The 60,948-nt window shown below is 33.9% G+C and overlaps 4 protein-coding genes, 1 long non-coding RNA gene and 1 pseudogene across 10 annotated transcripts in view; 5 read left to right on the top strand and 1 right to left on the bottom strand.

The window, feature by feature from the left end:
- The first annotated feature begins 10,412 nt into the window (after positions 1-10,412).
- Positions 10,413-12,526, top strand: LOC129895636 (U-box domain-containing protein 38-like). The gene has a single exon (XM_055971369.1). It carries the CDS (start codon positions 10,780-10,782, stop codon positions 12,388-12,390), a length of 1,611 nt encoding a protein of 536 aa, XP_055827344.1. The 5' UTR covers positions 10,413-10,779; the 3' UTR covers positions 12,391-12,526.
- A 3,655-nt stretch (positions 12,527-16,181) lies between these two features.
- Positions 16,182-21,639, top strand: LOC129896390 (putative DNA glycosylase At3g47830). Of its 5 annotated transcripts, none has more exons than XM_055972268.1 (5): positions 16,182-16,738; positions 17,216-17,416; positions 20,116-20,172; positions 20,269-20,398; positions 21,312-21,639. In XM_055972268.1, exons 1-5 carry the CDS (start codon positions 16,325-16,327, stop codon positions 21,479-21,481), a joined length of 972 nt encoding a protein of 323 aa, XP_055828243.1. In that variant the 5' UTR covers positions 16,182-16,324; the 3' UTR covers positions 21,482-21,639. The 5 variants fall into 5 exon arrangements, with proteins under 5 accessions (XP_055828243.1, XP_055828245.1, XP_055828244.1 ...); XM_055972270.1 differs by having other exon boundaries at positions 16,183-16,738; positions 20,269-20,403; positions 21,316-21,464; XM_055972272.1 differs by having other exon boundaries at positions 16,184-16,738; positions 21,316-21,464.
- A 50-nt stretch (positions 21,640-21,689) lies between these two features.
- LOC129896391 (uncharacterized) lies at positions 21,690-28,654 on the top strand (annotated as a pseudogene).
- Positions 28,655-32,300: 3,646 nt separating this feature from the next.
- On the top strand, positions 32,301-38,928 carry LOC129894932 (alpha-mannosidase I MNS5). 2 transcript variants are annotated; one of them, XM_055970525.1, is made up of 15 exons: positions 32,301-32,645; positions 33,089-33,131; positions 33,267-33,332; positions 33,430-33,491; positions 33,584-33,683; positions 33,901-34,083; positions 35,224-35,272; positions 35,408-35,587; positions 35,801-35,921; positions 36,240-36,321; positions 36,507-36,592; positions 36,750-36,850; positions 36,991-37,132; positions 37,239-37,389; positions 38,302-38,479. In XM_055970525.1, the coding sequence occupies exons 1-15, from the start codon at positions 32,503-32,505 to the stop codon at positions 38,302-38,304; spliced, it is 1,512 nt and encodes a 503-aa protein (XP_055826500.1). In that variant the 5' UTR covers positions 32,301-32,502; the 3' UTR covers positions 38,305-38,479. The 2 variants fall into 2 exon arrangements, with proteins under 2 accessions (XP_055826500.1, XP_055826499.1); XM_055970524.1 differs by having other exon boundaries at positions 32,308-32,645; positions 38,354-38,928.
- A 3,357-nt stretch (positions 38,929-42,285) lies between these two features.
- Positions 42,286-46,084, top strand: LOC129896735 (gibberellin-regulated protein 12-like). The gene is made up of 4 exons (XM_055972696.1): positions 42,286-42,519; positions 42,713-42,784; positions 43,094-43,136; positions 45,610-46,084. Exons 1-4 carry the CDS (start codon positions 42,394-42,396, stop codon positions 45,870-45,872), a joined length of 504 nt encoding a protein of 167 aa, XP_055828671.1. The 5' UTR covers positions 42,286-42,393; the 3' UTR covers positions 45,873-46,084.
- Positions 46,085-60,875: 14,791 nt separating this feature from the next.
- LOC129896029 (uncharacterized) overlaps positions 60,876-60,948 on the bottom strand; it is a 2,259-nt gene continuing 2,186 nt past the window's right edge. The window contains exon 3 of the long non-coding RNA XR_008767901.1: positions 60,876-60,948. This exon is cut by the window's right edge and continues 262 nt beyond it. This is a non-coding gene — a long non-coding RNA (uncharacterized LOC129896029).

The following is a 60,948-nucleotide window of genomic DNA, read 5'->3' as shown; positions in this document are numbered from 1 at the left end:
TTTATCCTTTTTATATAGGAACTAAGTTATATACATCGATATCATAAAGAATTTCTTTTTCAATCTTCTCTGAAACTGCATGAACACAAGCATTTATGCACCGTTTTGTAACGACATGTTTCCGTCGTTAGGAATAGGCCAATGGAGAATGATTTCGGGCCAGAAACTTCGGTAGTAACTTCGAAAAAACTTAGCCTAAGCCAGACTTAGACGAATTCTTAGTCAGGTGAAGTCTAGAGTGATCATGTGAATGATGGAGGTAAAACCTCCAATTTCATTGGATAGACTGATAGATAGGACGATATGGAGCATTTACGACTTCGCAAAATCACATTCAAACGAGTAAAACTCCCAAAATTAAAGTTGGCGTGAAGGATATATTTTAATACGTCTTGAAAAGAGGGTATGTTGTAAAAAAAGAGACTTGGAGACTCTTTACAAGCTCTCTGTCTTCGCATATCCCGCCAAAGCAGGGACGCCAGGACGGGATGGGTCCCTCCAGAGAGGAACAGTCGCAGGACTTAAGTCTTGAAAAACCTCAAAACGGTTCTTTTCTACAAAAACAATTCCTAAGTCTTCAAAAGGTGACCTAAGGCGATTTTCATTGATTTTCCACGCTTAAGATAATGATTTTACTCCCTAAATTCATACTTTAATTTCTAGAACCTATAAAGTATGACTTGTAATCATTGGAGGAGGGTTTGAACTAGAAATCTATGGTGAAAAATATCCCTAGAGTGGGGTTAGGATCATGGGTTGGCCTAGGGTATAAAATTGTGTTATATTTCCTGACAGTTAGGCCATTGTGTTGATCATTTATATGTATTTACTGTTTTCTAGACCAAGAACGAGAAGAACGAAGCCGAAAAGGGAAGGCTCTTGCATTGTAAGGTTGTTGAAGCTTGAATTTGAGATAGGTGATGGTCTAGTTTCCCGTATGTGTTTCATATACTTGTTAAATTGCTTAATGACATGCATGTATGTATATGATTAGGGGAACATGTTAGATTATGTGTGAAATGATCACTTGCTGGCCTATTTTTGTGATGAACTTGTTCTTAGTGATATAAAAACTGTAACTACTGAATGTATTTGTGATTGTGGTATGCTTGAATCGGGTGTCACGTTCCGACACATAATTGGATCGGGTGTCACGTTCCGATACATAATTGAATTGGGTTTCGCATTCCGACACATATTGGGATCGGGTGTCACATTCCGACATAAAGTTAATTATTTATAGGTCATTTGAGAGGACAAACCCTTGTGTGAAGTTATAGCATATGGAAGACATTGAGTTGTGATATTGCTGAATATGGTTGAACTTGAGATTAGTTGACTTATTCTATATATGTATATGCCTATTATGTTGAATTTACTTGTCTACGATCCGCTTATTGGCTAACCGAGTGATCCTACCAGTACACCGTTATTTTGTGTATTGATACTACTCTTGCTCTACCTTTTTGTTGAGTACAGGGCATATTCAGCCAGCTGCGGAGAGACATCGTCTAGAGGAGTGATTATAATCTCGAGTGCATGGGTGAGCTGTTTCTTTAGGTTGTCGTGGACTCTATCGCTATTTCTAGTCCTTTTCTTTTTCAGGACTTAGATTTTCAGACAATGATTATTTGTTACTGATAGTTGGAGTTGTACTCTTGTTCTAGACTTGTTAGTTTTTAGAGTTTTGGTACGATGACTTTCAGTTCCATGGTATGTTCACTTCCGCACATTTTGAGTTTATAACTAGTTTTTTTTTACCCCCATTTTGGATGATTTATAGTGTTTCCACACTTCCCCTCCAGTGTGACTCGAACCCAGGACCTACCGAAGTTTATAACTAGTTGGTTTCTGAGTTTAGGGGGACTCAACATTTATCTTTAGTTTAAACTTGCTTCCGCATCTTAAAGTTGTGTATACCTGTGATTATTTTTGGTTGGGATATTCAGAATGGTTCTCCCACCGGAGAGTTAGAGTGGATGTCAGTCATGGCGGGTTGGGATCGTGACACGATTTTCTTTTCATTTTAATTCAACATATTATATTAATATCTTATAATTTATTTTGGATATTAACAATAAGTGCTACTTTATAGAATGATTTAACATTATAATTTAAATTGATCAGATATTTGATCTTAATGTGTCTATATTTTTGACATATTCATGCTCAAAACTCATCTATTAAGTTATGTACATATTCTTTTTCTTGATTGTGAGGATAGCCAAATCAAAATTTTAATTTGAGTTTCGGATCTTAACATCGATAATCCACCACTTTATTATGTTTGTGCTCTTTCCTAATTTTTTAAAAATGATATTTGTTATTCTTTGTTTTAAATGATTAATTATTGTTTAGTAAAAAAATATTTTTTTGTTAGTGTAGAAATCTTATAAAATAAAATCAAGGATCTCTTAATATGATTTTGCCTTAGGCCACAAGATTCGCCGAGCCACCCCTGGGCTGGTCCGATATGTTACAACATTATTTTACTTGAATTCAAACATAGGTTAGAGTTGTACGTAGTGCCATGTGTTACAACATTATTGTACTTGAATTTGAACATAGGTTAAAGTTATAGTCCGTTATATATATTACAACATTATTGTACTTGAATTCGATTATAGGTTAGAATGGTATATGTTGGGTTTAATTGATTGGTTGAATGAGAAATGAAAGAAAAATAAGTGGAAGGAAAAATGAGTTGTTCCCTCTTACTTTATGAAATAAGCATTTATCCACATAGGTGGTAGAAAGAGAAAAAGTCTCCTACTTAAAAGTAAAAGCACTCCTTCATATTGCTAAAGAGTCAAGAAGAGGGTCTCCACTCGCGCCGTTGTCGCTCGCTTGGCTTCGGCTTGATTGATAATCTTTTTGGATCAAATTTCCTTTATTTTTTTAATTAATTATTATTATTTAATTAATTAATTAAAAATTCTGACCCGTGACCCAACCCGTTTCTTTCTTTCCCGAATTAATTTAAAACATTTCCTACCATTTTTTTCCAACAGATTTTTTCTGAAAGGTTGCAACTTTTTCTGAAAAGTTGCAAACCTTAAAGTTGCGACCTTTTCCCAACAGACACCTTTTCTGAAAAGTTGCAAACAGACTATATATTTCTGTTGATCCTCAAAATTGTTCCTTACGAAAATTTCTTATAAACAATCTTCTTCTTCTTCTTTTCTGCACTTCCTAAAAACTCATATGATATACTGTCTTCGAGTGGTTCGCAGCCACCTTAATTTGTTGTACCGTTATTCTGGTGAGTAAATCGTTCTATCCTGGGAGGAAAGATTCCAAAACCTCGGGTACGTTGAGGGGAATAATTTCCTTAGGACACACTGTCCATTCAGTGGGCTCGATTTTGTTCTTACATAATTTTTCAGATATTGTTCTTGTTTTCAGTTTCTGTTTTTTATTTTCAGAAATTATTGTTACTGTTTTAATATTTTACAATACAGTTTACTAACAGTACGTAGTCCATATATGTTGCAATATTATTGTACATTCAAGTACTGCATGATTCAAATCTTGTTTTACTCTTATTCACGCTTTCCATTTTTGTTATTTGCATTGTGATCCCACAAATGGGGAATGAGCAAGTCAAAATGATGTTGAATGGAAAATGGCCTTATAACTTGTCTCTTCTCAGTGTTGTTCAAAATCCAACGGATACAAAGTCAGTAGATAAGATAAAAATTCTAGGATCCGAGTTCGTGTATTAGCATTGTGTAACAACTCAGAATTTCTCAACACAATACTAGCGTATATTATATTTACTGAATCCAAATTACAACTGAGAATTGAAACAACAAGGTAATCGTTAACGATACTTATAATAGGGAAATCTTAGAACAATACAGGAAGAAGGTAACTAGAAGGAGATGATATACTAAAACATAGAAGGGAGATGAGAGGATAACAGACTAAGGAAGTCTGGAGAGTGTGATGAAGGTAAAAAGAGAGAACAACTATTTTAACAAAGTTAACAAAAATTATCTTAAATTTGCTTGCACAAACAATATATATGTCAAATTTCACTTGTGAATTTCAACATGTCTTAGATAGGAGTTAAATTATCGTCCAATGACCTTAGAAATAAAAAGTCTTAATATTTTTTGATTCCGCTTTGTAGGTGAACCTTTAAGGTCAAAAATTAAAAATTGTTAAATTTAAAATTTTGTCCATAAAGCAAGTAAGGTCAAAAGTTTAGATCATCTATTTCCAAACCATTCTGGTAAAAGAAAATGGGCTGGCTATATGTGCACTTGCCCAGTAACTTTTAACGAACAAAGCCCACCAATGTTTCATTCCAGATAGTTAAGCATGTAAAAGAAGTCCAAATTGTTTGTACATCTTTGGTAGGGGCATTGGAGTGGTAGATGAATACAAGGACAAGGGAGTCCAGACTCTAGAGTCCTTACTTCGACTAAATGCAAGAAAATGTAAGAAATTAGTCCTTATTATTACATTTCTATTATAATTATAATAGTGCAGATATTATAATTCGAACAAATAATTATTATTATCCCAAAAACAAGTTTAGCTCTCTCCGATCTTTGGAAATGCGATCTAACACACTTCTTAAAGTTGCATTATTCGACCTAGCTAACACGGTATGTACCATACGTCTGCTTAATAATGTATCAACCCATACGTGGAATCAGGGGTGTGCATCGATCGGTTCAGTTTATCGATTTTCGATTTTTAAATAAGCTGAATCAATATTTGTTATCGATTTTTGACTTATCGATTTTTAATCGTTAACGGTTTGATTTTCAGTTTACCCAATAAGAAATGGTCATAAAATAAATATATAACTTCTCACTTCTCTAACAATTTGGCGCGATGCAGTGAAACAAGAAAATCAACTGTAAATGTTTTGATATAATGAAATAAGAAAGATAATGAGAAATTGCATCAATAAAAACAGATGTAGTACGAAGGCTACATCAATTACATAATTTAAAATTTCTAATGTTAATCAAATTACAGATATTTACAAATTACAAAAGCTACAATTACAAACTAATCTTTAGGTTTTGAGAAAAGAGTAAAGACTAAAGGAGTATGAAGTAGTACTGTAAAATGGGTAGATTGTGTAAAGTAGTGATATAGACATATAGTGTCTAGTTATCTTAATTATTAATATATATTTAATATTTAATATTTCTTAGGGTAAAGTAGTAAATTACTACTGTCTTAATGGGTTCTTGGTTTATCAATAACCCAATACTAATAGTCAAAATTGAACCGTTAACCCAATAATTTTTTTTTTGGAAAACTTACGTAAATATACAATATTAAGAAAATATTTACCATTTATAGCAATAAAAAAATAATTTCACTGAACACTTATAATATATTTATAATACAGTTTTAATACATATTGAAGAAAACTATTTATAAAACATATATAATACAACTTTTATAGATAGATAATACATTTATCACATATTTTAATAGACTTATAATACATTATGTTAGTTTCTTACTACACAACCATAATATATATTTTAAAACATTTGTAATACATTTATATTGTATGCATAATTCACTTTTAATACAAGTGTAGATTTATCATAATATTGCTATATATTGCTATAAATGGTAATAAATAAAAAATATCGCTAAAATCAGTAATTAATTTTTAAAAAGCACTCAATCAAGTAATTTTTCCATTTTTTTTATAAAATTATTAAAAATCCGTTAACCCAATAACCCACTAGAAATAATCCAATAATATTTTTTCGTTTCGATTTATCGATCACTAGCACTCTAAATAGGCTTTAAACATACCAATTTAATTATATTGCTCTAAATACTATTTAATTTTTTCTATTAACTTTTCTACAGTAGATTTGTTATTATTGTTATATTCTTTGTCTGAATTTTCTTGATTCTTATAATAGAATACTATTATAAAGTATACAACAACAACAACAATAATCCAGTGAAATCTCACAACGTGGGGTCTGGGAGGGTAGAGTGTACGCAGACCTTATTCCTATCAAGGTAGGACGACTATTTCCGAGAGACCCTCGGCTCAAAAAAAGCATAAAAGGGGGTCAGATAAGGTTAAGAAATTCAAAGCGCTATAGGAAAATAAATAACGAAGGCATCACAGATAAAATAGAGTAATCAAAAGTACTGAAAGTAATAAATAGTAATAGAAATAGCAGAAATGAGAGCACAAGGAATTGTAATTTGCTAGTGCGCCTATGAATAGGGAAGAATAACGAGACTATGTACTAGCCTTTTACCCTAATGTGGGTCCTCTACACCCTCCTATCTAAGGTCATGTCCTCGGTAAGCTATAACTGAGCCATGTCCTGTCTAATCACCTCTCCCCAATACTTCTTCGGTCTACCCCTACCTCTTCTGTAACCATCCATGGACAACCTCTCACACCTCCTCACTTGGTCATCTGTGTCTCTCCTCTTCACATGCCCAAACCATCTCAGTCGCATTTTCCCGCATCTTGTCTTCCACCGAGGCCATTCCTACCTTGTCCCGAATAACCTCATTTCTAATCCTGTCGCTCCTGGTGTGACTACACATCCATCTCAACATTCTCATCTCGACAACTTTCATCTTTTGAATGTGAGAGATCTTAACTAGCCAACACTCTGCCCCATACAACATAGCCGGTCTAACCACCACTTTGTAGAACTTGCCCTTAAGTTGTGGTGGCACCTTCTTGTCGCATAGCACTCCGGAAGCGAGCCTCCATTTCATCCACCCTGCCCCAATACGATGTGTGACATCATCGTCAATCTCCCTGCTGCCTTGCATGATAGACCCAAGATACTTGAAACTACTTCTCTTTTGAATGGCTTGGGCACCAAGCTTAACTTTCACGCCAACCTTCTGAGGTGTCTCACTGAACTTGCACTCTAAGTACTCTATCTTGGTCCTACTCAGCTTAAACCCTTTAGACTCCAAGGTATGTCTCCAATCCTCCAGCTTAGCATTAACTCCACTACGAGTCTCATCAATCAGGACTATGTCATCCGCGAAAAGCATACACCATGGCACCTCACCTTGAATTTGTCGCGTCAATGCATCCATCACCAAGGCAAATAAAAATTGACTTAGAGCTGATCCTTGATGCAACCCCATCCCAACTGGGAAATGCTCTGAGTCCCCTCCTATTGTCCTTACCCTGGTTTTGACTCCCTCATACATGTCCTTGATCACCCTAATGTATGCCACAAGTACATCTTTAGCCTCCAAACATTTCCATAGTATCTCTCGTGGAACTTTATCGTAGGCCTTTTCTAAGTCGATGAATACCATATGCAAGTCCCTCTTCCTCTCCCTATATTGCTCCACCAGTCTCCTCATAAGATGGATGGCTTCTGTAGTTGAGCGTCCCGGCATAAATCCGAACTGGTTCTCTGAAATAGACACACCTCTCCTCACCCTCATCTCTACCACTCTTTCTCATACTTTCATAATGTGGCTTAGTAACTTGATATATCTATAGTTGTTGCAACTCTAGATATCCCCTTTGTTTTTGTATAGAGGGATCATTACGCTCGACCTCCATTCTTCGGGCATCGTTGCCGTTTTAAAGATGACATTAAATAACCTAGTCAGCCACTCCAAACCTACCAAGCTGGCACTTTTCCAAAATTCCCAGGAATCTCGTCAGGTCCGGTTGCTCTTCCCCAGCGCATCTTATGAACAGCACCCTTAACCTCTTCGACCTTAATACTCCTACAATATCCAAAATTGCGACGCCTCTCTGTATGTTCCAAATCTCCCAACACAAAGTCTCTGTCCCCTACGTCATTCAAGAGTTTATGGATGTATGACTGTCACCTCTGTTTAATGAGAGTCTCTTCTACCAATACTTTTCCATGCTCGTCCTTAATGCACTTCACTTGATCAACATTGCGTTCCCTTCTCTCCCGTACCCTGGCTAGCTTGAACAATTTCCTATCCCCACTTTTTTCTTCTAGTTCAGCATAAAGGCGTTTAAAAGCTATCGTTTTTGCCATCGTAACAGCCGACTTCGCCTCCTTCTTCGCTATCTTATAAAGTTCCTTCGTCCACTTCTCCACCCCATCCGTGCTTTCTATCAACTTCGTGTACACCATTTTCTTTGCTTCCACCTTCCCTTGCACTTCTCCATTCCACCACCAGTCCCCTTGATGTCGACTACGACTACCTGTCGAGACTCTCAACACTTCCCTTGCTACAACCCTAATACAACTAGTCGTCTTATCCCACATACTGTTCGCATCCCCACTACTATTCCAGGCCCCCATGTCTTTTAATTTCTCTCCCATCTCCAAGGCACTAGCCGTGGTCAAACTGCCCCATCTGATCCTAAGTCGATCATTCCCGACCCTCTTCTTCCTCGTCATCTTGATCCCTAAATTCATTACCAAGAGCTTATGTCGGGTTGTAAGGTTGTCTATCGGAATGACCTTGCAGTCTTTGCACAGACCTTTATCATCCTTCCTAAGGAGTAAAAACTCTATCTGAGTCTTAGCCACCGAACTACTGAAGGTTACCAAGTGGTCCTCCTTTTTTGGGGAATTCAAATTAACTATCACCAACCCAAAAGCTCTTGCGAACTCCAAAAGTGAAACTCCTCCTCCATTTCTGTATCCGAAGCCAAAGCCTCCATGCACATCGTCATACCCTCCCGAAATAGACCCGATGTGCCCATTGAAGTCCCCTCCCACGAAAAGCTTCTTAGTAGGCGGTATGCTTCCCACTAACTCGTCCAAATCCTCCCAAAAGTGCCTCATCTCCTCCTCTGCTAAGCCCGCTTGCGGCGCATAAGCACTAATAATGTTCAAAGTGGTCCCTTCAACGACCACCTTAATCGACATCATCCTATGAGTGATTCTCCTAACCTCCACCACCTGATCCCTTAGATCACTGTCTACTAAAATGCCTACCCCATTCTTATACTTTGATCTACCAGAGAACCAAAGCTTATACCCGTCTACCTCCTTAGCTTTAGTACCTACCCATTTGGTCTCTTGGACACAAGCTATATTAATCTTCCTTTTCTTAAGAATCTTAACTAGCTCTATTGACTTTCCCGTTAACGTCCCAATGTTCCAAGAACCTACTCTTAGTGTAGACTCTCCTTTAACCCATTTACCCCTCCTTACCCTCGTCCCCGACCCTGAATGAGAACATGACCCTAATATACCATCACTATCCAAAGCCACGAAAACGCGTATGAACTACTAAAGTATTCAATGGTCTAAAGTCAGCAAAATGTAATGACAAGTGTATGAACAAAGAATATTTGGAAACTGGAGGTACCAACTCCAGTTGAAAAGAACATGTTTCACGCTGGAAATATTGTTCATGCGCTGAAAATACTTTTCACCTCGAAACACTGTTCACGTGACGGAAATACTGTTCATGCACCTGAAACACTGTTCACCGCCAGAAACTACCGAAATACCTGTGCAAAAACTGCCGGAAAATCTACTGATGGGAGATTTTCGATCGCAGTCAAAGAGGAAAAAAGAAAAGAAAAAAACACAAAGAAGAAGGAAAGAAGAGATAAGACAGAGAACAGAGGGGAGAGAGATCTGACCAGAAATAGTCTTCGCCGGTGGCCGCTTGGGGAGGTGGTGGCCTGGGTGTAGGTGGGATGGAGGTGAGGGGTCAGGGGGGTCAGGGGTGGGGGAGTCACTTATCGTTGTAAAAGATGAGAGGAGAGAGAAGAGAGAGTTACTCCTAATCAATATATTATTGTGTTTTCTATTATAATGTATATTATATTAACAATTAATTATTATAATAAATTTTTATTATAAATGATAGGTATCAATTATTGGATCAGAGGGAATTGGCAATGCTAAATTGGATAAAACTTGCCACTTAGCCCTTCAACTTTTCTGAATATGCAATATCAAAGTATGTATTCTTAACTTTCTTATTTATTCGTATAATACATAAATATGATATTTAATAATTTTAAACGTGCATTAGTAAATATATAATCTTGTATAAAATTGAAGAAGTTGACATACGTGGTATAATATATATAGGATAACACGTATGATGCAAACTGTCACGTAGGACGACACACATGACACATATGTCTAGTTGTTCGACTTTATACAAGTTTAAACGTCTATTGTGTTCATTCAAAATTGAAGGATATATATTAATTGAGGTCAAATTAAATAACATGTTTATTTATTATGTATTATATCTTATGTATTATTAATTTCATCAATTCAATTTTACACCGGGAAGATATTTATTTCCTATTAAAAAATGAATAATATTGGAAGAAAATTAATTTTTATATATATTGACATGTAAAATATTTTGTTTATAAATATTTTTGTTTCTTCTATAATCATTATGTAGAATTTACATGTTAGTTGTGTTTTAGCTTGTGGTCTAGAAGCCATTTAGAATGAAACAAAGAGAAGTATTAGTGGTGGAAGGCTACCAAAATACTGAAAAAGTTGGAGGTAAAAGGACATGAAATAGTGAGCTGTCTATGTTGGACTAAATCTTAAACCATAAAGTGGTAACTTAAGTAAATAACTGAAGAAGCAAGCCCTTAAAACTAAAAGCATAGGATACCAAACCATTCTTGAGACTCAGTTTGTTTATTCAATACAACGTCAATCTTCAATTATACGTCCTACTGAAATCTGACTCTTATCAGACTGAATCTCCATTTCAAAAATGAATCTCCGACTTTTTCTCTTTTGTTTCATCATCATCATCTTCACCTAGTAAAATCCAATTTACAGCAAAACTTACTTGAGTTTCGCCACCATGTATTCCCCTTTCAGAAAAGCTAAAGGGGAACATGGCAGAAGCAAATCCATGTGGAAAATCTTTGTTTACAGGTCTTCTTCTTCTTCCTCCAACTTTGATAAAAGAGATCCTCCAAAGGAACTTCTCTGCCCCATTTATGGGTGTTTGATGTTTGATCCAGTTGTGGTGTCTTCTGGACAGAGTTTTGAGCGGACTTCTGTTCAAGTTTGTAAGGATTTGGGGTTTAAACCCCAACTCCAAAACGGGTTAAACCCGGATTTCTCTAACGTGATTCCCAATTTAGCTTTGAGGACGACAATTCTCAACTGGTGTGAAAAGGCAGGGGCGGAGAAGCCTCAGCAGCCGGATTATTACGCCGTCGAGTCTGTTGTTCGTGCTTCCATGGCTTCGAGTTCTTCTTCTTCGATCTCAAGAGAAGATTCTAGAATACGGGTGTCAGAGAGGGAATTGCTCAAAGGGGTAGCGGAGAATCCACCTGTGCACCTCTCTCACGCTGCGTCGGAAATGAAATCAAGGAATAATCACCACTTCTACTCTTCATCGAGCTCTGAAGAATCTGTCATCGCTAACAACTCACCGCTACTTCCTTTTACTACTCGTCCCTCCTGCTATTCCTCTTCGTCGTCGCAATCGACTTCGTCGGAGATAATCTCCGATGAAGTCCCTTCGTCTGGTTCCACATCATCGGAAGATGATTATTACGTCGTTCAATTCAAGAAATTGGACGTTTATGAACAGGAACGAGCTGTAATTTCACTGAGAAAAAGCACCAGAACCGATGAGGAAGCTAGGGTTTCACTGTGCACACCGCGGCTTTTATCGGCTCTCAAGCCGCTGCTAGTCTCGAGGTACGCCGGAGTTCAGCCAAACGCCGTCGCCGCATTGGTCAACCTCTCGCTGGCAGAAGTCAACAAAGTGAAAATCGTTCGGGCGGGGATTACCTCTCTGCTAATTGATCTTCTTAAAAGCGGCTCCGAGGAGTCCCAAGAGCACGCAGCCGGCGCGATATTCAGCTTAGCGCTGGAAGATGACAACAAGACAGCCATTGGAGTATTAGGCGCATTGCAGCCGCTTTTACACTTACTGAGGTCAGGGACCGAGCGGACTCGTCATGACTCGGCATTAGCCCTTTATCATTTGACCTTAGTGCAGAGTAACCGAGTCAAGCTCATCAAACTCGGAGCTGCAAATACACTTCTGGGAATGCTCAAAAACAGCGATATGGCGGGTAGAGTAGTGCTGGTGGTGTGCAATTTGGCGGTGTGTCAAGAGGGGAAATCGGCATTGCTGGACGCCAATGCAGTGAATGTACTGGTGGGGATACTGAGAATTTGGAACCAATTGGATGAGTCGACTCGGGAGAATTGCGTGGCGGCTCTGTACTCACTGAGTCATGGGAGTTTGAGGTTCAAGGGGATGGCTAAAGAGGCGAAGGCAGCTGAAGTATTGCAGGTGGTGGTGGAGCGAGGAAGCGAGCGGGCGAGGGAGAAGGCAAAGAAGATGTTGATCGCCATGCGAAGAAGGGTAAAGGAGGAGGATGACGATGAAGAAGAAGAGGTAGACTGGGTAGGAATACTGGAAGGACGAGTGAGTCAAACTCGGTACTGAGTCGGAAGAACTACTCAGAATCTCAACTCAACCGAGTTCTGTATTCTGGGTCGAGTAGAAAAAAAGGTGTAATTATCAATTATTTGGGGTTTGGGACTCTTTATCATGTTCGTGGTTAAAATCTTCTTCTTTTTTACTTGCTTTTTTAGCTTTTGATTTGCTAAACTGGGTCCTAATCTTCTTTTCTTTGTTTTAGGTTTGGTTGTAATTACCTAAGAATGTAACTCGGACTATAATTATGTAAATAATTAGGATTTAAGGTGTGAAAATGCAATTTTGGATAAAAATTTTGTTTTATTTGTATATGGTTTTGTACTTAGTTGAACAACATCAATCAAAGACGACTTGGTTGGGACGACTTTGGGACCAAGTTGCCATGTTAGAAGAAATCAAGAAGCGTTTGTGTTTGACAATGTCATTAAGTTACTAACTATGTAAAGAATGACCAAGTTGACTGTACTTTTCTGCCAAACCAAGCTGTCTGGATTATGATGAAACTTTTTTGTTGTTATTATAGCTTCAATTTTTTATTTTTTTTAATTATGTAGCTTCAACTAGGTTGGACTCTCATCATTATTAATTTAGTGGGACAAAAGTTTGCCCACCACTTAAGTCTAGTGTTCCGTGGACGTAATTGTTCCTGTAATCCAAATAGAGAAAAGTGTTTCATTTGGATGATAGATCTGTTTTGGGAGTCCTTAACTAACGTCTAAAACGGAATATGCTGAATTGCTAGGACTATTATATTTTGTCGTCTTGTCCCCTCTCTGGACTTGACTATCAAGATATGTCTGGAAAACTGCTATAGTTTTTAAATATTTTTTGTTAAGTAATTTTTGGGTGAAATATTAGGAAAGCTTTATTATGTGTTTGATCATAAAAAATTTAAAGATATTTGATTATTTCAAAAAATAATAATTGTATCTGTAAGTTTTTAAAATTATTAAAAATACGTATAAGTTTGTGTTATCATTTTATAATGAACATGTTTCGTTAAAAAAAATTTATAATATAATTTATAACAATCAACAATAATAAAATAACAATATAGGCAAGAACAATACATTAATTGAATTAAAATAAATTGTTCTTTTTTTTCAATCTTGTCACTCAAATTATTTTTTTCGGATGAGGTAATAGATAAAGATGTTAGTTAATGGTGTTGATTTGCCACATTAATGGAGTAAGTTGGTAGATAAATATTAGTTAGATTTAATAAATAATGAGTGTTTTTATAAAATATAAAAATTTGGGGTACTTTTTAAATTTTTAAAACTTTCTAAGTTCTCGAGCTCTAACTTTTTTCTATAACTTGGAAAATTTAAATATTTATCATGTAATAATAAATTATATGGCCAAATATTAATTTCTAAATTTTTTCAATTTTTTCCAAAGATTATTTGGGTCCAACGGCCCCATAATATATGGTGTTTCTTTATTTGCTTGAGCAAGTTTCTGCCAAATTGATGATCAAATTGTTACATTACAGCTGAAAAAGATAGTGAATTTTACCAAGCATTTGGTGGTGATTTGTGTTAAGGTCCGGCCATCTCCGATTCATGTCAAATTTTACATCAAATTTAAAATATGAATAGTGTAGCACCAAATTTGATGCAACACTATTCATCACATCAATTGTCCTTTATTATTATTTTATTATACAATATTTTTACTTAGATATTCTATAAATTGGTATGTTTTAATTAAAATATTTTATTAATTTTACATAATATTTCTATAATATTAATTTTAAATTAAAATTTTAATTTTTATATATTATCTTCCTTTACTTGAATTTTTTTGGAATTAAATTTATGTTAATTCTACTATGAATTTGAATTGGATATAAGTACAATTAACCTTGACAAAAATTAAATATACAAAAATATAAATCTCGACATAAAAAAATTAAGGACAAAAAAACTCATTTTGAACTACGTAATGCATTAATAGAGCATTTATGAGAGCAACGTAGTGATCTCGAAAGGTGAATATTCATGTAGAATTTAAAATAAAATTTCCAATTGTGTAATGTTTATTTAATTATATTTCGTTAATGATTTCACTTTTATTTGTGTTATCCATTATTATGTATAATATGTAATATTTGCTAGCAATTTATATTATTTAAAAAATTATGATATAAAATAATTTGATATTAACTTATAATTTGAAACAATATGAAAATTATATATAGTGAATGTTTTTAGAAAGAATTTTATTTTATGAAATTAAAAAATATAAAGATAATAATAATAATATAATAATGAAGAGAAAAAAAATTGGTGTAAAATTTGGTGCAGCATTGGAGTTATTGGTAGGATTAACTCTCAGGAAAATTGCCACGACATGAACGAGCAAAGAACATGCATCTGGAGAAGAAGGATCTGTGTCCCAATAACATAGCCAAAGAGACAAAAAGGGCATATATGTTAGATTATATATCGTTCAAAGAGGCCTAAGTGCGACAGGGAAATATTAGTTGAAGCCATTAATGGCTTTGTCATATGACTAATATTCATTGATTTTGGGATTTTAGATCTAGAGCGGAACTTTCTTATTGATTGATATTTTGCCCTTGTAAAGATATTCTTTTGGTGTAATGAATTGGAGTTGATTTATATCAAACTTAGTGTATATTTCATATATAATCAAGCTATATTTAGTTTTTGAATGTATCATAATGTATATTCAATATATAGCTCTTGTATAAATAATCTATGTACTACAAGCTAAGGTGCGTGGATGAAGCTTTGGAAGTTTCAAGAAGATGCACGATAAAATCTCAAGCAAGAAAATTTTATCACAAACTCAATGAATTAGCAATTAAAAAGTGTATGACAATATGTACGTACCCCACCCCATTTTGTTTTGTCATTAGTAGTATTTTTCTCTTTTCACAGAAATATTTTAGCTTCAATAAAGTCCCTGTTTTCAAATTATACAGAGAAGGTCCGAGTAATGAATAGTTCTAACCATTGAAGTTGTAATTCATTCTCTTCAAAAACATACATTGAAATTATTACCTCATTGACACATTTTTTTTGCTCAATATTTTGGGATCTTAATAGTTTAATTGGTTGATTAAAGATATGGTACACAAATTTTATTTAATCCCAAAAATTAACTCATGAAAAAAAGAATATCTCAAAAAATATATCTTAAGTTCATTCTTTAATTAATATAAGACTTTAGTTTCCTCTGACGCTCCTTTATGTCTAGGTCCAATCAAAGTGTGGACTGTGGAAAGCCCCAAACATAAATTAGCATGATCAGTCTCTAATACCATGTTAAAAAAAATAGAAAAAATTTCACAAATAATTACTATAAATATTTTAATTATATTCCTTAGTTACAATATGCCTAATTCCATTTTATAACTATAGTTTTGTTTACTATTAGTATTTCCATTTATATAATTCGCTGCCAATATATAAACATGGTAAGTATAACAAAGTCTATATTTTATGCATTTAGATTTTTTTTAGAACTTATACAAATTAAATTATCAACATGATAATTATATACAAGTTAGGATAAACATATACAAATTATGAATTTATACAGTTAGAAAAATTTGGGATTCATACATTTACAAATTAAATTATACAAATTTTAAATTTAGACATAAAAGCCGAGTTATATAAATTTTGGACGTAGCCACGCAATTATGATCATAAATTAATGATAATAATAATTTAATTAAAACATATTTATATTAATTAATTCACTAATATATATTTACTTATTCGAATTATTTAACCAAAAATATAACATTGAAATCTAACTTAACCCAAAATTTCAGCTTTATTGGTGATGATTCTCCGTTCTCCATCGTAATAACCTCCCTTATTTTTCTACCTCAACACTTCGGCTACAATTGAAACCTTAATATAGCGCTGGGGCCTTTCGCAAGGCTTCATTATCAAAGAAAATGACCAAACTGACAAAGACGCGGAAAAACCCAAAGAGGAAAAATCCCGACGACCATTGTTCTTCTTCTCCATGTCCGTCATTGAAATCCTCGAGAAAGACTAATGTCACCGCTGGTTCCTTCAATGACAATGAGCCATTCCCCGATCACTCTCAACCCACGCCGGAGGAATGCCGAGCCGTACGGGATGATCTCTTAGCTCTCCATGGTTTCCCCAAAGAATTCATCAAGTACCGCAAGCAGAGATCACTCGATCATATTGAATATGAAGATGATGATACTAGTGGTGCTGAGTCTTGTTCAGAGAGTGTACTGGACGGTCTGATAAGCACAATTTTGTCCCAGAACACCACTGAAGCTAACTCTCAGAGGGCTTTTGCTTCCCTCAAATCTTCTTTTCCAACCTGGGAATGTGTATGTGTTTTTTGTAAATTAAATGAATTAATTATATTTCTTCATATATGCTTGCTTTATTATGGCTAAAATTAACTCGGGCTGTTATTTTATTAAGTTTATAATGGTAACTGTTTTTCGTCTATTTTAGGGTTTTACATTTATTGTAGAGTATGTTATTTCGGTTGATAGTGTTTTATCTGTTTAGTGTGACCTTTCAAGAGTAGATACTGACTGATTCATTATGTTTTCTACGCGGTGCTTTACCTTTAAGTGATGAACAAGACTGATAATTTGTTTGGATCAAAGTTCAATCGTTTTTCTGATATTGTTCTCAATAAGTTTAGTTTTGGGCAGGATTTTGGTCGCTAACCATGTTTAAAACCAAGATGTGTTTCCTTGATTTACTCTATAATTGATTTGTTGTGCACTGATGAAATGGATAAACTTGGCACTTCCCACCAACTTATTAATGTAAATTTATCTTCAAATGCTTAGGTTCTAGCTGCTGATGCAAAACTTGTTGAAGATACCATAAGATGTGGGGGTTTAGCACCCACCAAAACTTCTTGTATCAAGGGAATATTAAGTTCATTGTTTCAGAAAAAAGGAAATTTGTGTTTGGAGTACTTGAGAGAGCTATCTATAGAGGAAATCAAAAGGGAGCTCTCTTGTTTCAGAGGAATTGGTCCCAAAACGGTAAATTATTTTCAGTTAGCTTGAAATTTTGTTTGTGGAATTATGCACAATATGCTTTGAGTTTGGAATTTGGATATTGATAATTGATATGCCTGCTTGGCACATATCAATTAGTGTTAGTAATTTTTTGGTATAATTGTCTCTTAGAGATGTTGCGTGTTTCTATTGGCATATTAATTGAACAACCAAGACTGGATTCAAATTAAAAATACCATATTCAGATTTGTTCTCTTCATGCTAATAGCTAGTCAGCGGCATCTTAGTAGACAGAAAATGAGGACATCGTGCCTGTTTGTTATTAGCTATCATTTATAAAAACTTACAATGAGATTCTGTTGTATTACTATTTTTAAGCTATAAAAATGCCTTTACGTGTATTCGTACACTATTTTACATATCCTATATATGCTCTGTTCTATTCATGGTACCTCAAAAACTGCAAGTGCTTCCAAGCTTATCTGATGTCAATGCTTTGTCCACCCTCCTCTGCATGTCTGGGATGATTACCATGCTTTAAAGTATATACTTCTTTTTCAGGGTGAGGGGTGGGTTTGGGCTATTTTTTCCTTGTCTCTGCTCAGAAGAGTAAATAAGTGGTAGAGAATTCTTGATTTCACTTCTTTTCTTGCTATATTTGTCTACAATACAAGTTCCACCCTCATACCATGAGGGACGGGAGTGATGTGGGCATAGTGGGGTCGGAATCCTGTAAACTATCATGACTTTGCAAACCTCTACTTTCCTTCCATCCCTTATACCTTTCCAGTCAAGATCAAACATCAAATGGTGAATTTTATAGGAGTTCTTTCAGTTTGACATGACAAATGGGATCTAATCAATCTCTCTGCTCTTGGAATTTGAAGTCACAACCCCTTTGTAGATCTTTTCATTTTAGTAATATCTAATCTGATGGAGCACTTACGAAGGGAAAAAGAGAAATTAATATCTAATGGAGTCTCCATTAGCCTTAGAGCTTCCTAGTGCTTGGAATAATCGTAGTGCCAGTATGAGTAGTACCCAACTAAACATGACATACGTTTTGTATCTGAAGTGAAGTCCGTATGAGTAGTACCAAACTAGACATGACTTGAGTTTTGTGTCTGAAGCAAAGACTTGAAATTCCAATATTGTGGGGACTTGACGGGAATTGCGCTATGTTATGGATCTCAATTTAATGGTTTTTATGCTTAGATGTGAAACGGAAAAGGAAAAAGAAAGCATTTTCTTAGAAAGGTAACAAAAAAGAGAAATAAAAGAAAGAAAGAAAATAAAACATTATACAACAACATACCCAGTTAAGTCCCCCAAGTGGGGTCTTGGGAGGGTAGAGTGTATACAGACCTTATCACTACTTCATGGAGATAGAGAGGCTGTTCCGAAAGACGCTCGGCTCAAAAGTATCAATCCCAAAAAAGAGAGAGCAACAATATATATACAAATCATATCATGCAAATTCTACAAGACAATAACAATACCAATAACAAAATAAAGTGATAATCAAAGGACAATAACAACACAATTATACTGGCACGCCTAGACCTAAGATCAACCCTAAACCGTCACATGACAAGACAACATTCTAGCCCTGCTAGCCTTCTATTCTAATACACAACCTCCACTCCTTTCTATCTAAGGTCATGTCCTTGGTGGTATAAAGTTGCCCGATATCTTGTCTAATCACCTTTCCCCAATATTTTTTCGGTTTATCTCTACCCCTCCATATAACCCCCAAATCCAACCGCTTGCACCTCCTAACTGGAGCATCGACACACCTCCTCTGCATAGGCCCAAATCATTTCAGCTCGCTTCTCTCATCTTGTCTGCCACCGAGGCCACTCTCACCTTCTCCCGAAAGAGAATATGATTCTCACTTATGTAATGAAAATGTAAAATTACATTGCAAGAGTTAGCTATCTTAAGAAAGAATCTATATACTGCTAAATGTTAGTAGTAGATCTAGAGGTCCAACTCTATTTAATAGTATACCAAGATGTAGCATACATTATTGAACATGTTTTTTTTCCCGCTAAAATATGTTGTTGCAAAGAGCAGCATATTCAGCACAATAGAGTGAGGAAAAAAGTTATGAAAAAGAAGAATATTTGATCAAATGTTTGGTGAATTAATCAAGGTGCGCACAAGCTAGTTCCAAAAAATAATTATTTGACCAAACAACTGAGAAACCGAAGGAGAGCCTTGGAATAAAACGGGTAAAGAAGAAGAGCATGAAGGAGAGGGAAGAGAAGAAGAGAACCTGAAGCAGCTGACAGCAATAGCAAAACTGAGTGTTGATTTAGTTTCCAATTCTAGTGCACATGCGCCCGATGCATGGAAGATATGTTTTTTCCTGAAATGGAGGACATGGGTGCTGTTGCCTTACTTTTATAAATAAGAGGGTATGCGTGTGTAGGAAAACAAATTAAAAGGCAGATCACAAAATGCTTCAGACACGTGGCAGAGGTTTACCCAAAGCGTCCATGTCGTGAAAAAGTCTAGACTCCCATACGTGAATTTTAAAATGTAGGTTGCGCTTACCAGTGGTGGGGAAGAAATTAAATGATTCTCTGAAAGATGACATGAAAAGAAATAAGGCTTATGCAAATGGTGGTGCTTGCAAATTGAAAGATCTTATCACCAGCAACCTTTATAATTGGCATTTTACCAGCTTCTATGATTCTAATAGTATGCAATGGATGCAGGTGGCATGTGTCTTGATGTTCCATCTTCAGCGAGATGATTTTCCAGTTGACACACACGTGAGTTTCACTTTAAAGCACATATTGCCTGTTCAAAAGTACTTGGCTAACATCCTTCTCAAAAAGTACTTGACTAACATACAAAACTTACTACAGATTTTTCAGATTGCAAAGACTCTTCATTGGGTACCTGCTGAAGCTGATGTGAAAAAGACATATATTCATTTGAATCAGCGAATTCCAGATGAACTAAAGTTTGACCTTAATTGTCTCATATATACCCATGGTAAGGTATGTAGAGAATGCTCTAGAAAAGGTTCTAACAAACCCAAAAAGGAACAATGTGATAAGCTTTGCCCATTACTGGGCCAAACTTCTAATGCAATATGAAACCAAATTATGAACTCTGTATTTATTCATGTACGTGAGATCCTTGCTTCTTTTTTTTAAAAAAAATCTTTCATGGTCCATGAACTCTACGCATCTATTCGTGTACATGAAGTTCTTTCATTTTTTTTGTTCACTTTCACAAGCCCTTCACTTTTGGTGCTGCATTTAGGTCTTGTACACAAAGGTGAAACAAAAATGTGGTGGATTGAGGAGCAAATTTAATTATTTCATGTCTTTGGATCACTTCTTGGAGAAAACCGGTCACGTCTTATCTATTTTCAGGAGTTATTTGTAATGCATCTATGCATAGTGCTTAATTATTTCATCTGGTCATTCTGCTTTTGTTGTGTTTTTCACCCCCTTATTGAGCAATAAATCTTTTTTTAATTGAGTGAGATGAATGAAATGGGGTTTGAGATGATTGGGGATAAGCATCAAGTAACTATGTGGTATTACAACATATCCCACTATGCTTCTGAAATGGCAAAAAGAGCTTCAAAATTGTGGTCCAATGAGCCAACTTGGGTAGATGGAAACAAAGAACCTTAGCTGGCTAATGCTAATACATGCCAATGATTTGCTTTAGCTATAAATTCATCTTCCTAGGTGCTGGATAGAAACTTATTATGCCCAAACTAGATATGCTCAGATCCAATTGGTGGACCTTTAATTAAAAGATTTGCTTCTCTCATTATCCACTTCTAATTTTATTTTATTTTTCTTGTAATCAACAAGTGATTTCATTTGCTTTTGACAAGGAATAATAACCATATTCCAGTAGAAAATTTAAATTTATTCTTAATCTTAAGTTAGGATGGGACTTCAGACGATAACTGTTACAGCTGATTACCAGCTGTGGTGCTGGTTTCTTTTCCGAGGATGTGGTCAACACTTGTATGAGCCTATAAGAAATGATGATTATCAAGTTTGCTACCTTCTGGTGCAAGTTTTTGTGCTGCTAAGTTACCTTGAGAGGTGATATTTCTGAGTGAAGAACAGATTTCCTTCGGGAGCTTTAACTAATGTCTTGGCGGAAAAAGCACAGAAAGAATGAACTAATGAGATGTACTGGAAATTACTGATAAAGTGGAAGGAGTCCCAATTCATTAATGCACTAGGCTCCCTGTTCTGGCTTTATGTGAACCTTTTTATTAAATAATGTTTTAGTTGGATATGATGTTGGCTATGCATGACTGTGCCATTTTCTTTTGGTGGTTCTACTATAATATATTTTGCATCCACTATAAATTGTAGCATTCCGAAACATTTGGCATGCCGGCAACTTTTCATTCCAATGAATGAGGCATTGTACCAAAAATATGCCAACTTAAATATCTTTTCAACTAAAAGGAATGGAACAGATAGTGTGTGTTGCAAAACTACTGCTTCAGATAAAAAGCTAAGAATTTTTGGCTTTGAGGTAAATCCTTGTTCAAAGGATATCATTTGTTCAAAATCTGAAAGTGACGAGAGTATAAGCTCCTCTGAAGCATCTGCAGATAAAAGACTAGTGGAAAAAACTTCCATCTGGATGAATTCCTCTGGCATAGTTCTTCCCAACCCAAATGAAAAACTTAGAAACTTGAGTCCCTCAGCTGTCAGTGAGTTTAAATATGAGTGCCACTTCTGTTTAAGGAAGTTTACAAACTCACGGGCACTGGGAGGTCACCAGAATGCCCATCGAAAAGAGAGTCTGAAGAAGAAACTGTTGGAGAAATTATAAGATTACAAATTACAATTAAAAAATAAAATGAAGAAATTAACTTCACTTCTTGGCTGAGGCGCGGATATCTCGCTTTCTTTAAGGAGATTCAAGCCCACTGCAGTAAATCGTTTCACTGGTCCAGCAGTAGTCCTCTTGACTTGTCCCCTCCAGGATACAACAGCCTTATCACAAAAATGTAACTCAACAAACTCTGGACAAGAGTTGAGTTTAAAGCTCTACACAAAGAACACCTCCCTTCAACTAATAAGAACTCTTTTTTTTTATATAAACTTAACTCTCTCAATTTTTTCTTCTCTTATTCTCCCTTCAAAACAAAGAAGACCTCTCTATTTATAGGAGAGAAAATCATACAAAGATGAAAAAATAATAGAATGCCATCATTATCATCATTTAGTGTACCATTATGATTTAGTGCACCATTATGATTTAGTGCACCACTTATTAGTGATAATTAAATTAAAAATACATAATAATATGATTTAGTGCACCACTTATTACTGATAATTAAATTAAAAATACATAATGGAATGATTTAGTCTTGCACTAAATAAAGATGATAATGAAAGACATTTTTATGCACTAAAGAAAGAATAATAAAGATGACATTAAATGTCATCAATGGACAATTGCTAAAATTGCAATTTAATAAAATGTTAAAATGTTCACACACTAACAATCCCCCACTCATTTTAATATTGTATAAGAGAGTTTATCAGCTGAAGGAAGATTACTATACATAATGAAGGTGTGCTCTGCATTGAACCTCCACTTAGTGAAACAATAACTTTTACTCCAGAGTCGTAGTGGTCTCAGACTTGAACTATGACTGCTTAAGGGACATAAAATATTACTGCTCACACATAGTAATCAAGGTATTGTCACGAGCTTTATAAGCCAGCACATTACGGCCTTGTGCTATCCCGGTTTTATGAGTGCTTTTGAGAATAAGCCTAATTCTCATAGGAAGCGGCCTACTTCCATACTCACATAGGTGAAATCTATCAAGAGTGCTCCTGTAAATTTAACACTCCACCCATACGGGCTACAGATTTTCATTAAGAGTTTTTTTAAACTCAACCTCCTCAATTCACTACAGGAAACAATGCACTCACATCATAGGGAGGGAATAAAAATAGTGCATTTTTTTCACAACAAGTCATCATATGATTCGTTTTTCCCATTGAACCTGGTTATAGGATCTCTAGTCTCCAAGTTGGGTTTCCTCATATATGACTCATGTATTTATAGGCTTCAATCCCATCCCCCTCGATGTGCTCCAGACCTTTTCTCTTGTTAAGGCCTTAGTAAGAGGATCTGCAAGATTTTCACAAGATTTGACATAATCAACATTAATGGTACCACTTGTCAAATATGATCTTACATTACTGTGTTTCCTCCTTATAGGTCTGGATTTACCGTTGTAATAACGATTTTGAACTCTACCAATTGCTGCAGTGCTATCACAATGAATTAAAATTGGAGGAATTGGTTTTTCAAAATAAGGTATTTGAAATAATAAATCTCTTAACCAATTCGCTTCCTCACTAGCTGAAGCTAAAGCAATTAGTTCAGCCTCCATGGTAGAGTTAGCAATTATAGTTTGTTTTTTTGATTTCCAACAAACAGCACCACCACCCAATGTAAAAATGTAACCAGTGGTAGAACAGGAATCACCTGCTAAAGTGTTCCAATCTGCATCAGAAAAGCCTTCAAGTACAGCAGGATATTTTTTATAGAACAAACCACAAGTTTTTGTTCCAATTAAATATCTCATAACTCTTGTTATAGCATGTCAATGTTCATTACCTGGCTTGCTAGTAAACCTGCTAAGTACTCCTACTGCATATGCAATATCAGGCCTAGTGCAATCAGTCACATATCTCAAACTTCCAATTACGCTAGCATATTCCTTTTGATTTATCACATCAATTTCACTTTGAACAGGAAACAAGTGTACACTTGAATCAAAAGGAGTTAAAACATGCTTGCAATCAAGAAAGTTATATTTTTTTAAAATTTTCTCAACATAATGTGACTGGTCAAGGAAAATTTCATCACATGTTCTAGTAATTTTTATTCCTAGAATAAAATTTGCCTCACCAAGATCTTTCATATCAAAATGGCTTCTAAGAATGTTCTTAGTATCATCAATAACATTCATATTCGAGCCAAAGATCAATAAATCATCAACATATAGGCAAATAATAACATGTGTATTATTCCAAGACTTATGATATATGCACTTATCACACTCATTTGTTTTAAAATCATTTTCAATCATGCAGGAATCAAACTTTTCATGCCATTGCTTTGATGCCTGTTTCAAGCCATATAGGGATTTAGTAAGTTTACAGACTTTGCTTTCTTGGCCTGCTTCAACAAAACCTTCAGGTTGTTCCATATAAATTTCTTCATTAAGTTCTCCATTTAAAAAAGCAGTTTTTACATCCATTTGATGAATATGCAAATCAAAAATTGCAGCCATAGCAATTAAAAGTCTAATGGATGTAATTCTTGTTACCGGAGAAAAAGTATCAAAAAACTCTAGGCCTTCTAGTTGCTTAAACCCTTTAGCAACTAGTCTAGCCTTATATTTATCGATTGATCCATCTGGTTTTAACTTTTTTCGTAAGACCCATTTGCAACCAATTGTTTTACAACCTGGTGGTAAATCAACTAACTTCCAAGTTTTATTAGAAATTAGTGATTCCATTTCATCATTTACAGCCTCTTTCCAAAAAATAGAATCATACGAAGATAAAGCTTCTTGTAAAGTGAAAGGGTCATCTCCAACATTAAAAACATAAAAATCAGGCCCAAAATCTTTTTCTACTCTAGCTCTTTTACTTCTTCTTACCTCAAAATCATCAATTTCTTTATTTTTTAAAATGGAAGAAGAAGAACTAGGTAGTGATAAAATATTTTGTTCAATTCTTTGACCCCCACTATTTTTAGAATCAAAAGGAAATTTATTTTCATGAAAAATAGCATCACCTGATTCTATTACAATTTTATCTTCAAGATTAAAAAATCTATAGGCTGTACTATTTGAAGCATAACCAAGAAAAGCACAAGTAGTAACTTTCTTACCCAATTTTGTAACTTTGGGATCCATTAGCCTCACAAAGGCTAGACAACCCCAAACTCTTAGATATCCCAAATTTGGCTTATGACCTTTCCACAACTCAAAAGGTGTTAGTTTAGTCTTTTTATGAGGCACTCGATTTAACACATAACACGCAGTCAAAATAGCTTCACCCCAAAAATTCAAAGGTGCATTTGACTCAATAAGCATGGCATTAGTCAATTCAACCAAAGTTCTATTTTTCCGTTCCGCTACACCATTAGATGAAGGAGAATAAGGAGGAGTAGTTTCATGAATTATTCCCAATGATCTAACAAAAGAATTAAACTCATTTGACTCATATTCACGGCCTCTATCACTTCTAATTCTTTTTATTTTCTTCCCAAACTGATTTTCAACCTCATGGAGAAAAAATTTAAAATTTTCAAAAGCATCACTTTTATTTTTCATTAAGTAAACATATGTAAACTTAGAAAAATCATCAATGAAAGTGATAAAATATCTATTTCCTCCACGAGTTAAAATTCCTCCAAGTTCACAAATATCAGTGTGAACTAATTCTAATAAATCAGTTTTTCTTTCAACTTTAAAATGAGGCCTTTTAGTGATTTTTGCTTTACTACAAGCTTCACACTTTTCAAAATTCTTTTTAATCACTGGGATTAATCCTAAATTACTCATGATTCCAACATAACGATCATTAATATGACACAAACGAGCATGCCAAAAATTAGTAGAAGAAAGCATGTAAACAGAAGTAGAAATTTTATTCATTTCAACATTCAGTTTAAACATCCCATCACAAGCATACCCCTTTCCCACAAAAATACCTTTTTTCACAATTACATATTGATCAGATTCAATAATTTGTTTAAAGCCTGCTTTATTAAGAAGAAAACTAGACATCAAGTTTTTTCTCATGGAAGGAGTATAAAGTACATCTTTCAAAGTTAATATCCTTCCAGAGGTAAAACACAATTCGACATCTCCCGTTCCAAGCACTTGAGTAGTATGAGAATCACCGAGCATGATGGTTTTGGGCTCTCCAAAAGGAGTATATTTTTTAAACCAATCTTTGTCATAACAGACATGACGGTTTGCACCAGAATCAGCCCACCATCCATCAACATTCTCAACCATGTTTATGTCTGTAATCATTGCCACAAAAGGCTCTTCGGTAACGTTTGCCTGAGGTATAGGACCACGTTTCCGGTATCTGCAAAATCGAGCAATATGCCCACTCTTGCCACAGACAAAGCACGGTCCTTTATCATAAACTTGTTGATTTTGTGCTTGGCTATTTTCACCATTATTTTTCTTGGAAAGTCTACCATTATTTTTCTTGAACTTTTTCTTCTTAGGCTTCAAAGAGGTATTTTTGTTAGATTCAGGAGTAATATATTTTGAAGTAACTAAATTTACCTTCGTTGTGATGTTGCTCTCTTCATTTTGTAAAAGTGCATCTTGGCCCCTTGCCTCCTCTTCCATGCGGATTTTCATGATCAAAGTCTCAAGAGAGGTTTCCTTTTGTTTGTGGCACATAGTTTTTTGAAACTCCTTCCATGAAGGTGGAAGTTTGTCTATTATGCCACAAACAATAAGATTGTCTCCAATTTTGACTTCCTCAGACCTGAGCTCTCCAACGATCATTATAAAATCTTGAGCTTGGTCTATCACTGATTTATCATCCACCATTTGGAAACGAAAAAAATCGACTAGCAGCATATTTTTTCGCTCCAGCTTCTTCGGTATCATATTTACTCTGCAATGCTTTCCATATTTTCTTTGCACTAGAGTAAGTTCTATCATAATAATCATAAAAATTATCAGATAGACAATTAAGAATATAATACCGACACTTGTAGGAATCATTATTGTACTTTTCCACTTTCTCTTGATGAGAAATTAGTTCATCGTTATCCATGGGGAGGATGTCAACTTTATTAGGATTTTTTTGAGTCAACACATATGAAACATTGAGAAGACTTAAGTAGAAAAGTACTTTACCCTTCCATCTCTTGAAATGATTACCATTAAACCGAAATGGTTTGTTTAGATCTCCCATCTTGATATCCGCGGATTTTTCAATTGTAGCCATATTGAATCTCCTTAAAATTGTTGGAGAAATTATAAGATTACAAATTACAATTAAAAAATAAAATGAAGAAATTAACTTCACTTCTTGGCTGAGGCGCGGATATCTCGCTTTCTTTAAGGAGATTCAAGCCCACTGCAGTAAATCGTTTCACTGGTCCAGCAGTAGTCCTCTTGACTTGTCCCCTCCAGGATACAACAGCCTTATCACAAAAATGTAACTCAACAAACTCTGGACAAGAGTTGAGTTTAAAGCTCTACACAAAGAACACCTCCCTTCAACTAATAAGAACTCTTTTTTTTATATAAACTTAACTCTCTCAATTTTTTCTTCTCTTATTCTCCCTTCAAAACAAAGAAGACCTCTCTATTTATAGGAGAGAAAATCATACAAAGATGAAAAAATAATAGAATGCCATCATTATCATCATTTAGTGTACCATTATGATTTAGTGCACCATTATGATTTAGTGCACCACTTATTAGTGATAATTAAATTAAAAATACATAATAATATGATTTAGTGCACCACTTATTAGTGATAATTAAATTAAAAATACATAATGGAATGATTTAGTCTTGCACTAAATAAAGATGATAATGAAAGACATTTTTATGCACTAAAGAAAGAATAATAAAGATGACATTAAATGTCATCAATGGACAATTGCTAAAATTGCAATTTAATAAAATGTTAAAATGTTCACACACTAACAGAAACGAATGGATCTTGAAGCAAAAAGAGCTAGCTCCATGTTCCATCTTTATTCTTTAATCACAAACAGTGGAGTTATCTATCCTTACTATTCTTTATGTCATCAAAACCTCTCTCTTTATGTTCCTACCATTGTTTCTGGAAGTTTACTCATCAATTGTTGTTGTTGTATATCTCTATCAAAACGACACTCATCCCCTACATGTTACTGTTGATGCTGCCCAAGGTGAACTACAATTGCAGAACAACTGTTTTACCTTGTTGCAGGGTGGTAAGTCTAGAGGGAGAGACCCGTTGTCATGAGCATTAAGTTCTTTTGCTGGAAATTTTCTGTCATCTAAAACATAGGTGCTAATATCCCTGGAATCAAATAGAGTTGCTTATTTATCCAGTATTAGTCGAAATAGCTGCTATTATCCTTGTCTGATCTGATTTGTTCTTAATTATATTACGGTTCAGACCACACCATCAAAGCAAAAGTTCCAGAAAACCCTGAAATATAGAGCCTATTTGATTGGACTTATAGATTAAAAGAATCTAACATAAGCCAATCCAAACAAGCTCATAGTATCTTGCAGCTATTGAGCTTTCCTTTTTCGTCTCTTTTTTCTATTAAAAGAATGTGAGTTGGCTTTAATAGAAAAAGCAGCAGTGCATTATAGTTGACATAATACTTAACGTGGCTCAAGTATGTATCTGTATTAATTTATTTCTTGTTGTGTTTACTGCAAATTGATAAATGCATATCTCTTACATTTCTCTCTCTTTTCTTCTTGCTCTTATTAATTTTAGTACATCATTTTTATTTTATAACACGTTATCAGCACGATACTCTAACCAATTGAGGGATTGTCTCAATTTTTCTATTCGTGATTTCTAGTGTTGGTCATGATGAACTTGTGGATAATTTGTTGGATCATTCACAAAATTAAATTGGGTAACTCATTCTAATTTTATTTTACAATTATTTCTGGTGGTTTACAATTCTGATTATATTATCTCTTTTACATGTTTATTGTTTTCTTGGAGTATTACCCCCCTTTGTCATGGCAAGTAAAAGAACATAAATATGTATTTCTATAAGATATGTTCTTGATCAATCTGGTCAAGTGTCAGGAACGATTTTTTTTCACAGTAAAAAAACTTTTGTGTGGAAAATCGTAAAATAGTAAGATTTATTGTTTTGTGAATTTTTTTAAAACTATTTTTGAAAAAAAAATATGAAAAAAAATATTTTATTAATAGTAGAGATTTTCTATCTATGTTGTATTGTAAAGGAGTGTTATATGCCTTTTAACTATACATCGAGAAGCAGGTATGTGGCCTTGAGGAGAAAGGGAGAATATTAAAGAACAGGGTACTATTTACTTTTAGAGTGGGAAATGAAAAAAAAAATATTGGGTAACAAAATTTTGGTGTGACATGTTTTTGATTTATGAACTACTATTAAGAATCAGGGATTTTGAGTTCATAACAACAATAACAACAACAACAATAATAATAATAACAACAATAACAGCAATAACAACAATATGTGTTTCAACATTACTTTCTTTAAAGAGTTGTGCATCCAACAAAAGAAGCTAACTAATGAAACACCCAATCCAGGAGTGATATTACATTGAAATATATTATTTAGCTGAATCATTCTTGATTGTTAGTAAAAGAAATGATTTGAAGATATTGGGTTAAAATTCCAACGTAATATATTGATGATGTAATGATGACTGAGCAAATTGATATGCTCTTGACAAAATAAAATAAAATTGTGAAGCCCGTCCTATTAAATATGCTCTATTCTTATAAGAGAATGTGATAGCAATAGATTAAAAGTTTGAAAGATGACAACGATTAGTGTGGTTGTACAAATGAACATGGGCATGACAAAGAATAATATAATAATTATCATTGTGAAGTTATGATAAAAATGAAGAAGACTGTGAGTTTTCAAAATAGACTTTCAAAATGTGAAAGTAAATTTTGTCATCAAATTTGGTATGGAAGGTATTGGGCAGGTGGTTGCTATGCTACCTAATTTGATTTTATAAATCTTTCATTAAAATAAAGAAATATATAGTGATGGTATATTGGACCTCTCAAAAGATGATGTTGGATGTGTCATATAAATATATGATAAATTTCAAAGCATGACAATGAACTTCTAATGAAAATTATGAAGCACATACATATGATTATAGTCTATTTCTTGAAGAGAATGTGATTTGTGATAAGTATCGTGAATGCTCGACCATTCTTGAAAGTGAATATGTCAAAAGATGATGAAAATTATGATTAATGACATGCTCATTGAATAAATGTCAGAACTCACATATACGGGATGTTTGAAAAAAAATTGATATAAATGATCATTGATCAAGTACTTTTAGTACATCACAAATATTGTGGTATATTTTATTATGAATTACCAAAAGAAAAAAAAAGAAGAAAAACTTCTTACCTATAATGTTAGGGCCATGTTTTACTTGAAATGATTTTGACCCTGACAATGATGATATAAATCTCTCCTTGAAGAGATGTTCACCACACGGATAATATTATGAAATATGTGGTAGTATCCAAAGTTAATTGTGACCTTTGGTGAGCTAATGTGCTACTACCCAAAGAAATAAAATTGTTTATGATATTGAAATTATAGTAAGTCTTGAAAGAAACTATTTAAGTTTCAACGAAATTGTCAAAAAGATTTTTTTTTATTGAGACTAAAATATGAGAAGATTTAAGATCTTCATATTGCTACAATCAAAAGTGGGTTATAAATATTTATATGAAATATCATCCATTTTTATGTTGTCTGTGGTACATAAACATGGATATGATGATGAAATCACTTGCAAAATTAAATCAAAAGTTTACTGCGATAAATATCAGTTGGCATGATCGTTGACCATCCTGGTTCAAATATGATGCGAAAATAATTGAGAATTCGTCTGGTTATATATATATATATATTGAAAAAATGATAAATTCTTCAAAGAATTTCCTAGTGTTGTTTGTTCTCGTGATAAAATAATAAGTATACCAGCTAAGATTGAGATTGTATCTCCTGAATTGTGAAATCTATAAAAAGGTGAATATGAGCCCATTCACCTGCCATGTAGACCGTTTACTATTATATGATTTTAATAGATCCATCTATATTATGGTCACATGTGCTTTGTTATCAACTTGCAATTTGATTTTGCAAGGTTGTTGCTCGCCTTGTTCAATTAAGAGCACATTTCAAATTATAAATTATGTTGATGATCCTAATTTATATCGAAGTGGGTTTAAGCATAAATTATATGCCTTAAATTATAGTTAAACCATTGGTTATGAAAACAAAACTGGCAAAAACTAATGCCTCAATTATGGAGTAAATAAAATGTTATTTTTCCATTTTATCCTTAATATTAAATGTTCTTGAAGAATACAAATGCCTCAATTATGGAGTAAATATCATAATCTTTTCATCTCATATTAGTTGTCTACTCTCCCATGCCCCTTATGAATCACAAATAAGAAGCACAACTTGAATTTTAGTTTTTTAAAACTTTACAAACTTATTTACATTTACAAAAAATAAATTAATTGTATGAGTAAAATGAGAAGAATTTAATTGATTATATCTTAGTTTTAAGACTACTATATATTATATATATAATAAGGTGAATAACTAATATGGAACAGAAGAATCATTATTCATATATCATTAAAAGATAAACTAGTTAAAACTTTGACTTAATTTATAATTTTTTAATTAAAAAACATGTAAAAACCAATGACGATAAAGTGGGATCGTTTGGTTTGAAAAACAATTATGATAAGATTAGTTATGATGGATAAAGTGTGATAGAATTATTTTTTATTGAGTATTTGGTTTGTTGCATTCAAAATAATATGCATTATATAAATTTTAAGAATAAATTATTTGTTTATAAAAATATCCTTTATGAATATAAAAATTGATAAATAAAAAAAATTTAAAGAAATATTTTTATCATTTACCTACTTTATCTCTAAATTACTATACCACTTATCTCAATCATAATTATTAATGAACAAACAACCGACGATTTTTATGGCGAAACCATCCACCACATGAGAGTTAGAATTTGAGACATAAGAGTAATTAGACAAGAGTTTGACTGTGTAGAAATTATTTGGATTCGACGAGAAAGGAAACAAAATGAATGGGTGATACGTCGGGTTATGATTGGTTTGTCCACCGAATGGATGCTGACTTGGACATTGAACACAGCTCAGATTTGATCCCTAATCCAACATTCATCAAGCTTCAACCCCCTCGCTTCTCTATTCCCCTCTTCTTCTTCTTCTCCAATTTTCCCTCCATTAGTTTTCTTTCATATCTCATCAAAAAAAATGTTTCAAGCAAGTGTTGTGAAATGGATTCTGCTATATCTTGTAATCTCTCCCACCATTTTTATCATCTGTTTACCAGACCTCCACTCCAACAATCTTTTGGCAGCTAAAAGGAAGCGCATGAGCGATAGAGTTCGCAAGATGTAAGCTAAACTTGTCCCAATCCCTAACTTTTTTCATTCATTTTTTGAAAATGTATGCAAAATAAACTTGAAAACGCTGTTCATGAATATTTTTGTCTTGAACTTTAATTTCCTTCACATTTCTCCTTTATGATAAACTTTGAGGCGGAGTCAGGATTTTACTAGGGGAGTTCAAAATGGGAAGAAGTCCAAGGGATTGAACATCTATATTTTTTAACCATGTATAACAGTTTAATTTTTTTTTTTTTTGCTGAAGATGAACCCCTCCACAATTCCTGGCTCCGCCTTTGCCCCTGATAAGAGGGGAAAGGTACTAGGAACATTGTTCTTTCTTTATTTCCGTGTGAATTATGAGTAGATGGTGATGACATTTGGAAATGAATTGAATGAGATTATCTTTTTGCAAAATGAGATTATTAAGGGAATTTTCTGCTCTGTGGCAGGTTTTACCATGCTTATGATAACTACATGATGTATGCTTTTCCGGTGAGACAACTCTGAATTTGTTTTTGTTTTTTTTGTCTATTTGTCATTCCATCTTCTACTATTGAATAAAGCTTCAGATAATACCAACTCAAAGGTGTTTCCCTTTTGCTGTCTAATTTTTTTCTTTTATTGCAGCATGATGAGTTGAAACCTCTGACCAAAACCTTCACAGATTCTCTAAGTGAACTTGGAAATTTGAAGGTAACTAACTATGTCTTAATTTAGAAGAATCATCATTGAAGAAAACAGGTCTTGTTATCTTTGTATAATGGTTTTACCACGTGTTGCCTTATTTTAGCTCGAACATCTGCCACAGCAGTACAATGGGTCAGCTCTTACGCTGATTGAATCGTTGTCCAGGTGGGTTACATTTGTTGTTCTTCTTGCAACTCAGAACCAATTATATACTATGTTTATTTTTCACTTTATCTTTTTACCTTTTTTTTTTCCAGCCTCGTAATCTTGGGTAACTACACTGAGTTTGAGAAGGGTATTATTTGGCTATCTGAAAATCTATCATTTGATGTTGATGCAAGGGTAAATCTATTTGAGGTAATATATACATTGTCACATTTACATTTCTGTGAATGGTCTAATTGAGTGATTGTGTTTGCCTTTGTTCATCGTCAAACTTTTCTCTCAATAAATGCTTCTAATGACTACATTTAGGTAGGATTTCCCAGCACTCAATCGAGGAAGGTCTTATTTTTGGGTCACATTTTATTCAATTCAATTAATAATTTTCTTTTTTCCTGATCACCAATTGTAGTGCAACATAAGAGTTCTTGGAGGACTTGTTTCGGCTCATATTCTTGCCACTGATTCTACAAACAGGTTGGTTCAAGGAATTTATAAGAATCAACTCCTTGACCTGGCTGAGGATTTGGGGCGACGCATTCTGCCAGCTTTCAATACCCCAACCGGATTACCTTATGCTTGGATCAACTTAAAGGTACGTATCATCAATTTTGCTGCTATGTTCATGGGAAGTGATTTTGATCACAATGTATGCAAGATAATCTCCTCACTGGGAGGTAATCCCGGACAACAGAAATAGAAAGCAAGGAATTAAATGTTTGATGGAACTATATTCAGTCAAAGAGATACTTCTTCAGGTTAACAAGTTAGTCTATGCTTTTACTGGAAAGGAAGGTCAAGAGATAACGTAGTAGATTGCTATTTTAGCAAGATATTCTATATCATGACTGCTGTCTTATCAGGAATGAATAGTACAAAATGTACGCTTCAATTATCATGTTTGGCATCTTAACCAACTACAATTATGAGCATAATGAAGGCGACCTTTTATTGGAAAACGAAACATGCAACCTTTGGTCGGAGAAAGAAAACCAACCTTTTGTGTAAATTTACTGTTTCTAATAGGTCAGCGACTGGAGTTTGGACAAGTTCTTAGTCAAGTTACTTAATTTTATAATTTCTTAATTGAGTTAATTAGCTTCTAGATGTGTTTATTTATCCTGTAACTCAAAGTTCTTTATTATTCTGGCATCCAAATCAACTTCAGTTTAGTTCCTGCCAGATGTCAGTTGTGTGTGATGCTATCGAAGTTATAATTTTCATGATAAAAACTCCTGTTTTGAAATTTGTGTTCCAACTTTAGATCAGCTCATGATGTGCTAGGAGATATCCTGATAGCCAAATTCTTGCAGGGCTGAGAACCAGTTAATAAACTTAGCCCATTAGCTTGGTGGGACTATTTACGCTATTGACTTGAGTTGCTGTTGCCTGCATAATCCCTTCAATATTTGAAATAAGAACTTACTTCAAATATGCAGTCAAGTTTTGATTTTCTTTTTCCTTGTCCCTGTTAATATATTGCTACACTGACAGAAATATGAGAATAAAATTCTCTTGATTTATGGGAAATTTTTTCTTGTGCCTAATTTGTTTTAGAATAGTTTATTTCGAAACCCACATGCCACTGCTCAGTCCATGAATTGCACTACTGGTATGCAGCATCAGTTTTTGCATACCATGTAGAACCTGTTTCTGGTAGTATCAGTAGGGTCATATGTTGCATTGGCATCTTTGGAAGAGGAATTTATGACTCATTAAATGCAAAATCTGACAGCATGGTGTAATTGCGGACGAGACAACAGAAACGAGCACATCTGGATGCGGTAAATTACTTCTTCTTTCCTACCTTACCTCTTTATCTATTTCCTTGAACTTTGATAGCTGCCATCAAATAGATTTCAATAGCCTTCAATGAAGTCTTATCAAATATTATGTGGATTATTTTTTCATGTAATCAGGTTCTCTAATCCTTGAAATGGGTTCATTATCTCGCTTAACTGGTGATACAAGATTTGAGACGGCAGCTTTGCGTGCTCTTCGTAAGTTATGGAGCATGCGGAGTTCTCTAAATCTTCTAGGAACTACGTTAGATGTAGCAACTGGAGACTGGATTGAATTTTCTTCTGGAATTGGAGCTGGTATGTTTCTGTAGATAGAGCACTTTTAGGAGACTTCTCTACAACCATTTTCTTCATTTAATCGCGTATACTTTGTCTAGATGTTTTCTGATTCCATGGTTCTCATTTGCCTAGAAAAAATAATGTCCCCGCCCTTCCTTGATTGTCTGTTTCTCTTCACAACATGCAGTCTCTTGATATTTCATTTCTTCTTTTTTTATTTGCTGTTTTTAGGTGTGGATTCTTTCTATGAATATCTAATGAAAGCTTACGTTCTTTTTGGAAGAGATGAAATTTGGAAGATGTTTCAATCTGCTTACATAGGTGTGCAGAAATATTTTAGACACGGCCCATGGTACTATAATCACACCTTATTTTGAATTTTAGATTCTTTATTTTTGTATGTATAGCCATCATATTTAGCAGTTAAACTGATTCTTGGTGCCTCGGATATCGGTAATCCCATTTCTGCTTGTGGCAAACTGGCAATTGCCAAGAACAGGAATAGAAAGTTCTGGAACCATCTCCTTTATTCTTATCTATCTCCTCCCTGAAGTGCTTCTATTCTACTCTGTGCTTCACTAAATCTACTGTTGAGAATTATATATGGTGTATTAGTTTTGTCCTGGAATTTAGCAGACAGACCAAGATCAGAACATTTAATTTAATGTAGGTATCATGAAGCTGACATGAGAACAGGAGTAGCAACGTACTGGCAGCTCACAAGTCTTCAAGCATTCTGGCCTGGTCTTCAGGTAAGAAGGAAATTTGTAGCTTCTAAGTTCTTCCTGAAACTGATATAGTTTTTTGTCAAGAATGAGGACATTTAGTCCTCTTCTGCATATCCTTTTTCTTTTACATACTACTGTTCTTGTACATACGTAAGCAATAACCCTAAGGAACTGTTAAGTGGTAACCAACTTGATTCTTTTGGTTTCAGGTTCTAGTTGGCGATATCGAGGCAGCTAATTCATCACATCGTGAGTTTTTCAAGGTGTGGAAAAAATATGGAGTTCTTCCAGAGAGGTAAAGATGTTTCTCCTCCATTCTTTCCTTTGTTCTCCAAGTCTTTTTACCTGCTTCCGCGTCTGCTTTCCATGCAATAAGCTAGCTTTAGCATAACTGGTTTTACCTGTGATGATTGTTTTTCACATTTCTTATAGGCCCCTTTTACATAATTTAGGTATCTTTTGGACCATCAGATGTTGCATCCTACTGAAAAATACTATCCTTTACGCCCTGAATTGGCAGAGTCCACATTTTACCTGTACCAAGCAACCAAAGGTGTGCGACTCTTCTTTTTGGATTGTGCCTAGTCATAATTTTGGTTTCTTCAAAATAGTCATTTTTTAGCTTTTTAAATTTTTTTGAAAAAACACCCTTTTCTCAAACCTTGCATAATATAGTAATTTTCTCGTTAACAGATCCATGGTATATGGAAGTGGGTGAATCAATAATGAATTCTCTGAATGCACATACAAGAGTTAAAGGTGGCTTTGCCAGCATTAGGGATGTGACTACAATGCAATTAGAAGACCATCAGCATAGTTTCTTCCTTGCAGAAACGTAAGCCTTTTATATCTTCATCTTATGCACACAAATCATATAGTATGGAATCTGACTGATCATCCATGTGCTTATAGCAATTTAATTTTTCATCTGATTTCTGCAGGTGCAAGTATTTGTATCTACTTTTTGATGACTCGTTTCTACTTAATCAAAATTACATATTTACAACCGAGGGTCATCCCTTGCCGGTTAGTGGCAATTGGCATGAGAAGCTTCCCGAGGCTTATAATCTAAGTAACGGAAGTTCTATCAAGGTACATTTCTCTTTCCATCAACAATTTTGATTAGTCTGTGTTCTCTAGTTCTACAAGTAAGGTTGTTTCTTCTTTCATGGCCTTCTGCCTTTTCCTTTCCATGCTCTTTTTCTTCATTTCCAACGGCAGTTATTCCTTCAAGAGAAGTAGTTGTATCTGCTGCATCAGATCACATACTTGCACATATTAATGCTGCCCCTTCAGTGTTCATACATCTGTCTGTACCTGTATCTTTGTGATATTCTCTTTCAGTTTCTTAAGTATTACCTAGAGATGGAAAACGAGTAAAGACTCGATAAAGTATAAACCAACCTATGCCAATCATTTTTAATGAAATTAGGTGATTAGGATTTTACAAGTTTGGCATTTTCTTAATTGAAGGCCATTAAAAGCTTTTTTTTCCCTTTCACATTAGGCAATGCTTTCTTAACATTATTAGGCTGTATCACCTTAGATTTGAATTTTGATGGCAGTCAATACAATAGTAGTCAATTGATAACCATTAGATTTATTTGGGTGGTTGACTGCTAATTGGCAGGGGTTACCCATTTTTCATGTTTTTCCTTAATGTTCTGTTGAAACAAAAAAATAAACCAAAATTTTGGCACAATAGTAAGACAAGTACTGTGTGTTAATGTTGGGTTAACTGATTTACTGACACAAGTTCTCACCCATATTCTCATCAACTCACAAACGTTCTCCCCTCTAGCACATTATTGGGTAGAAGACTTAAAGAAAATAGGATAGGGTCTTAGATGATCTAGTGAAACATTGCTTGAAAACTAAACCAAGAGATTGATCCATTTGTTCTTGTGAAGTTGATAAGTGTGTCTCCCTTTGTCTTTCCTCTTGTTTTTGGTCTGTTTACTAGTTTTAGCTTAGTTGATTGCACAAATCTGTCATTTACACTAGTAAAAGCAAATCAACATGAGTTCAAGGGATGACAAATCATTCAACTGAGCAGAATGGAAAGCAGAGAAAACGAACCAGTGCCATGTCACTTCAAGTTTGTCCGGCTTCTATGATTCACCATGAACCGAATGCAAGGCGACTTGAAAGTGCTTGCCACATCCCTGATACTGGTGATGATCATAGATGTTTCAGTGAAGATGATTGTGGTGTTGATGCCAACACCTGTAGACGGAGATCATGCAGTATGGCTGGATATTGTGGTCTCTGGTCATTGATATAGAAAGATGTATATCCTCAAAATCTTTGCAACAGACGAGATACACAGGTTTAGGTAAATTGTTCATTTTTGTATACTACATCTTAGAGTCAAAAAGTTATTTTAAGAGCAGATATGGGTCAAGATGGAAATGTAAGTTGTAACATACTCTTAAAAAGCTTTTGTCACATGAATTTGGTTCATATGCTTAAAAGCATTACGAGCATGCCATAGTGAAGTTAATAAAGCATTTTGGTGCCGCAAGAATCATGTTATCGACCTTGTAATGTCTTATAGTAGCAGTTGCATCATGGTGAAAAGAAGAGAAAGAAAGTGGAAGTGGTTTCTTCACCCAGTGGGAAATTTTTTCCAGCAATTTCTGTTGTATTTTCCCGTTTATTATCTCTTCCAGATGTGTGTGTGCGGCACGCGTGGTGATTTCTTTCTCATCTCCTCCCTAGCGTTTGTTCTATTAGCATTACTTTGATAAGATAAGTTTCATATTCCTCACTTAGAGAAATAGATACAACGCATTCATATTTATACCAATACTAACAAGATTCTTCTACCAGGTAATGAAGATATTCTAAGCATTTCATTAGTAGTATATCAATGTAAATCAACAAAGTAAACTCATGTTTCTATAATCAAATTTGATCACCGATTAAATTGGAAAAAATTCCTATCTTTTCGTAGGCCTTTGCCCCCCATTCGTTCTACTATGTTAGAAGAAACTGGTGGCAACTAATATCAACAGTAGCCTATAGACTGTTCCATCTTTATAAGAACCAACATTTTACCATTTTCTTAAAAAAATTTCAAAGCTGGCATTGTTGTTGCGCAAAAAATGACCAACAACAACTAATACACCTCATTCTCAAGTAAGTTGGGCCCAAGCACCAAAAATGATCAAGTGGATAATAAAATATCTTTTTTGCAAATCTTGAAATATTTTCAACTACAATGTTAAAGTACATGAAATATTCTCCCTAGTAATAAATATCTTTTTTGCAAATCTTGAAATATTTTCAACTACAATGTTAAAGTACATGAAATATTCTCCCTAGTAATAAAAAAGTCGCACTGTATTTTTGAAAAAATGTCTGTTTATTGAATAATTTTAGTAATTTGTGGATTTGCAAAAATGTGAATGTAAAACTATGGTGTGCATATTATAATTTGTGAACAATTGAACATTAAAATTATTTATGTCAAGCCAGCAAGATATACGAATAATTTTAAAAGAGAGCTAATCAAGATATTGAACCAGCAAGATCTACGATCAATTTAGAAGGAGAGCTAAACGAAGATTGTATTAAAATTGTGATGCATCCGTCATAATTTCTTGAAGCTCCGGGCATTTTTTGATCATATTACTCGCTCATATGTCCCTACTTAGGGAAGCTCTTTAATTTATTCCTTAAATAAATTTGTAGTCTTTAATTTTTGCTCTTAATATTTTAAATAAAAAAATGAGTTCCCAAAAAAGGATTAAGATATGCCTAAAAAAAAGGGAAGCATAATTCCAAAATTATCCAAAGATATTATAATCCAGGGCAAAATAAAACAGCAATTCATTTATGCGACAATCCGTGCAAAAACTTGAGTAAATTAGTAGCGGTAAGCAGTGGGGCGTATGTACACGATAGAGTGTCGTAACAGGTAAATACAGCTGGACTCCAATGAACTGTATGATAGGATAGTGAAATGACAACCCGGTACCTAACATCATCTCATCTGACATTTGTATCTTTTGTTCCCCTATTAGGGTTATATAGAGTACCAACATTCAACCATCAAAGTTTTGACAGCATGCTAAGTATTTCATTATTTTTAATGGGTTCAAATTTTTTGGTATGGAATAGTTTTTATTATTTTCAGTGTGAGATTTTCTAACGAAAATTTAAATTTAATCAAATTTTAATATGAGGAAAAAAAATAGGGATTATTCAAATATTATATTATTAAGAGCTAATTATTTTTTTTTTTTTTAAATTATAAAAATTCATTAAATTTGTTGAAATTTGAATATATCCCAAAAACGCTCTGATACATCGCGTTTCAATACATCACGTAAAGTGATGTATCCGACTGATACACTTTGAAAAGAGATCCAATTCGGTATCTTGCATACGAATTCATGTTGTCAATGAGGATCTTAGCCCCTTTTCATGTGATGTAGCCGAGAATAAAATAAAATAGAAATTTTTATAATTTTTTTTAAATAATAGAAATATTTTGAGATTATTATAAAATAAGTTGTTTATTTAAGTTAAAAAAAAAAAAAAACAGTAGCTACATTTGGATCTCGAATTTCAAAGCGAAGACCCACCTTTACTCCCTATTTATTGGGCTCCATCGTCGTTATCATTGATCTCTCCGTTGTCCTTACTTGTTCTGAGACTAATAAAGGCCTAAAAGTACGGCCCATAATATGACGAAGTGACCGGATATTTTTGGATCCAAAGACGATGGGCCCCTCATTCAAAGACACGTATTTTTGGATATTTTAGGTAATGTAATTGAATTTGGCTAGACCTTTAATTAAAAATGTAATTTTGGCCTTGCATAGGATCGATCCTAATCAAAAGACTTTTAAGTTATATATATAAATATATATATATATTGGTTTTCATTTGTGGATGGTGCTCCGCCAATAAAATTTTCATTATATTTAGAGCTTGTATCTGAAAATATTGAATGACTTTTGCAAGATTCTATGTGAAAACTATTTTTCCTAAATTTGAATAAATGAATATTAAATAATTATTCTCTAACTAGCAACCAGGCAATTTTATTTTTTTAAAACCTTTTTATGAATAGCGAAGGTGTGTATTGTGTGGGCAAAGTTGCCAAATAAAATATCGCGGAGGCAGACAGGCTTTAACTGTAGTTTCAAGTTTGTGATTGAAATGAACACACATGTTTTCTCATATTTCTTAAAAATGGCATTCTTTTTCTTTAGGACTAACTTTCTTTTAAAAAATTTAAAAGTATTTAATGTGTTTAAAAGTCCTTTTAGCCAAACACAATTAGCAAAATATGTTTGCTTTCGAGTTTCTACTCATATACAAAGAACTGGAAAAGATACGTAATTGGAGGTGAAATCAAAAGGAGAGCAAATATCATATGACTAGATGGTAAGTTTAATTTAATTAATGTGAGAGAATATAATGTTGTAGCCAGAGGTACAGGTTGGGTTTAATTTGTAATAGATCGAGTTAACAAATAAATGAGTTATTGACCTGTCCAAAAGTTATTTGAATTTAAAGGAGTTGGACTGAAATGGGTTAAAATGCAAATCAATTTTTGACTCGTTCAATTTTTATTGAGTTTTAATTATTTTATTTATTTATTTTACAATCTTTTCGTATCCAATTAAATTATTCTATTTTTTTATTATGTCTCTATATAACATATTAAATAAAACAAAAAATTCTAAAAAATATTCTAAATAAAAAAGAATCAAAATGTATTTAAAAAAAAATATTTATCCAAATTTTGATCGTCTGTAATTTATTAGATTAAACAAATAAATAAGCGTATTAATAATCATTTGAAACTTATAATATGAATTGGACGGATCATAATTTCTAAGGACTAATTTTGAGCCCGTTTTAATTAATTAATTTTAAATGCTTTTAATAAAAAAATAAGTCAGAAATTATAAATTAAATTTTTTAACTTTGTCTCGAATAGCCTTTTAGTCACCTCTTGTAATTGTGGGTAGCTCGAATTTCGAAATGGAGGAAACAGCTGTGTCTTACTAGTGCACACAGCTAGATCATCGTCAGAGGATATTATTAAAGAGGGTCCCCTCCACTCCCCACCCACACATGAATCATAACATCTTCGACTATAAAACATGGAGCTCAACCTCATCAACTATAATAGTACTAATGGCGATGGCTATTCGTGTAGTGCTATTTTTTGTTTTGTTTATCGCCACTGTTAACGCCCAGGTATAATATACACTCTTAGTCTACACCACTTAGCTTAGTTATTATCCGTACGGGTGGAAAATTAAAATTTTATATAAGTTGAATTTCTTCGACTTCTTTATGAGTTTATTTTTTCGTATTTTAATTTTTTTAGTGAAAATTTTGTATGACTGGCTGGACAAGTGGTTTATTAATTCCATATATATGCACACAGGATTCTATTATTGATCTCAAGGAAGTTGAAGAAGACAAACCACAATATGTTGACCTCAGCCAGGCATTTCGTGTTCGTCTCTCTTCTCCTTTAGTACTCGCTTTATTTCAATTTGGTAATTAATTCGATATGCGGTATTAATTTGACTTGATATAGAATCTCTAAATTCTTTTTAAATTTGTGAACCTAAATATCACATAATATTTCTTTTTGTTATTAGACTTTATATGTGCCATAATTTTTGTGTGACTACTTCTTTTGGAATGGATTTATAAAGATAAAATGTCAAATAAATTTGAAGTTTGTTCTTTTTGATGAATCAAGTATGGTATTAGGAAAACTAGTTACTCATCTGAATATCTGTTTGTTTTACGTTTTCAGGTTTTCACCAGAGGAGCCAATAGGAGACTAATTCAAGATATAGGTGAGTCATAAAATGCTACTCTTTAGTTTCTTTTTAGCTGTGGTGGTTTTTGTTTTTTTAAAGTCAAATAATATGAATTTTGATTAATACCTTAAGATATTTTTCTGTAATATTTTTTGTATAATTTTTTTGAATATTAAAATTTTTATTTTAAATAAACGAATAAATGTAATTTTTTATAAAGTTGTTGAATTGGGTCTTGAAAATTATACTAGGGTAGGGGTCTTGAAAAAGGGAATTACCTCCTATCTTCGCCTCGTTGAAGAAGGGTTGACGACAACTAAAAAGTAACTGAATGAGTAGTGGTTTGCTTTGTTTCTCTACTGTATATTGACGTTGTTATAGTTTGGTTTGTGTATATAGCACTGTATTTTAACTTTTTTCAATTAATTTTGAGCTATAAACACAACATATTGAATATAATTATGAAACTGTTCTTCTAAGTGCCTTTACTTGAATCTAGAAAATGACCAAACCTGCATTTGCATATTTTGAGTATGTGGTCATGCTTAAGCATTAATTAATTGAATAAATGCACCTTTGATGGTTCCGTTGACTGGGATACTTGAAAGTCACATTAATGGAATGTCACGATCCAAAATTGGCAACGTATGACACCTCCACTTGACTTCCTACGTGGAGAACTAATTAAACAAATCTCAATTTATAAAGTATGACAATAATGTGGAAGCTCAATTTATGACTTTAATAAGTAATTAAACCACTAACATCTATTAGATATGATTTTTTCAAAATCTGAAAGTCATCAATTTATGGAATTCTAATTTTTAAATATTAAGTCTGAAAATATCAAATATCAAAATAAATAAATAAATTAATGTGTTTGAAGACTAAGGACATTATGCCATGTCTTCATTAATAACTTGATTGTTTTTAGATAATAGTAGATAAATCCAATACAAGTCACGAGAAATAGCTTATCCTGAACTTGATGTGTTGGACACTAGCTAAAGTTGATGTCGTGTTGAAGTCATGGAACACTTGCTGCATTATATCAAATAAAACAAAGAAAAATATAAGTAGGGATTAGTACGGGACAACATATACTGAATAGGTATTATTTGTCAATTTAAAATAGAAATCAATGTGTAAAGTAATAGCGGGAAATCAACTATAACATTTATCAAGTAACAACCAACAAGATCAAGATTAAGTGACAGCACAATGAAAAATTACATAATCAGTGAATAATATTAAGATCACACATGAGGACTCAGGCTTCCACGTTACGTTTTTTTGGAAAATGAGTTTTTAGAGATTGGGTAGGATTAAGTTATTTTAATTTATTTTTCTTTCATATTTTTGTGTTGGAATGTGACATCCGATCCAAACATACCGTGTCGGCTTATGACATTCGATTCAAATATAATTAATTTATCATTTTTTATTATTTGAATTCCATTTCATTGATAATATTTCATCAAACCTTCTTTATGGATTTCACGGTCTTTGGAATTGCCTTACTTTCTTCTTCTTTTTTTCCTTCTAAAATTCTTATGTATTAAAAGTGGCAAATACCCCTAAGTTTATTTTAATAAATATGAACATATAGTATAGGATATTAAATAAATTATTAATATACCCACTAACTAAATATTAATATACCCACTAATTAAATTAAATATCTAAAGTTATCCTTAGTTGTACCTGCCAAATAGTCTAAAATACCTATAAAAAAATTTTATGGGATGACTTTTCTGCAAGTGGAGAAATTTAAATTTACCACTTGATGACTCCCCAAGTAAAGCGGTGATGAGAATAGAGTGACTTAAATAATTTTGAAGTGTCAAAAAGCTTAACTTGTAACTTGTACAAAGTTACGTGGAGAAATGTAGACCTACCCTTTGTTTTTACTTTACAGTATGTTTATATTAAAAATAGTCAAATTTGGAGAAGATTATCATGAACTAACTACACAGATGTAATACTACTCAAATTCAACTTTCTAAAATGTACTTAAAAAAATCAATTTAGTAAATAAACTTCTAATAAATACTTTTTTTTAAAAGTATGCTAGCTCAATACGTTTCAAATATAATGTAACACAAATGAGCCTGATATTATCCTGCCTAATATATCGATTGCTGAAAAAGAGCAGTTATGAGAGTGTGACTTGTGAAGTCATTATTGAACATGAGATGTTCATAAATTCCTCCTCATGTCTTTTTATACACACCTTGATTTTATATCAACTTAAAATGATCTTGCTTTTTTTAAGTGTTAAACTTTAGTTAAGGTTAGTTGTGGTACATCATGAAATAAGGTAAAAATCTTGCACATATAGTTGTTCTTAGACCACTTTAATTAGAGTGTTGTTTATAATTATCCATATTTGTTATTATTATTGAATATAATATAGCGATAATTATATTATTACTGTTGTTACAGTGAATCAATAGACCCTCCTCGCGTCAAACAGTATTAGATATATAATTTATTTACTGTTTTGCAGTTTTAAAGGTTGCAAAATACTTTAACAATGGGGATTTGGTTATAGCTCCTGCACCAGCTCCACATCCAGTTCAATTGGACTGTGGTGGGTTGTGCAAATACAGATGCAGTTTACACTCGAGGCCCAATGTGTGTTTTAGGGCATGTGGAACATGTTGTGTAAGGTGCAAATGTGTGCCACCAGGTACCTTTGGCAACAGAGAAAAATGTGGCAAATGTTACACTGAAATGACAACCCATGGCAACAAGACCAAGTGCCCTTAACTATAACTACTTGTTTTTCATGATATCTTAAGAGTGTGCGGTGTGTGAACCTTGGTTTATTTAATTTAATCATATCTTATGAGGTAGTACTAGCAAATCATGTCTGCAGTATGTTGCTGCTAAGCCATGTGCCAGTTGCTGTAGTTTGAAAAGTACTTGTATGATGTTATGTATTATGTTTTACAAGCATTATGTTGGGAGGTTTATCTCGATATGTTATTTTTAATGGGTATTAACTATAAGGGCATCAAATTCCACTTGTTAATTTCTGGATCTCTGGAAATAAACGTCGTTTTTAGGTGTACTTCGTAGTTACGTTAGTAAACTGGAGTGTGATGTGCATCAAACAATTTTGATTCAATTGTTTCAAATCAACTCCATATTTGATATTCAATCTTTTAATAATAGTCTCAATAATTGATAGATTCATCTCCAACAATATTATTGTTTCTGTTTGGCGCAGTTTTTTTAGGGACAAATATGCGTATAGTTGTTTGGAGGACTAATATTTAAAATATCAAAAATTGAAAGATCGGATTTGAACGAAGTCCAACTTCTGATATTTATGTTTCGAATGTTAGCCCCCAGATATTTACACTGATTACAATTTACATATATAAATCAATTTGTATTACTATATGCAGAATAATTTTGAGCTTATTCCTCAATTATATATTGAGAGCTTTGACACATCGAGAGAATATTCAGTGTATACTTTATGTATAAATATATAGCTCATATAAATTCAAGTCATATTCTACTTTTTAAGTATATCATAATGTATAATTAGTGTATAGCTTATGTATAGGTAAATTATATTATGTAGTCTGTATACCTACTACAATTTTTTTTTATGTAAATAAAATATCTTTGTTTGTTGTAAACTAATAACTTTATTATTGCTATATATGGGAAAGTATCTCTTTTTCCCTTGCTTCTGGCAGAGTAGTGCCTGTGCTGGACTTCTTCAGCCCAAATGGTTCAATGGCCCAAGTTTCCGTTTGTAGCTGAATGTTTGTTAATATCTTGGGCCCAAAGTACCCATTCATACAAGAAGCCCTTTTAAATTTCCAATTCCAACCTTTTGATTGACGGAAAGAAATGCATAGTTGGGCATATTGTTTTGTTCTCCATTTTATTCTTGTCAGTATTAGGTAGCTCATGAATCATGGCTCTAGCCTTCCTCACGTACCATGTCACAAATGCCTTACTAAATTGATATATTTAACATCATACGTCATCTAAGTTGATATATATTTTGCAAATCCCATAAGCATATGCATCATCTATATGCAAGGAATTCGCCTTCCTATAGTGGCCCGTCTAGAAATTTTATAACACAGGTGTATCACTTTAGAAGGGAGAAAAAACAGTACTTACTAATGAGTTGATCTGTATTATTTTTTTTTTTTGGATAAATAACTCAATATTTAATTAAGTGCACCATTCAACATTTTTGTAGCATGAACGGCAATATATAATATTAAATCATTTTAAAGAAATTTCTAGTTTTACGCTAAATCAAAATAATACCTAAAATATTAATATAATATATAATATTAGATCATTTTAAACTTGATGCGTTTTAAGCAAATCAATGTTCGACGGCGAAAAATCATCTTTAAAAATATACTTTATTGAAAAAAATAGATAAAACATGTTCATCAATAGTCTTAATTATTCCTCTCCCCCATTCCCCGCCCCACAAAGTTGGCTATTTGATAGCCCTTACCTCCCCCCCGCAATATCTCATCCTAAGAGAGTACTTTCCTGTCACGTGATATTATTGTAGCCCACACGAGTCACGACATTTTATAAAAATAAAATTAATATATTCGACGTTACGTTTTAAAAGTTTTAATATCTATAGTTTATTTTTGGGTCAAAAGCTTTGCTAGAACTCCACTTTTTTAGGTTAAAAAACATTATTTGGATAAAAATAATAAAATATAACCATTTTTGACAGATTTTACCTGAAATGAAAAAAAAGATACGTAGTATATTGTTGAAACTTGTAGTCATTACTAAGATACAGTTGGAACTTAATTAGTTATTCTGCTAAAACTTTTTATTTTACCAAAAATAAATGAGTTGTAACCATTTTTTTTATATTTATAATTTTGGCCTGATAAATGGCAATTGAATCTAAACAAGAACTAAAAAATAAAGTGCACAATTGCAATTTTATTATTTTAGTTTGATCTTTTGTTGATGTGACTAAAAATAACGCAATTCAGTTTTTTTAAAATTGATTTTTGCCTGAAAAAAAATAGTCATTGCATCTAAAAAAATAACAATTGGTACTTCACTATTTTTAACAAAACTAATTTTATTTGGCTAAAATAATGGAGTTCGAGTCAAGTTTTTTTGTTTTTTTTTTAATTGGCAAATTAACATACAGTTAAAATAAATAGTTGAGATCTAAATTTTCAAAAAAAATCATCCCTACATACATGTGTAGCTGCATCTACATCTAGGGGGAGTAAAGACTATTAATTAAATAAGCAATTTGCGAAGGATAATTAAGATTAGTGATAATTACGACTGAAAAAAAAATAAAGAAAACACGCTAAATTTAGGATAGTCTTTACGTATTCTGCCTTTTTTTTTTTTATGTAACAGAAACGAATTTAATTTCACGATAGGTATAGAACTCCCCAACTATCTCAATATTTTCTTTGTTATGAAAAATAATGTGTTTTCCCTTAAGTTAACATATAGGGATTAATACTCAGACAATTACAAGAAATTATTTGTGGGAATTATATAGTAGTAATATATAAATTGAGACATAAAGAATATTTCAGGATATTCTCAAAAAAATAGGGCGAATTATTTAGACACTGAATACAATGTAATAATTTCTTAATTAATTATTCATTCATTCATTCAGGTATAGTATTTAGGATGGGATCAGATAATTCGATATGAAAATTGATAGACAAGTAGAAGCCAAAAAACATGTTCCATACAATATTCTGCCCATGCACATGGAAACAGAGACAGTCATTTATATTTAGTGTCACAGATTCACAGTACTTACCTATCTCTCTCAGAGATCTCTTTCAAAGGCCATGCATATATTATATGAAGTGGCGAATCGTGGTCATCCAATTAAGTTTAATATGTTAATTATATAAATTTTAAAATATATCTAGTATTATCTAAAGACGCACATGATTAATTAAAAGAGATTAAGTGTTGCATTGGTTGAGAGTTGGTCTTAACTCCGTCAAGGAATCAAATACCACATTTGTTTCTTCTAAATGTTTTTTTTTTCAAAAGAAGCGGCCAAAATACATAAATAATGATATTTTTTGTGATAATATAATTAATTCTCATTTGCTCGCCAAGTTATTGTCACTATAAAATTTTATATTTTTATCTTAAAAAGCAATAATACACCCGTCATTTTGAAAATCTGAATTCGCCCTCTCATTATATGTATACAATTATGCAAGTATGGGGACCTCTTAGCACATGCACAATGAAGACAATGTAATGTAGGCTCCAGAAGACCAACGATTTTTTCAACATTATTTCATTATATAGGAAGATACCTCTCACCTTCCTAAGTAACGACATCATTCACAACCCTTAAATTTATATACCTTCTCCAGTTCTCTTCTATTGCATATATTCAGACAAAGTAATTCATATTTGATACTTTCAAATTCGGATTCACAAGTTTAAGTTTATGTATTCTAGAATTTAGAACATAATCATTATTGGTTTAAGGATAGATTACTTAAACATATTTAATTTAGTGGATTATATTTTTTAAGACAAGTACATAGTTAATATGAGCTAAAATTACTGAGTTTAATCAATCCTATAACTTGTGGTATAAATTCACCCATGATACTGCAATCATTTTGTTAAGCTACAATAATGGTGATAGCCATTGTAGAAGAAAGAAGAAGAAAGAAGAAGAAGAAGGAGAAGCAGCAAATCAGAAATATATTGAAATCATAATGGTTCAACTCTTACATTTATGGCTGATTACAGTATATATATTGTGTTCTAAGTATTCAATGACTTAACCATCTAGACTAGTTAATTTAACTTAACTAGAGTAATCTATAACTAACTTTGTAACAACTTTCCTAACAAACTAGGAGCTAACAGTAACAACCCCTCTAACTAACTTCGTATTGCTCAACACCCCTCCTCAAGCTGATGGCTGAAATATGTCTTTCAGTCCCATCTTGGACATTAGATGTAGATGTGAAGCTTTCCATAGTCCTTTTGTAAGCAAATCTGCCAATTGATCCTTTGTGGATACATGATGATGCTTGATCATACCCTGTATTAGCTTTTCTCTAACAAAGTAGCAGTCAATATCAAAATGTTTTGTTCTCTCATGAAAGATAGGATTGGATGCAATTTGAATGGCAGTCGTACTATCATAGAACACATCTACTGGCTGTTTAATACTTACTCCTAACTCCTTGTACAAGCCAATGAGCCAAGTGATTTTTGCAGTTGCTGATGCCATACTCCCAAACTCAGCCTCAGCTGAGCGGCTACTGTCTCTTGTTTCTTTGATTTCCAGGAACTGAGTGCATCTCTAAACTTCACTAGATATCCAATAACAGGCCTTCTTGTTTGCACACAAGTATGACAATCAAAGTCATACTATGTAGTAAGTGATTCTAAGCTCTGTGATGGTATGAACAAGCCTAGACCCGGAGCTGTTTTGATGTATCTAACTACTCTAATAACTGCTTCCATGTGAGATTCTTTGGGAGCATGCATATATTGGCTCAAAACTTGCACTGCAAAAGATATGTCTACTCTGGTTATAGTTAAGTATAATAGTCTCCCCACTAATCTTTGGTATCTTCCTACATTAGTTAAAGGCTTGTCTATGATTGCATTATCTGTCTCTTGTATATGTGAGTCATATTCAATAGATGTTAATTTTATATTAGGATCTAGTGGTGTCTGAACTGGTTTTGCACCACTTAATCCCATATCAGATATTAGTTCTAAAGCATACTTGCGCAAGTCCTTCATTTTAAAATTGAGTTGTAGATCATTTCTGGTCTATACAATTAGAGTATTGCAGTTGCCTGTAACTAAAAGATCATCTACATAAACCAGAACCACTACAAGCTCTTTGTCAATTTACTTAGTAAAAAGGGAGTAGTCATAGTGACTTTGAACAAAGCCTAGTTGTATTAAAACTTTAGTTAACTTTAGATTCAACTGTCTTGGTGCTTGCTTGAGTCCATAAAGGAATTTATGTAGTTTGCAGACTTTATCAGATTCCCCCTATCTGTAAAAATTAGGTGGAATGACCATATATACATCTTCAGGAAAATCACCTTGTAGAAAAGCATTATACACATATATTTTAAATACATGCCAGTGTTTGGCATTAGCAACAGCTAAAACAGACCTCACAATGACCATCTTAGCCACATGTGAGAAAGTTTCTAAGTAATCCAAGCCTTCCTTCTGACTGAAACCTTTGGCAACAAGTCTAGCTATATACCTTTCAATAGTACCTGAAGCTAAATACTTCACCTTAAACACCTATTTACAGCCAATGGGGTGCTTGCCATGAGATAGCTCAGTAATACTCTATGTATGATTATCCTCTAAGGCTTTAATTTCTGACTTCATAGCATCAACCCACTCAGGATGAACATCAGCTTCAACAAAAGACTTAGGTTCTGAAGTATTGAAATAGGCAGCTAAAGCATGCCCATAGAAAGTAGAGAGATTAGCATAGCTCACATGATTGGAAACTGGATAAGAACAACCAACTTTAGAGGTATGAAAACCATACAATCAAATATGAGACTTGGTAGGTCTAGAAGATCTCCTGAGTGATATAGGAACAAGAGTAAAGACTGGGATTGATGTGAGAATTAGAAAGAAGAGAGGACTGACTAATAGCAGGAGATGCAACTGAAGGTGAAATAGGAGAAGTAGAAGAAACATATGTAGCAATAAGATTAGATGGGACTACTACTGGAGAGGGATCATCATCTAGAAACTGCAGGACAGGAAATAAAGGAGGGCAGGAAGAACTCATATCCTTACAAGGAAATACCTTTTCTTTAAAGATCACATCTCTGCTTACTAAAAACTCCTTGGTGGACAGAGAAAAGAGTTTGTACCCCTTTTGTGCATTAGAGTAGCCAAGAAAGATAGTTGGGATAGATCCGGAGGCAAACTTATCAGCCTTCTTTAAAGGCAAGACATCCAAACACTCTCAGATGATCAAGCAGATGAGGAGCATGATACAACAAATCATGAGGAGTTATGCCTTTGAGGACATTAGATGGAAGTCTGTTAATCCGTTACACACTAGTAGAACACATTTACCCCAAAACTTCAGTGGTAATCCAGTCTAAAACCTTAAGGACCTGGCTACATCCAGAATATGCCTATGTTTTCTTTCTTCTACTCCATTTCGTTGGGGAGTGTAAGTACAATAGCTTTGATGAATTATACCTAATGACTGAAGCAAGTCATTGACTTGTGAGTTAAAAAATTCAAAACCATTATCAGTTCTTAACACCTTCACAGATGCTGAAAAGACATTGACAATCATAACAAAGAAGGTCTTAAGAGCTACAATGACTTATGAATTGGAGTTCAACAAAAGTAGCCATAAATATTTTTGAATAATCATCAACCAAAGTGAGAAAGTATCTCTAACCATAATGGGTGGGGACTCTATATGGACCCCAAACATCAGCATGTAAAATTTGAAAACAAGTAATGGTAGATGTGTTACTCAAGGAAAAAACTTGTCTAGATTGATTTGCTAATGGACAAACAGTACACAGAACATCAGCATGAGTAGGAACTACTTTGAAACAACTAAGCTTCTTAAGAGTGCATACAGGTACATGACCTAGCCTTTTGTGCCATAGAGACAAGTCTGTACTAACATATTTTATTGTTGAATGAGACTTAGGAAGTGAAGTAACAGATGTAACAGCATTAGCTTGAGACTTATGAGAATTCAGTGGAGCTCTTTTTGACTTCAACGGACAATCAACATTGACAACATAGAGGTCATTCTCCAGTCTGCCAATCCCCCTCAATTTCCCACTAAAAAGGTCCTGAAGGAGGCAAAAATCGGGTCTCTTGTTAGCTTTGATAACGACAATAGATTGTACTTAAACTCACGAATTTGTAACACATTAGTTAGCTCAAGCCCTATTAGAATCTGAGATGAACCTATGTGGCTTACATGAGCAAGAGAACCAGTAGGTAGATGAACTTTTTCTCCTGGAGAATCATGCATGTTACTGTAATGTGTTAACATATTCAGTTTGCTAACCATATGCTTGTCAGCTCTAGTGTCTACTATCCATTTATCAGCATCAGTGAGAGTAGGGCAATTCAACATACCTGTTGCTCTCATATTCTGACTATTCTTCTCATTTTCTTGATCTAGCATCTGTAAGATCTTATTGTATTGTTGTAGAGAGAAATGAGAAGGTTGTAGCTGTGGATATTGTTGATACTGCCAAGGCTGTATGTTAGTTATAAGAGCATGAGATATATCGAAATTGCTATTACCAACTCCTTTCTTAAAAGATCTATCCTGAGTCGTGGTGCTACTAGTAGATCCTTGTCTGTGGTAAGATGATTGATTCTGAGTATCCATGTTTTGTTCATGACTAACATTAGCTCCTGCAAGATGAGATCCTGGAATAGAGCCAGGGCCAGTCCTTTTCTTCCCTTTCCAATTAGCAGGATAACCATGCAATTTATAGTAGATGACCCTGGTATGACCCTTCCAGTTGCAGTAATCACAATACAAGTTACTATTATAGGATTTCTGAGTAGATCTAGATGAATGTGCACCCGACCAGTCATGTTCATATTCCCTGAATGTGAGCTAGATCCTGCACGATTCATATTCATATTCCCTTTACCACTACTGAAAAATGCCATAGTGTCATTCAAATAGCCAGTCTGACTAGATCCAAAATTATCATTATCAACTGCATTGGCTTTGCAAAGCATTCTTTGACTTTCCTCAGCCATTATTAGAGAGTAAGCTTTGTTCACTCCAGGTATTGGATCCAGCATCATGATCTGACTTCTACATTGATTATAAGACTCATTTAACCCTAAGAGGAACTGCATCAACCTTTGATATTCAAAATGCACTGCATATGTTATAGAGACCTCACATGTGCAGCTAGGACAAGGCATAAGTGAGTCATACTCCATCCATAACTCCTTGAGTCTGAAAAATAGCTGGAGACTGACATTAGTCCTTGATTGAATGTGACAATCTCTTTATGTAGATAGAAGATTCTAGATCCATCTACTTTATCAAACCTTTCTCTCAAATCAGTCCACACCTATTGAGCATCACTAGCATATACTATTCCGCTTAGTAATTCTCTGCTAACAGAAATCATAATCAATGAAAGAACAATGGCATTACATTTTTTCCAAAGATCATGTAGTGAAGCATGAAACTTGTCTTTGAAACTTTTGCCATTGATGAAACCTAATTTTCCTTTACTTAGTAGACCTATCTTTATTGATCTACTCCATAGAGAGTAATTCTCAGATCCAGTAAGTTGTATTGAAACTAAAGAGTTACCTGGAGTGTCATATGCTTGCAGATACAGTGGATGATGTGCATCAACTACTGTAACTCCTCCTTGCACAAAATCAGTGGCAGCAGTGTTCGTCATTGATGAACTTCACCTGGAACCACATTTCTGATTACACTGAAGAATAGAGAAGCTTTTCAATCTATCACCTCAATGCTCTGATACCATGTTAAGCTACAATAATGGTGATAGAGAAGAAAAAGAAGAAGATAATGGTTCAACTCTTACATTTACAGCTGATCACACTATATATAGTGTGTTCTAAGTATACAATGACTTAACCATCTATACTAGTTAATTTAACTTAACTAGAATAATGTATAACTAACTTTGTAACAACTTTCCTAACAAACTAGGAGCTAACAGTAACAACCCCTCTAACTAACTTCTTATTGCTCAATACATTTTAGCGTGTAAAATATGTGATATATAGTTGAGCTATAAAATTTGATGAATATAATTATTAACACAACTTTCGTCTTATTTAATTACTTTTATCACATCAATGAATATTTTTTAAATAAATAGAATATAGGAGAAGTACGCATGTAATTAATACTTTAATACTCGAATTATTTCAAATTATAGTTAAGATGAACGCTAATATTATTAAAAACTTGACGGGACTGGTGAGTGTATTTAAGTGGTGCCTTTTTGTTTGGATGGTAAAATCTACTCAGTGTTCTTAGAAAGTAAAAACGTGTTTAACTTTTCCTTAGTACCTATTATAGCCTTTTAAATTACTTTACATATACCTTTTTAATTTGTGAAGCATCATTTATTTTTGGACAAAATGGAAAGGTAAAAATATCACTTAATAAGGATAGGAGAGAGTATTAGCACTAACTTTCTCAATTAAATGAATTAGATTTAAGGTTCATTTTTAATAAGATACTTCATAGCTAGCTAACGGACGAACATATTTTTTTGATATATATAAAATTATCTTCATTCATTTTTACTTGTCTACTTTATATTTTATATATCCCTCAAAAAACAACGATTAATATGAGTATTTTATCATAATATTCATATTAATTTATGCATATTCTTAAATCGTGATCGAGAAATAATATAAGAAATTAAGTAATTAATGTTGAGAGTAATCATGAAAAGATTTATGTTTTTGGCAGTAGATAGAGTAACCCATGAAAAGATTTATGTTTTTGGCAGTAGATTCCAAGTAATTCATTCTACTTTAAAATAGAACACTTTGCCATTTTAAATGTATCAAAATTGGTTTTAAGTTTAACCAAAAAGGAGAAATCAATGGAAGGTTAATATATCAAGTAGCCCAAGCCAGTGTAATTATTAACGAGCAGTACTTTGTCAATTATAATTGTTTTGACAACTTGAGCAGTACCTTTATACATGGTGTAGTGATTATCCATTTATTCTCATGATGAAAAGATAAGAATCATTCTACAGTGAAATTCTTTGTGTTGATTAATGACATTGATTTTTATTTGTCTCACGGGTGCTATATTGCTTTACAATTGCTAATGTACGTTTTAAGACTTTTGTTTGAGATCTAATAATTGTCAGAGATGGATTCGAAGTTTACGGTGTCAAGTTAATAAATAATTTTTTTACCTTCTCTAGAAGAGAGAAGTTTCCATCTTTTTATTCTTTTGGTAATTTAAATTCACAATTTTATGATTAGAGATAGAAAATGCTTACCATCTAAGCAATCTCTTTTTGTCTGTGGTTAATGTACATCAATAATTGAGTTCGTATTAAAAATGAGATAATTAAACTATTTATCAATTCGGGCAACAATACTATCAAAATTGGTGCATGTTTTATCTTCTTATCTAATTTGGCCAGTTTTTATGTGAAGTGAAACTTAGTTTTCATCTATAGTCCAACAACTCAAAACACTGATCTCTTCCTCTTTGAACCGTACGCATTTTATCTTGAATTCTTCCTCGCTCTCACTTTTCAAGTAAGTTCATCTCGATTTCTGAATCATCTTTCACCTATTCTAATTGGGTTGCTAGTTCATGATTCCGCTGCAATTAATGAGAAAATCAAAAGAGAGAACATACATGTCATCAAGTTCAGACATGTAAATGGACGAGCAAACATTAGCCTAATTGATCAACTAATTACAAGACCAATAATTTCGGATCAAATTAAGATGCAAAGAATCAATAATCGCTTCCTAGAAACTCTATAGGCGGCTATGGTTGTAGTTCGAAGATTTAAAATTTAAAAATTGAAATTCTACAAATAAACTTTATTTTGAGTGAGTTTTGCTATAAATATTATTTACGTATCGAGGAAATTGTATATGAAATTTAGGGTGATTTTGTGTATTTTTTATGGTGTCCTGGATGGATCTAGTGCCCGAATTCAAGGAAAAAGACGAAGTTAGTTTTTATATAATAGTGTATTAATATTATATATTGATGTATAATATTGCATATCAAGTTTTTAAACTTGTTATAAGAAAAACATATGAAAATTTTGTATTGATAACTTCAGTGATGGAGTCTTGTTAGACGACTATATGAATCAAGACGAGTTAGACGAGAAGAAAAAATGGAAGTCGAAGTAAAGAAGCTGCAGATGCAGCAGAAGAAGAAGAAACAGATGAGATGTTGTAGAGAAGAAGAGAGGAAGAGAGAAGATCACATTGCTATCAAATGGTCACATTATGCATACACACACACACACTTCATGTGGTGTGAGTGAGTTGCATTTATAGAGTTTGAGTAGTTAGTTACAAGTCACTATCAACCTACAACTAACATCTAACAAACTTCAACTAACTTCTAACAAATTATTAACCATGGTAGCTTGCATATGGTTAACACTCCCCCTCAAGCTCATGGTTTGAACAAGTTCATGACTCCAAGCTCCTTCACCAACAGTTGATGTTGGCCCTTGCCAAGACTCTTTGTGAGCAAGTCGGCTAGTTGATCCTTGGTGTATGTGAATTCTGTTTTCAGCATACCTTGGTTGATCTTTTCTCTTACAAATTGACAATCGATGTCTATGTGTTTGGTTCTTTCATGGAAGATAGGATTAGCAGCAATTTGAATAGCTGCTTTGCTGTCACACACCATGGTTATAGGAAGCTCAATGTGTATGCCAAGTTCTTCAAACAGCCCTACAACCATGTAACTTCAGCAGCACAGTGAGCCATGCTTCTAAACTCAGATTCAGCTGAGCTTCTGGATACAGTCTCCTGTTTCTTAGATTTCCAGGATATCAAGGCTCCACCAAGCTTGACTAAGTAGCCAGTTACAGATCTTCTTGTTTCCAGGCAGCTTCCCCAATCTGAGTCACAGTAGGCTAGAAGCTTGTTGGTGTCTTCTGCTGGCATTAGTAGTCCAAGACCAGGGGCTTCTTTTATGTACCTAACCACTCTCAATGCAGCTTCCATGTGAGACTCTTTGGGGCAGTGCATGAACTGACTCAGAACCTGAACTGAGAAGGCTAAGTCAGGTCTAGTCATGGTCAGATATAGAAGTCTTCCTACCAGTCTTTGGTACCTGCTGGGATCCTAAAGTTTGTGATCTTCATGTCCCTCATTACCTGTACCTCCAACACACTCATCATATTGTGCAGGTGTGAGCTTCTAATTCTGTTCCAGGGGAGTTGCTGCAGGTTTAGCTCCCCCTAGACCACACTCAGCAATTAGTTCAAAAGCATATTTCCTTTGAGACATGTGGATCCCTTTGCTTGATCTGGCACATTCAATCCCTAGGAAGAATTTGAGCTCTCCTAGATCCTTCATCTTGAACTCCTTCTGTAGATCTTTTCTGGTGTCTCTGATGATGTCCTGGTTACTACCAGTGAGCAAAAGATAATCTACATATACCAGCACAATAAGTATATCATGTTTATCATGTCTAGTGAAGAGTGAGTAATCATAGTGACTTTAATGGAATCCCAGCCGAAGTAAAGACTGTGTTAGCTTAAAGTTCCACTGCCTTGGTGCTTGTTTGAGGCCATATAGAGACTTGTGGAGTTTGCAGACTTTAGTGTTCTCCCCCTGTCTAGCACACCCAGGAGGAATGGTCATGTAGACATCCTCTAACAAATCACCATTAAGGAAGGTATTGTGAACATCCATCTGATGGATGAGCCAACCCTTTGAAGCAGCAAGTGCTATAATGGATCTCATAGTAACCATTTTGACCACAGGACTGAAAGTTTCCCCATAGTCAAGCCCCTCTTGTTGGCTATACCCCTTAACAACTAGCCTGGCCTTATACCTCTCCACTTCACCTGTAGATTTGTATTTTACTTTATAGATCCATCTGCAGCCAATAGGCTTCTTACCAGGAGGAAGATCTACCAGACTCCAAGTTTTGTTGTCCATCAAGGCATCTATTTCCTGCTGTATTGCATAGATCTACTGAGGGTCAAGAGCAGCTTCATGATAAGAAGAGGGCTCTGATATAGCTGAGAATGTATTGATGCAGGAGCTGTAAGAAGAAGACAAATGTTTGTAGCTAACAAAGTCAGAAACTGGAAACAGACAAGAGTGACTTTTGGATTGAGTAACAAAATCCTGAAGCCAGATAGGAGGTTTGGTTGATCTGGAGGATTTTCTGGTAGGAGCTGCTGTGGGAGATGGAAGTGGAGAATAGATTTCAGGAGTAAGTGGTAGCTGAGAGTCTTGAGGAGGATCATCAGGTGACAGGCTAGTAGGTGGATGATCATTATCAGGTTGTACTAGAGTTAAGACAGGAAAGATGGGATTGGTGATATTGTTCTTTTGTGAAGAAAACTGCAGGTGACTTGTATGCTGCACTAGGTTCTTCATTGTGTGATAAGCCTGCACTTTGAGCAACTGTAACTTGGTTAGCAAAGGAACTAGAGCTAGGTGTAGAACTACCAGTTTTCTTCTTGGATCTCCAGCTAACTGGATATCCTTTGACTTTGAAGCATTGCTCCTTAGTGTGACCTCTGTAGCCACACACCTCACAGGTAATAACAGACTTTTGTGGTTTCTGAGGATTGAACTGAGCTTTATAGTGACTTCTAATTGGATTACCACCACCTCCACCAGGTTGATGACCAGAATTCACATTACCAACACTATGACCACTCCCTTTTTGGCTAAACAATGCAGTACTTTCCATCAGTTTAGGAAGGCATGATTCATAGTTAGTGTGTGCTATGTTCCTTTGACTTTCATGATCCATGACAAGGGAAAAGGCTTTGTTAAGAGTTGGAGTTGGAGACTGTATCAAAATCTGTCCTCTAACTGCAGAGTAGGTTTCATTTAGTCCCATTAGGAACTCTAGTAACCTTTTATACTCATAATGATCTTGAAACTTCTTAGACTCAGGACATGAACAACCTGGACAAGGCATAATTGAATCATATTCATTCCACAAGCCTTTGAGTTTTGTATAATAATCTGAAACTGACATGGTTCCCTGACTTAGACCATGAATTTATTTATGGACTTGATACACATGAGCTCCATTTATCTTGTCGAACCTTTCCTTTAGATCACACCAAACCTTGTGTGCATCTCCTCCATACACCACAGTTCCCAACAATCCTGGTCGAACTGCATTCATAATCCAAGAGAGGATTACAGCATTACACTTCTCCCAAGCATCAGAAAACTCAGGTCCAAACTTAGACTTAGGATATCTACCATCAATGAATCCAAGTTTACTCTTGCCTATTAATCCAATTCTCATTGATCTACTCCAGATCGCGTAGTTCTCTGAACCAACTAGTTGAAGAGAAATTAATGAGCTACCTGGAGTATCATTTTGATGCAAGAAGAGAGGATGATTGTGATCAATATTTGGTATTACCAGCTCAGATGCTGTTGTGTTTGAGTTGAAGTTCTCAGCACCTAGTGTTTCAGTTGCAGCTTCACCTAGATTCACCATTGAACTTGCTTCGAAACTGAAAATGCTGAAAATTGACTGCGACTCAAACACCTTTCAAAGATGAGCACCTGCACTTCTCATTTTTTTTCTTTCCTTTCAGTACTTAACTGCTTGTTCCAGTTCTAGGAACTTACCAAATGCTCTGATACCATGATAACTTCAGTGATGGAGTCTTGTTAGACGACTATATGAATCAAGACGAGTTAGACGAGAAGGAAAAATGGAAGTCGAAGTAAAGAAGCTGCAGATGCAGCAGAAGAAGAAGAAACAGAGGAGATGTTGCAAAGAAGAAGAGAGGAAGATAGAAGATCACATTGCTATCAAATGGTCACATTATGCATACACACACACACTTCATGTGGTGTGAGTGAGTTGCTGTCACGACCTAGCCCCGTAGGCCGTGACTAGTGTCCGAATCGGACACTCGTATACACACATATTATCTATTGTCAATCGACAATTAAACACGATATAGAATTTATATGGGTAGCACGTTGTCTCAAACGGTCACTTATATAAATATATATACCAAAATTAGCTATTTCTTGGGGAGTCTTAATTGTCAAAAATAAGATAACATAATACGTAAGCCGACAAGGCTTT

The sequence above is a fragment of the Solanum dulcamara genome, chromosome 7 (genome assembly GCF_947179165.1).
Source record: "Solanum dulcamara chromosome 7, daSolDulc1.2, whole genome shotgun sequence".
Lineage (NCBI taxonomy): Eukaryota > Viridiplantae > Streptophyta > Magnoliopsida > Solanales > Solanaceae > Solanum > Solanum dulcamara.
The sequence above is the reverse complement of the archived record's forward strand: the minus strand, read 5'-3'. Positions and strand labels throughout refer to the sequence as shown.

What these genes read in the sequence shown, in the direction of transcription:
- LOC129894932 (XM_055970524.1), top strand. Translation starts at nt 32,503, where the DNA reads ATGTTTCAAGCAAGTGTTGTGAAATGGATTCTGCTATATCTTGTAATC. An exon ending in GTGAACTTGGAAATTTGAAG is followed by an intron (nt 33,333 to 33,429) that starts GTAACTAACTAT and finishes GCCTTATTTTAG; the next exon opens with CTCGAACATCTGCCACAGCA. An exon ending in CAAGGGTAAATCTATTTGAG is followed by an intron (nt 33,684 to 33,900) that starts GTAATATATACA and finishes CACCAATTGTAG; the next exon opens with TGCAACATAAGAGTTCTTGG.
- LOC129895636 (XM_055971369.1), top strand. Translation starts at nt 10,780, where the DNA reads ATGTATTCCCCTTTCAGAAAAGCTAAAGGGGAACATGGCAGAAGCAAA.
- LOC129896390 (XM_055972268.1), top strand. Translation starts at nt 16,325, where the DNA reads ATGACCAAACTGACAAAGACGCGGAAAAACCCAAAGAGGAAAAATCCC. An exon ending in GAGGAATTGGTCCCAAAACG is followed by an intron (nt 17,417 to 20,115) that starts GTAAATTATTTT and finishes CAATGGATGCAG; the next exon opens with GTGGCATGTGTCTTGATGTT. An exon ending in TTGTCTCATATATACCCATG is followed by an intron (nt 20,399 to 21,311) that starts GTAAGGTATGTA and finishes CTTAATCTTAAG; the next exon opens with TTAGGATGGGACTTCAGACG.
- LOC129896735 (XM_055972696.1), top strand. Translation starts at nt 42,394, where the DNA reads ATGAATCATAACATCTTCGACTATAAAACATGGAGCTCAACCTCATCA. An exon ending in TCGCCACTGTTAACGCCCAG is followed by an intron (nt 42,520 to 42,712) that starts GTATAATATACA and finishes ATATGCACACAG; the next exon opens with GATTCTATTATTGATCTCAA. An exon ending in GAGACTAATTCAAGATATAG is followed by an intron (nt 43,137 to 45,609) that starts GTGAGTCATAAA and finishes ACTGTTTTGCAG; the next exon opens with TTTTAAAGGTTGCAAAATAC.